General features: G+C 49.7%; 3 protein-coding genes across 3 annotated transcripts in view; 1 reads left to right on the top strand and 2 right to left on the bottom strand.

Annotated features, from left to right (window-relative positions):
- The window catches only part of LOC118688818 (aryl hydrocarbon receptor-like), a 20,448-nt gene extending 12,034 nt beyond the window's left edge, over positions 1–8,414 (bottom strand). Inside the window, exons 1-2 of the mRNA XM_036386700.2 lie at positions 8,334–8,414; positions 8,069–8,256 (exon numbers count right to left, since the gene is read on the bottom strand). Coding sequence (XP_036242593.1) covers positions 8,069–8,256; positions 8,334–8,374 — 229 coding nt within the window. The 5' untranslated portion in view covers positions 8,375–8,414. The remainder of the gene's footprint in view (positions 1–8,068; positions 8,257–8,333) is intronic.
- A 3,853-nt stretch (positions 8,415–12,267) lies between these two features.
- Positions 12,268–31,624, bottom strand: LOC118688827 (uncharacterized). The gene is given in 11 exon segments (XM_036386727.1): positions 12,268–12,390; positions 12,393–13,915; positions 14,294–14,435; positions 14,889–14,998; positions 15,317–15,507; positions 15,647–15,771; positions 15,861–15,960; positions 16,211–16,300; positions 18,519–18,634; positions 28,568–28,755; positions 31,584–31,624. Coding segments are annotated over 11 exon segments (2,673 nt in total). The 3' UTR covers positions 12,268–12,343.
- Positions 31,625–35,091: 3,467 nt separating this feature from the next.
- On the top strand, positions 35,092–64,372 carry NDUFA10 (NADH:ubiquinone oxidoreductase subunit A10). Its single transcript, XM_036386943.2, has 10 exons — positions 35,092–35,213; positions 36,037–36,205; positions 37,272–37,487; positions 38,469–38,555; positions 39,500–39,621; positions 41,106–41,185; positions 44,664–44,718; positions 48,226–48,311; positions 53,958–54,066; positions 63,915–64,372. Exons 1-10 carry the CDS (start codon positions 35,112–35,114, stop codon positions 63,981–63,983), a joined length of 1,095 nt encoding a protein of 364 aa, XP_036242836.1. The 5' UTR covers positions 35,092–35,111; the 3' UTR covers positions 63,984–64,372.
- Positions 64,373–69,881: the final 5,509 nt, after the last annotated feature.

The following is a 69,881-nucleotide window of genomic DNA, read 5'->3' as shown; positions in this document are numbered from 1 at the left end:
TGCCCAGACTATTTCAGGAGCTGGCCAGGGATGGGCTGAGACCAGGACTGAGGTTACAGCAGTGTTTGTACAACTGTGGGTCGGGCCTAAGCCAGCTGTGGGGTGGACACACACCCAGACTGCTGTGCCCTCACCCTCTCCCAACACCAGGGTCCCCTTTCCAGACTGGAGCACACATAAAACCCCAGGGAGGGACAGGCCATTGGGGTGAGAGAGGCCACAACACCCAGGCAGGGCCCTGTGGTGTGGAAGGAGCAGGTTTGTGCCAGCAGCCTTCCAGCAACTTGCTTTTCTGATCGCTGGGAGCTATGAATTATTAAAGGTCTCCAGTCCTCCTCTGTGAGCTCCCAGCCTGCTGTGCTGGAGGTGAGAGATAAAAATAAACCTGGCTGACAGGAGAGCAGCTAAAGGTGCTGCCCTCTGCTCAGGGCTCTGGTTTTAATGGCTCGATATCATCCCTGCAAACGGAAATCTTCATCTGAACCACTGCCTAAAACCAGGCTTTGCTATCAGCATCTGGGCTGTGGGGCCAGAGGAGACACACTAACAGCAGAGGACAGCCTGCTGTCCTCTGTGGGGATGTCTGCCACTGTTGAAGATTGCAATGCAAGATGTTTTCCATTGCCATCTGTACGGCAGATTACCTTTGTCAAGTGGGCAGTTTGCCTTTGAGTGACCACATTCACACCTCCCTCGGGAGGGGACATTGCTGATAACAGACTATTGAATGTCCCTGCATGGCTGATAAGAACTGTAACATCCCATTGGGAGATGCTCCGCCCAGAGGGAGGAGCCAAGCATTGCTACCCGGATATAATCCAGAGGTTTTGGAGACACCAGCACGGCTTTCTCCACGGGATTCCCCAGAGGAACAGCAGCTGCCTCTCCTTCCACTGGATCTTCAGAGGAAGAATCCATCCTTCTCTACAGGACCCCCTTGCTCCAGCAGAACCAGCCCTGACACTGCAGGAGGGCTGCAGCCACATTTCCAATGGGACTGCCACCAACACCCTGACCCACAGGGTGTCAGGTTGGGTTCTGACTCTGTCAGTGTTGTTCTACTGTACTGCATTGTTTATTTTATCCTTTTATTTTTTTCCTTCCCCTATTAAAGAACTGTTATTTCTGCTCCCATATTTTTGCCTGAGAGCCCCTTAATTTCAAATTTATAGCAATTCAGAGGGGTGGGGAGAGTTTACCTTCTCCATTTCAGGGGAGGCTCCTGCCTTCCTTAGCAGACTCCTGCCTTTCCAAACCAAGACAGCCACCAAACAGGATCCAACCACCAGGGTGCGAGGGATAAATCAGAATTCCAGTGGAGGCTCCCCCATGAACTTCACCACCAAACAGCACCTTTTCTGCCCGAGCCAGCCAAGGATCCCCAAAGAGGACGGGCTCCTGGCTGTGGCCACAGCAGGCTGGCATCCCGCCCGGTGTCCCCCAGCTTTGTGTGTCCATAAATAGCCCCGTGCAGCCCCTGGGGTCAGCAATTCAGCAGAACTGTCACAGCACATCAGTCTGATGGAGCAGAAGGAACCGGGGAAGAACCGCCACATCCTCTCTGCTGCGTGCATCCTGCCTGGAGCTGGGACCAGGAAAGGCAGGATTCACGCCAGGCACAGGGCTCTCCTTCAACCAGGACAGCAAGATCAGGTGCAGCCTTTGCCTTGCTGCACAACTGGGGACAGGCACTTGCAGGGAAAAAAGAATAAAAAGGAGAGAAGTGGCTTTCCCTGAGCTCCCTCCCTCTGGCCACCAGTGTCACCTTTGTGTGGTATTCACATTCTTTGGAAAAATCCCTTTGCCCAGGATTTTTCTCCTAGGAAGCTGAGAAGACTCCGAGAAAAAAAAAAAATTATTTTATTGTCTTCTGTTTTGTTCATGTGGAATGTGTTTAGAGATCGTTTCATTAGATTCTGATGTGAATTGTTTTCATTCATTAGCTAACTAGTGCCAAGCTGTGTCAGGACTCTGGAAAGAGTCAGCAGTTTTCATTATTATCTTTTTAGCATTCCGTACGTATCCTTTCTGTATTCTTTAGTATAGTATAGTATTCTTGAATATAATACAGTATCATAAAATAATAAATTAGCTTTCTGAGAACACAGAGTCAGATTCATCATTCCTGCCTTCATCAGAACACCCCTCAAATACGACACCTTTGTTGCTGGAGGTGAGAAAGGTGAGAAGCTGGTCACCTGAAAGCAGCAAGGCTTGCACAACTCTCATGCTATTTCCTCCAAGAAACAGCTCCTGCCAGGCCCTGCAGGCTATTTGGCCACAAAGAGCTCCATCTCCAGGTGCTTCTGAGCCTGGGAATCTGTTTCATGTGGTGCTGCAGGGACACCTCGCTGCCTACAGAGCTTGCCAGTGAACTCCTGAACCTGCCAGGGCTTTGTAGACCTGGGAAATCTCTGCAGCACCAAGCAGGAATTAACATTTTTGAGAGGATATCCCCCAGGCCCCTTCCCTTCAGACAGCAAAAGCTCCTGGTGGGAGCAGGGCTTCCATCAGCCATTGACTGCAAAGGAGAAAAATGAAACAACTCTATCCCAAACCTGCTCCAGGTGTTGATGAAGGAGAAGGAAACCAAACTGCTTCCTGACTCTTCAAGAGCTGCAGGAGAGGGCTGGGCCATCTGCATAGCCACGGTCAGTCTGAGCAGACAGACAGTGGGGACAAAGGGGGACCAAGAAGGATTTTGGTAGTGGTGCTCCCTACAAACCTTCTGCCAAACACCCCAGAATGCACAAGCCACTCTGGGGGAAGGATTGACTGATTTCTTAACAAAACTGCCTTCTATCCACCTCTCTCTTTCTGTCATTTGTGCCAATCCCCTGAAGAACTGGTCTTACCTCACAGTAAAGTCTCTACTCCCACAAGTGCATCTCCAGATCTCCCTTTCCCATCCACTTCTCCAGCTTCTCCTTGCTCATGGGCAGAGGGACCTGCAGCTCTGCTGCTCACATCAAATAACCCCTCAACACTGCTTTTTCCTAAGTTTTATTGTTAGTAAGAGAGAAAATATTGGAAATTTAGAAAACATAATGTAAATGGTGAGGGAAGTGGGCACAGGTTTGCTGACACCAGGCCACAGAGCTATCTTTTCCCTGCCTTGCTGAACCATCGGCTGGGTTCTCATCAGTGCTGTTCAAATCCCGTTTTCCAGCCACTGGCAAATAGTTCCTGACTTTCCATTTGTTAATTCATAATGGATACCAGGGTTTTACTTAACTTCAGACCTGCCACAGTTCCCTGCTGGCAAAAATTTCATTAAACAGATGCATTATTTATCCCTGCCTGAATGGTGTGGATGCCCTGCTCTCCAAGAACCACACTCGTGGTTAATAATGGATGGCCTCTTAAAAGATCTCACTGCACTTCTAGAAGCAAGGAGGCCTTGGCTACATGTAGCTTTTGGTTGTGTCACTTGGGTCTCAAAGGGAGAAAAGCACGTGCAGGAGGTTAAACAAGGACAAAGATGACAAGGACCTGCCAGATTTTCCTTCTTCCTGCAGCATCACCAACTGTTTGAACCCTCCCTCTCCCAGTGCTCCTACCTCAGGAGCTTTAGTGTCCATCACAGAAGGGTTTGGGTTGGAAGGGACTTTAAACACCACCTGGTTCCACTCCCCTACTGTGGACAGGGACCCCTTCCACTAGAGCAGGAAGGATCATCCCAGCCCAAAGCCTCAGGCTGGAGTTTCTTCCCAGTCCTGCTCCCCTGCCAGCCCCCAGGAGCCCGCTGTGAGCCCCAGGGAGCCCCAACAGCTTCCCACCAGCTGCTTTCCTGAGAGTCAGGGGAAAACACTTGGCAAGGAAAGCACACCGTAGGAAAACTGCCTACCTAAGGAAGTCACAAGAATTCTCTGCCTTAAATTGCTCCTCCGAGGTCAGCTCGTTACCCAGGCAATTAAGAGAGCACAGTGATCACAGGACCAGGCTTTGTTTTTCTTAAACCAGCCCTCAGGCTTCGCTGCTACAGCTCTCTGCTGTGTTTGACAAACGGCTCAGGAGGAGGGAAGGCTCACAAGTGAAGGGATGAGCAGCGTTAGTCCCACACACCCCATCTCAAGCCCTCATCCCTAGGCAGAGGTTTCAGGGGCACACTCATATAGCCTATAATAATTATATAATTAAAAGCACTTTTCCAGCCTGACCTGACTGCAGCTCAGGCACTTTTTGGGCCACCAAAGCTCCAGCAATAACAATCTGGGTTCATATCGCAGTTCAAAGGGTGAGGCTGAGCCCAGAGGCTGCACATTGATCCTACAGCAGCCACCAATGATTTTAAGAGGACTCTGGGAAAATCCCTAAGCCCCCAACATCCCCAAGAGTGTTATCTTTTAAAGATACATGGGAGAGAAAAACTGCTTAAGTTCTGGATACACGACCTTAAGCTTCCATATGGAAGAGACCCATGCAGAGCTCAAACCCACACAGAGCCCAGAACAACTCTGACCCACAATCACAGACCGTGCAGCCAACAAGCCAAAAACTCTGTGAGGTGTTTCCCCCTCTCCTCCCAGCCAGTGATGCACCTGAGCTGCCCAGAGAGCCAGGCAGGATGCTGCACACAGGCAGAGGTGCATCTGCATCCCCGAGGATTCCCACTTCAAGGCAGGGTTAGCCCATTGCTATGGGGTTCAAACAGGCAGCTCCTGGCACCACGGACTGACCTCTTCCTACAGCTCATAAACCCTACAAGTGATTCAGAGCATCGAGAGAAATCCCACAGATGAATCACTGAACATCAGGCACAGGGCTGTGACAGGCATAGGGCACCCTGGGGACACCCAGGGACAAGTGAGTGCCCAGCAGGGGCTACACTCACACACCAGAAGGGCCAGTCTTGCTATAGGATGGGAAGCACAGCTCAGACGACCTTCCCAGCACTCTGCAGGAACAAACTGCTAGAGATGCTTCTCTAAAGTGAGCCCTTGACCACTGTGACATCTGCCAGCTGGCCTCCCACCAGGAGTTCAAGTGGCCCAAGATACACAGATGGCACCTGACAGACACACGACAAGGTGCCTTTGAGGCATCCTCTTTTTTTGGTAAGAAATCCTCTCACGGAGCAAGCCAGCAAACCTTCCCCTGGAGCACCTTTCCTGCTCTCCCCCTTTCCAGAGGGTGAAGGAGGTGAAAGAGACAGGGACCCCTCCTCCCCTCCCAGCAGCGTTTGCTGGGCCCTTGCTCCAGGAGGCGGAACAGGGAGGGATTAGAGGGGAGCAGCCCGGCCAGGCACCACCGGGATAAGCTGCTGGCACACAGCTGGCGTGACATGCTGTGCACCCCCTGGAGCGGTGACAGCAGCACATGGGCTGGGAGGGGACAGGGAGGTGCCCTGAGCACAGTCCCACCTCTACCAAACCCCACGAGCTGAAAGAGCCTCCAGCAGAGAAGGGAGGAAGGTCAAGGTAGTGAATGAGAATTAAAAATACTTGTGAACCAAGGCAGATAAGAAACAAGGCATTTGGGAGGACTGCTGTAGGGGAAGAAACCTGGATGGGAAAGGAGGACAGACAAGCCTTTAAATCAGCTGGCACTGATGTTTGGATAGGAGCCTCAGCTCGGAAGCAGCCTCAGCTCCTTTTGGCCCTTCTGGTCCAGGTGCTGGGTTCTGGTCAGTGCTGCTTCTCCAGCAGGATGGATGTCAGATGGGCTGGATATCCTGCTCCCTGGCAGGACACCTCTCCCAACGTCTCCATCCCTCCTGTGATCCCGCTCCCCTCCTAAGCTCACCTCTTCCATGGCAAGGAAGCACTTGTGTGAACCTGGGATTGCCAAGTCAGGCAATGGGGGAAGGGAGAGGTGCCTGGGAATCTCACAGAGGACTGCAGTGCTGCCCCATCACAAAGGGAGCCTCTTCCACCTGGCATGGATCAGGAGGAGACCTTGGCTGAGATCCCGCCTCCCCCAGAGCTACCGAACACAGCTGGCACTGAGCTGCTTCCTGCTTTGTTAAACTGGAGAGATCTGAGTGGGGAAAATGGGGTGGAATCAGCCCACAAACACACAGAGGATGCCCTTGCCTGCTGCTCTCCCAAAGCCCTGCAGAAAGCCAGCACCAGGCTGGCAGCAGAGCCACCAACAGAGCCCAACAGCCCGAGGGATGTTTTTGGGTCTGCTTGGGTAAATGACCCTGCTCAGCAAAAGCAGCGCTTGATGATCCTAAACCACTCCAGAGATTAAACAACACTGAGCAGCCTTAAATCCCCTGATTCCTGTCACTGAACTGCAGGCCTTGAGTGGTGCTCCCGTGCAGGCAGGAGGCAGCAGGGACAGCTCCCTTCAAACTATGGAAAGAATAAAAATCCTCATGTCCTCGGGAAAAACACATCCTTACAAAGCTCAAAGAGCTTTAAGCCCATTCAAACTTCCCCACATATCAGCTATGCATAAATCGAGATGGTGAAGTAACATTATGTGCTGTTAATTATTAAACCGATTAATAATTAATAAATCAATGATTATTTATTTATTCTGGCAGGGGATGGGCTGGCATACACCTGCTGGGTGAATTGCTGTCAGCAATCATGGGCAACACCTGAGACCTGCTCCAGCTGTTTCTCCTCACAATCCATGGCAGCACATCCCAGGTTTTGTCCTTGCTTTCCTGAAATGTTCTCTTAGGGATCACTCAAGCAGGGTGGATAGATAAATAAAGTCAGTTAAAATCAATTATTTTGTTGATAAGCTTGCCCAGAGTTCCATTTAAGGATTCTTTTTTAATTGGTATTAAGCATCACAAAGGACTCAGCTCGGTCTGCAATCTCCACTTGCATCTGAAAGGCTGAAGCTCTCCTCCTCCCCTGCCACACCTGCCTCAAAGCCATCCCACAGCCTCGGACAAACTGGAAATCGGTGTCATGGAATTAAACCAGGTGGAACGACGGGGGGGGGGGGAAGGACCCAAAACAAATGAGACAATCTCAGAACAGTAAATTCCCTGAAGAGCTGGTGCGGCAAGGCAAACAACTCTCCCAGGCCATTCCTTCCCCAGCCCACCCACTTGCCAGTGCTTAAAGTGGGGTTAAAAGGGAGTGGAAAGGCAGAGGGGGAAGTGCTGAATATATTCAATGAGAAATTGCGGTGAATCTATGGCTCGAAAACGCAGCATTTTCGAGCCACTGCTACTCCACCAGGAAAATCCAGTGATATCTCAATGTGCCCTCCTGAGGGCTCCTCTTAATCACAATTACAGGGCGGCAGAACGGCTCCCGAAAATAAAAGATTCCCAAAAAGAAAAGGCTCCCAGATGAGGGGGTAAAAAGATGAAATTCTAGGACAGGTAAAGAACAAAATACTCGGGGGAGAGAGGAAAACAAAATTCATGGGGGGCACGGCAAAATTCCAGAGGCGTAAAGACGGGAACGACACAAAATTCGAGGGGGTAAAATCCACCAGAATTTGAAGTGGAAAAAATAAATTAGGGTGGCAGGGAGCCCCAAAATCCAAGGGGGACGGGGAGAGGAGAAACCAACCCCAAAATTCGAGGGGAAAAAACCCAACCCAAAATTGCAGGAGAAGAGGGAAATCCCACAAAATTCGAGGCGGAAGGAGGGAATCAATTTCAATGGGAAACAAAAAAAACCCCAAACAAAAAACATTGACGCCGTTAAAGACACAAACATTCGAGGGCGGAAAACACACACAATTGAAGTGGGGGAAACCCGTCAAAATTCGAGGAGGGGAAAAAAAAATCCCACAAAATTCGAGGCGGGATCGACACGAAACTCCTGAAAGTCAGGAGGAACCCCCAAAATACTACGGGCGAAAAAAAAAAGCACGATTCTGGGAGGGAAAGAAAACAAGTTTTTGGTGAGGGAAACCCCATGAAACTGTAGGGGAAAAAAAAACCCCTCACCACTAGAAATTCTAAGTGAAAAATACTCTGTGGAGGAAAACAAAACCCACGAAGAATTTTGGAGAGAGACGGGGTGCAACAACATCCCGGCAGGGCTGACACAGCTGCAGGAGGAGGCAGCGGTGAGGGAGCAGGGACAGCACAGAGCTCCGGGCAGGAATTGCGGCAGGGGAAGCGGGGAAGGCGCCCATCCCTTACCGCCCAAGAAGCTCCTGGCGCGCAGGAAGCCGGCGCTGAGGCGGAGCACCGAGAGCTTGTCCAGCCCGGCCACCACGTCGGGCGGGAAGGGCAGCAGCCCCGCCAGCCGCTCCAGCTCCCGGTTCAGCCGCTCCCGGTGCCGCTTGGACGGGTTGGAGCCGCCGCCTTCGGCCGGGCCCGGCCGCGTCCTGCCGGGCACAGCCGCGTTACCGGGGACACCCCTCAGCCCTGCCCCGGCCCCCTCGGCCCCTTCGCCCTCACTCACGCCCGCGGCACCAGCTTCCTCCTCCTGCGGCCCGCGTACATGGCCGGGCCGGCAGCGCCCGAGCGCCGCTCCCTCAGGGAGAGAGGCAGGGGCAGCGGGAATGGGAGCGGGAACGGCCCGCCCCTGGCGAGGGGGGAGACGGGGGATGGACGGGGGTTTGGGGCTGCGAGGGGTCGATGTATGATGGAGCTGAGAAGGGATTTGGGGGCTGAAGGGGGAGTGGGAGCTGGCGGAGAGACAGGGTGATGGGCGGGAGGGATAGCGGGGGTTAACGAGGAGGTGAAGGGGGCTGAAGGAGGATGTGGGGCGTGGAGGGGCTGTGGGTGGGGATTTGGGGCGTTGAGGGGAGGTGCGGACTGGGCCGTGGGTGCCGATGGCTCGAACAATCCAGCTGGTGCTTGGCCAGCGATGCACAGAGCGCTTGCCAGGTGCAGAAGGGCGCACACCTGAGGCTTGCCGCTAAGGGAAGAGGCTGGTAAGAGGCAAATCCTGCCTTGTTGTGGAGTAAGTCTTAACTATGCCAATGTCCTCCCTCACTCCTGTCCCTAAGTCCGGGGACACTCACACACAAGCTGAAGGTATCCATCTCGAACAATCCAGCTGGTGCTTGCCCGGCGATGCACAGAGCGCCTGCCAGGTGCAGAAGGGCGCACACCTGAGGCTTGCGGCTAAGGGAAGAGGCTGATAGAGGCAAATCCTGCGATGTGGAGTAGGTCTTTATCATGCCAATGTCCTCCCTCACGTTATGGCTCAGCTGTGAGAACTCCTGTTCCCAAGTCCGGGGACACTCACACACAAGCTCAAGGTACCCATCCCGACTGATGGGCCATAATTAATTCAACTACAGCTCCCTTAGAGACAGCTGCAACATCTCAGAAGGTGTAAAGTGTCCCCAGGTGTCCCGCGACCCACAGTATTATCCAGTGTGAAGCTCCTCACCCTAGGGAGAGGTACAGGGGATGTTCTCACCTAGCCTCAGCAGAATATAAAACCCATGGATGTGGTGTTTGTTGGACTCTTTCCCTTCACCACTCGATGGATGTAGTCTGCAGTCACTTTCTCTCCACCCTCCTATATTTTCCCTCTCTCCCCCCCCCCCCACCCTCACGTTTGCTGTTAAATAAAAATCCATGCCATTGGCATTGGCATATGGTGCCCTTTACACCTTATTTTGGGCAAAGGCACCTCTGTAATAATTTTTAATAGTTGGATATTTAAAGCCATGTGTGTCAATGCCAAGTGCAACCCTGCCTGTGAGTCCCACAACCCCACAGGGCAGTTTAGGGGTGCAAAGGGGAGACACTGTCACACCTCTGCTGCTGTGCATGTCCACAGGAGCTGGGGACAGCGACAACGAGAGTGTCACACACCCAGCACCAGGACTTAGGCTTTTCCCAGTGCTTGCTCAGTCAAGGAAGAGATGGAGAGACATGGTTTTGCTGTAGATGGATAATGAGATGATTGGCTGTTGCAATTAAGGGATAACTATTGTGTGAATATTAGAAAAGCTTTAGTGATGTGTAGTGATGTTATTGTAGTTTAGATGTCCTCTGTTCTCCCCATAGTTCCCTTTCCCCCCTGTATTGTTGCCATCAGACAGCCTGGGCTGTCTAGGACAGGTACAAAGAAGGCTGCACATGTGCCCCTTGCATGGGGCAGTTGGGAATGGAAAAGCTTTGTGCTTGGGGGTGAGGCATGGCAACACCTGACCTCCAATCCAGTTACAAGAAAGCAGTCTCCAGCAATAAATGGCAAAGAAGAGCTGACTGACAGACTTTGGGAGGGCCAGGGCTGGCTGATGCAACCCCCAGGGGTGCTCTATAAAAGACTGAGCACCCATCTTGAAGACACACCAGCCATGTGGTATGCACGAGGGCAGTTCCCAGGGCTGCAAATTTTCCTGTATGTAGTCCTTTGTTGTATTTTTGTCAAAGTTTAATAAACCTTTTTAAATTTTGAAAGTGAGCAGTCGTTTCTCACAGTTTCAGGTCAAAACAGACATCAGCACAAAGCAAATCGCCCTTTAATCCATCACCAAACACAGGGGCGAGGCTCCAGACAAGCTCTTTTCTTCCCAGCACCTTCAGGCTGCCACCAGCAGCACAAAGAAATCACAGAGCAGAAAATGAGACGCTGCCACCAGAACAGACTTTATCTGTACAGCCCCGAGGCACAGAGAGATCAGACACCAGTGACAGAGCACTGGGGGGGACTGTCACAGCCCCAAGCAGCAGTGCCACCACCCCAAGGCCCATCTCTGGCAGCACTGGGAGCCCATGGTATGCCCCCAAAACCATCTCACCGGTGCTAGAGCAACAGAGGCTGGTGAGCAGAGTCCATCCTGCTGCTTTTTGGATCTGGGTCATGGCCAGTCAACTCCTTGCTCGGCCAAGGTGCTCCTTGAAGCCACCTCAGAGTGGTCCAGCATGTTTCAGCATTGCTCTGCTCCCAGCCTGCAGAGAGGAGCTTGACCTTTCCCAGGCCCCATAAGCAGAGGCAAAGCTGGGCATGAAGGAAGAGACTCAGGGAGACGAGGCCACTCTCCACCAGGACATGTGGGCTTGCTGCTGGCCCTGCACTCATTACCTGATTTAATTTGATCCCTAAATGCTCAACACTGGTGTGCCAGGCAGATGTGATGCTCAGGGTGATGGGTGCATGAGGGGAAGGTGTGAATGTCCCCGAGCACTCTGATCTCTCTGACCCAATGTTGCAAGTCATTGTGGTCTCAAATCATCCCTGCCCTCCCCAGTCATTGCTTTTTTTGTGCGTTTCCCTGATGGATCTGCAAGACTTTGCACTCATGGTGGGGAAAAAACAATTCATTCACATTTTAGGTTACATCTATAGAAAAGGAAGAGAATTCAACAAAGTGGGTGTTCTGGGCTGCAGAAGAATGGTTTGAGGGGCACCAGGTGGGTCTGAAGTGGAGAGGCAGCCAGTGGTCACAGCATCCCTCCCTGCCTTTCCTTCTCACTGCTTTGGCAAAACCACAGGGGGAACCCCCACCCTTCTCTGTCTCACAGCACTGTGGAGCAGAGGAGAGGACGACAAGGACAAGCCAGTGACAAACCCAAGGGGAGCTTGGCTGGACCTTCCCCACCCTGCATCCCAGAAAGGTTACAAATGGCCTGGTACCCACCTCTCCCAAATTCCCCCGGGAGGCTGCTGGAAAGCCCAAATCCCCAAGATGCCTCCACTCCCATCAACTCCACCTCCCACCAAGACCCTTCAATGCTGCTGAGCTTCTTGAAGTGCTTGGTAACATCTTTTCCAAAGGATTCGGATGGTCTCTGGAGGAGATGGAGAGCACAGGAGGAAAAGAGGCTCAGGCTGGCAGAGATGATGCAGGGGACTAAACAGCAGCATGACAAGGGTGGTCCAACACAGGAGATGAGGAGACCATGCTGTTTTGTTGAGAAACAGCAGTTCAGTGCTAGCTGTCTGTGAGGCAGCAGCTCCATCTGCAAGAGGCTGCCCCAAGCACATGGATGCCAGCAAGCACTGTCCTTCCTTGGACCCCAGGAGCCTGCAGGCCTCCCCAGTGGCACAGCTGCATCTCCCTGAAAGACTCCTCATGGAACAAACCACTGAATCTTAGACTGCCTGACAGCATTGGAAGACAAAATCCTGAGAGACCAGGGAGCACGGGGCACCACTGGCAGGTATGAGAAGAGCTCACAGCTGCTGGTGGCTTTCCAAGATAGGGCTCCCGGTTCACAGTGAGCTCCAAACCAGGCTGCTCACAAAGGATGGTGTGGCTGCACCCCTGGCAGACCCCTTGCTCCCTCCACAGGAGCCAGGCAACCCCTCAGGTCCTGCAGCCCTCACACCTCACCTTGAGCTGGATCTCACAGGCACAGAGGGGCTGCCCAGCTGAGAGGGGAACTGATGGGCAGCCAGGGCCCTGCCCGGAGCACGGGGGGGCTCCTGCACCCACCTTCACAGGGAGAGCTGCTGAGCACCTTGGAACCGAGCCCGGTGAGGAGCAGGGTGCTCCAGGGTGGTTCTCAGTGGGGCAAGGCAAAGCACCTGGCTGCTGGGGAAGGGGTGTTTTAGCAGCATCCCTCAGGAAGCTGCTCTCATGCCTAAAAGGGCTGTTTCCATACTGGCACTCGGACAGCACAACACAGTCCATCTGGTGGGCACTGGGATCCGTGCTGGAGCCCAGCTGGAGCCCACTGTGGTGTGCTGGCCCTGCTCCATGGCTCCTCTGAGGAGCTGCCCCAGCCTGCGGGAGCCACAGCTGTGAGAACCACTTGTCCTCTCGGAGCACTGCCTGCTCCCCCTCCGAGGAAAAGCTGGGCTCTGCAGGGGCTACCAGGGGCTGTTTGGGGAAGCCACCATGCCCTGGCAGCTGCCTGGCTCCTAAGGGGGCAGGGAGAGCGACCTCCACATCACAGAGCTTCCCATCCCCAGAGAACAGGGACTCATGCAAGCCCTGGGCAGGGCAAAGAAAAGACTGGGAGGGGGGTGGCAACCACAGCCCAGCCCCTGGGGGATTCTCAGGACTGCCACCTGGCAGAGTCTGGCACTCCAGGTATGCTCCTGCAGCTTCCAGCTGTTTTGGAGCTATGGCCAGCGAAGCCTCCGATGGGTAACTGGCGGGGTTTGCCTGGAGAGGGACATTGTGGCACAGAGTCCCCAAGGTGTTTGAGTGCACCGGGAATGAGCCCACCAGCTGGCACCCAGGCTGGCTCTGAGCAGCAGGCAGAGTGTTATGCACAGCAGCAGAGGGGGTGGTTTCTGCCTGAAGTGCTTGGTTTGCCAGCTGAAGTGCTGCAGAGGACTTGCTGCTGGAGATGGGGACACCCAGCACAGTCCCTGCTACCGGCCTGGCTGGGTTGAACGGGACCTGCTGCTCTGGCTGGGCAAAGCTGCCCTCAGAGGGAACAGAGCCCATGGCCCCCTGGCCTCCCCATGTGCCTGCTGCCTGGGGCACTGCTGGGAATGCTGAACCAGCTGCCCAGCAGCGCTGGAAGTGAGCCACAGCACTGTTTTCCTCATGGCAGTGTGGGAACTCCAGGCTCTTTCCAGCACCCTCCCCGAGGAGCATGTGCTCCACGCAGGATGTCACCTTGGTGCCCGGCCTCTGGCCAAGCCCCTGAGCTGGTGGCTCCTCCTCTGCCCCCAGGCTGAGCAAAGCCTCCTCCCACTGCTGCAGCTCCGCGCTGCCCAGGTTTAGGCTCTGGCAGACGTTTCCATCCACCTCACTCTTCTCAAAGAGGGTTTCAACGACGACCAGGAGGGAGTTGCTCTCCTCCTTGGCACTGCTGACGTCCTCATTCCGGGTCAGCCCATCAGGCTCAGGGATGAAACCTGGCAGGGACAACTGAGGCACATTATCCATGTGGGAATTGTATATGGATGCATCCTGCTTCATCATGGCCCCAAGGAGAGAGTTGGGGTCTACCAAGCGCTGCTCTGAGTTGGAGTTTGCTTGCACCTGCAACTCCTCCTTGGCTTGGAAGGAGTCCAAGAACCCAGGAAGGGCATTCCCATACAAGACTGCTTCCCCTGTGGCAAAGCTGAAAGGCAGCTGCACGTTTCTCTTCTGCAGATGTTCCTCCCCTTCTTCATTCCTTCAGTGTGGAGGCAAAAAGGGATGGAAACAGCATGAGCAGCTCCTCCAGGCCAGGCAAAACCACCCTTCTGACAGCAAGGGGGGGAACTCACTGCCCTGCCCTGGCTTTTCTAGAGGAAAAAGGGGCTGGATTGGGCTGGCTGCAAGAGGGCTCTGGGGAGCCCACAGGGAGGTCTGCATGGCTCAGGAAGGGCTGCTGCTCCCAGGCAGGAGCATGTCCACAACCACCTCCTCAGAGCCGTTTCACTCACACTACAGGAGGACAAATGCTGCAACGTGCCAACCTCACCTACCCTTTCCTCCACCTTCACGGCCTCTGCGTGCCTCAGGCAGCCCCCCACGCCCAGAGCAGCTGAAGGGGGCCAGCAATACTCACGACAGGGCTCGCTGGCGGGCGATGATGCAGTCGGGCCTGTCCCCTTTGTAGACCAGCCGTGCGTTGGCCTGCACCCACACCCAGCTGCCCCTCTTGGTCAGCAGCCGGAACACCGTCAGCCCGCTCTCCCCCGTCTTCATCACTGGGGCAGGGACACAAAAGAAGTGCCACAGACAGAGATCCTCCATGGGGGCAGACAAATGACATGTGCAAGATGCCACGAGGTTGAGTATTGTCTCGTGGCCGTGCTACAGGGGCAGGAGATGCAGCATGCTGTCTCTCTGCCAGCTCCAAGCTCCATCTCACCTGTACCATGTCACCTGTCCTGTGTCACCTGTCCTGTGTCACCCATCCCATGGAGCTCCATCTCACCTGTCCTGTGTCACCTGTCCCATCTCACCTGTCCCATGGAGCTCCATCTCTCCTGTCCCATCTCACCTGTGCCAAGCAGTGAGCACCTTGCTCATCCAGGAGGAAGAGCCTTTGTCACAGCTGCTCCAGCCCCAGGACAGACAGCACCAAGGAGCAATAGTACAGCCAGGCCAGAGCCTTGAGGGACCCCACAAATACCCTCCAAGAGCCCCCCAGCACTCACTTCTCACGTGGTGTTCTGCGCAGTGCATCATGTCGGCCGCATGCACAAACTGGTATCCGGACCCCCTCCTGCACAGCTCCACCTCCGTGTATCCCAGGACAACCTTCCCCCTGGAAACAGCATAGGAATGCAATGACACCAGGGATGCATCCCTCACAGCTGCACCCCACAGGCCAGACCCCACTTTGGGTGGTGCAATGCTCCACCCTGGGCTGAGCTGCATGCCCTGTTCCACAAACCACCCAAACCACAGCAGACAAGAAGTGCTGGTGCCCCGTTAACCTGCTCCCTGTGTTACTGGGGGCCTGCAGTGGAGGGACAAATACATCAGGCCATGGGAGCTAGGTCAGGTGTTCCTTGTCCCCACCAGGTCTAGTTTTCTGTCCAGCACCAGAATTTTGCCACAGGGAAAGTGAGAGATGCCTTACCGGGAATCACAGGCCATGGGAGTGAAGTCCAGCTTGTGCTTTGTCTGGAAGATCAGCGTTTTGGTCCGGAGCTCCAGGATGGAGAGAGGCTGGAGGAGTGTGGCAATGGCAAAGAGAGCAACTGGGGACTTGTCTGCTGGTGACTTTTGCTGCCCAAGAAGGAACTTGAGGCGCCCACGGAAATTCAAGGCCTTACATGGATTAGAAAATGTGGGTGTGAAGCAAACAGGGTGGTGGGAACTGGCTGTGCTCTCATCCCTATCGGACACAAGTGGCTCTGGGGGAACACCCTGCAGGCACAGGGGGGGCAGAGGGGTGTCCCAGCATTACCAGGAATCCCGAGGAGTTATCCAGCAGGCAGCGGAAGCGGCAGGTGAAGCTCCTCTCCACAAAGGATTGCTTCTCAGCATGGAGGTGCTGCGAGCCGGCAAGCAGCGGCTGCTCAGGGGGAAAAGCTGGAAAAGCAAAGGCAGAATGAAGTTTTCCTGAGCTCATGGATCAGAGCTGCTCAAGTGAACTGCTGCAGGATCAGCCTGGCACTCACTGTCAGCAGCATGCACCGGGGCCCCGTGCAGCTGGCGGCAGAAGGCGGCCCTGTCGTCCGCGTGGATCAGCTCGTACACACTCTGGTAGATGAGATCCGACTGGAATGACAAAATAGAATAGTGTCTGCTCCTGGACAGCTGGCAGAGGTGTCAGGAGGAGGACAGGGCAGAAGGGTTCCCTTCCTGAGTACTAAAAGTGCAGGATTGAGTGTAAAGAACAGGCAAACTCCAGCTCCTTTCCCTGCCACAGGAGCTGGTGCCCTTTGGGAAGCTTTGCTCTCCATCTGCACCTCCTTCCCACACCAGGACTGCATCCATCTGTTTCCAGCCAGGAAAACACGGTGCTCACCTGGTGGAAGCCCAGATAGTCCTGCACAGTAGGGGAGATGTAGAAGATGTATCCATCTCCAGTCACGGCGATGACAAATCCATTGAGTGCCTGAAAGCAAAAGTTCAGCCCAAACTTACTCTGCCCAGCTTCCATCCAGCTGCTGAACGATGAAATCCCCCAGCTGTTTCTTCGGCATCCTTCTTCCCCAACAAGGAGCCCCACAAAGAAGGACAGCACTTGATAGCCATGCAAGATCCAGTTCAGTGGAGTTTCTTGTTCTCAGCACAAGCAATGACCCAAGCTGGACTGACCACTTTCTCCAAACCCCCCGTGGAATCCCCTCTCACTGCAGGGCAGCTCCTGCATCAGGAGGGACCAGCTAAGGAGAGGTTTCATGGAGGATCTGGAGTCCTCCTTTCCAGCTGGGAATGGCTACACTCTCCTAGGGCTGTGCTTTGGACACGACCATCCTTGTGGGTCCCTTCCAGCTCTGGATATTCTATGATTCTGGTGACCATTTCAGGCTGATTTCCCCCAAAAGCAAAGCACTGCACTAGATAGTAACTCATGCCCCCTGTTCTTGACTGTGATATGTTTAATTTATTAGTGAATGGAAGGAGAGAAATTAGGGAAAGAATACCCTAAATGGAAACCTCAGCATACAGATCCAGCTTGCTGAGGGACTAGTCCCTTCCCTTTGTGTGCTGCAGCCCCCTGAGGGATCCCAAGTCAGAGATTTCTGCAAATCACAGTATATGCTTAAAATGATCTTTGTGGGGAGGAAAAAAAGCCACCAGACAGCTCAGCAGGGGGATTTCTGTCACAGTAACACCTCATAAGCTCTCCAGATGCCTTCAATCACCCCAGCCTGCCAATGCTCTGATGTGGATGGCTCCACAAATTGCCATCATATGGTCCAAGTCCAAAGCCCTGGGGAGTGCTCAGGAGCAGCTCCATGCTGGGGCAGCCATGGGCTCCCTCCTGGTATCCAGCTGCTCCTCTGTGACCATCACACTCACACACAGCTGGGACCGTGGGGGACCTCGTGTGATCCAGGATTCACTGCCAAAAGTCACAGTGAGCTCCCAGGAGTCACTGCCTCGCCAAAATCCCACATGGAGGCTCCTGCTGGGGGTCTGCTCACACTGCCTGCTGCCTGGAGGGCCTCTGCAGGAGCAGGCCTGAAGTGACCAAAGCCAGGCTTAAAGAAAGCCAAGCATCCATCTGCTGGTGTTTGGAGAGGTGGGAGAAGAGGACTGAAGGCCTAGAAAGCCTACAGGAGAGCTGGAGAGGGTGGGCAGCCCCTGGCACAGGGTGCCCAGAGAAGCTGTGGCTGCCTCTGGATCCCTGGAAGTTTCCAAGGCCAGGCTGGATGGGGCTTGGAGCAGCCTGGGATAGTGGAAGGTGTCCCTGCCCGTGGCAACTCATCACAAGATGAGCTTTAAGGTCCCTTCCCATCCAAACTATTGTGGGATTCTGTGAGAGCCCAGGCACAGGAGATGCCAAGAACATGGAATGATTGAAGGTCTTGGCCAGACTTGCCCTGCAGCCCCAGTGAGCATGCTCCTCAGCTGATGTGCCCAGATGTTTGTTCAGCAGTCAGCCTTTCCATGTGACTGACCTTCCATGCCAGGCCTGTCCAGCTCACATTTACAAATGGCAGCCCCAACCAGCAGCACTGTGGGAGGCTGACTGACCAGCCCCTCGTGCTCTGAGCTTCACTGTCAGCTGTTGGATGAGACACACGTGGCCTTTCTACAAAGCTCTCACTTCCCACTGGTTTTGTCCACCACTGTTTTCCAACATCCGACTGCTCTTCTTTTCTCCCCCACAACCTACAAAGCTGGGCTTTTCCCATCCCAGGCAGGCTGTGAACTCATCCCTACAGAGCTCACACCATGGCCCAGGTAGGGCAAGGAGTTGCTGGGGGATGTTTTGTCCCATTGCTCTCAACATTCTCCTCTTGCCCTCTGCTAAAGATAATGAACCAACCCAGCACCTTGGGAACTACTAAGGGATCCATCCTCACACCACCATATGACATCCCTGAACTTCCTGGCTGGGGATGGAGCTTGTGTCCATGAGATGTAACACAATCAAAGGGGCAGCAAATTGCAGTGGGATGAGAGGAAACGTTGGGAATGGGGATCTGGACTCATCTCAGCCAGGCAGTGCCACTGGTCTCTGTCCCCAGGAACTGAGTGCCTGCAGGAATCACAGTGAAGCAGCTCTGGGCAAGACAGGGTCTCTTCCCACTCCACAAATGGGACCACAAGCTCCAGAGCAGCTTGGGCAGACCCCAAATGACCAAGCCACAGCACCATACCTGGAGCAGCAGCTCTCCCTCAGGAAACAGCTCCCTGTCACCCTGCAGCTCCGTCCATCTGTCCCCTCCTGGGGGTCTGGGCTGATCCACGCAGTTGCCAACGTTTGGAGCTGTAGCTGCAAGTGAGAAGGCAAGAAATCAGTGTGCAAGAGCTGTGATGGTGTTCACAGGGGTCCCAGGATGAGGGAAGAGACGAGGATCTGACTCCATCTTTCAGAAGGCTGATTTATTATTTTATGATATATATTACATTAAAACTATACTAAAAGAATAGAAGAAAAGGTTTCATCAGAAGGCTAGGCTAAGAATAGAATAGCAAAGAATGATAACAAAGGCTTGTGGCTCAGACTCTCTGTCCAAGCCAGCTCACTGTGATTGGCCATTAATTAGAAACAACCACATGAGACCAATCACAGATCCACCTGTCGCATTCCACAGCAGCAGATAATCACTGTTTACATTTTGTTCCTGAGGCCTCTCAGCTTCTCAGGAGAAAAAAATCCTAAAGAAAGGATTTTCCATAAAAGATGTCTGTGACAGAAGAGGCAAGCCAGGAGCCTCCTGCTCCTCCTCCCCACCCCAGGGCTGCTCATGCAGCTGCTGGGTGCCAGGGGCCCCAGCATGGAGGAAGGTGTGACCATCACAGAGCCCACTCACAGAGCCATGCCCAGCTTGCCTGAGGCTTCCTCCAAGAGATTCTTTCCCCTGCTTGATCTCATTTCTGGGAAACCTCACTCTTGCCACGGTGTGAGGCAGAGATGCAAAGGACAGAGGGGGGGCTGAGTGCTTCTGGGCTGCCCAGGCTGGAGAATGTCAGGACCCAGGACATCCCTCTGGCTGTCCTGAGCAGACAAGACCCCTGCCAGGGGTCTCAGAGACCCTGGCACAGAGCCCAAAATGCCTGTGGTTTTGATTATGACCCGTGGAGCAAGTTACCAACCTTGTATGAAAATCAGCAAGCCACAACAGAATAGAATATTCAATAGAATATTAGTGAAGTTATCATGGGGTGGAAAAGTAGATTTTAGGGTTTTTGGTATGGGAGTTCAGGAGGCAAGATGGAGGGAACTGGGTGTGTCCAGCCTTTCTCCTTCTTCTTCAGGTGGTGTTCACCTGTTGGGATCTCTAGCTGCCCACAGTGACCCCGAGAAGAGTTTCAAAGTCTCTTTTCTTAGCTCAGCGCTTGAAGAAGGAATCAGGGCTCTTCATTTCTCGGTCTCAAGGTTGTTTATTGTATCTTATCTATAAAAAATTTTCTCCTGCCCTGCTGAGGTCAGCTCAGCAAGACAGTTCCAGACACTCTGCCTGCCCCTGGGGTGGTGGTATGTCTTTATACTAAAAACTATGTGTACAATGTTTACAATGACTTCCCAATGCCTATCGCCTACGTTAGACAGTGAGCTTCTACTCTAAACCAATCCAAAAGTGCCACCATCACAGCAGAAGATGGAGGGCAAGAAGAAGAAGAAGGACAAAGGCTGGACACACCTAGTTCCTTCCATCTTGCTTCTTGAACTCCCATACCAAAAACTTTAAAATCTACTTTTCTACTCCTACTTAAACTGTTGTAGCTTGCTGATCTTCGTACAAAGTTAGTAATTTGCTCCACAAGTCATAATGAAAACCACAGGCATTTTGGGCTCTGTGCCAGGGTCTCTGAGACCCCTGGCAGGAGCCTTGGCTGCTCAGGACAGCCAGAGTGATGTCCTGAGTTCTGACAATTCAGGAGCTGCCTCATGCTTCAGCACTGGATGCCTTCAAGGCAACACCCCTGGGTGCAGCCAGCATGAAAGCTCCTGCTGCCCTGCTGGTGGGACCTCACAGGACTCCCACAGAACCAGCTGCTCAGGGAACAGGAATGGGCACAGAGGCTCCCAGGGACATCTCCAGCATGATCCTTTATCTGCTGATTATCACTGAAAAAAACTCAATCCAAGCTCAGCTGCCAGCAAAAAGATGATTTTCAAGGCAGGTTTTTGTGCCAGCTCACACCAAAAAAAAAAAAAGAAAAAAAAAAAAAAGATAAAATCACAGAAAGGCTCAAAGCAGCTCCTGTGTAGGAACCACCCCACCTCTGCCACCACCAGCAGCTCGTGCAGCTCCCTGAGGTGTCACTGAGCTCACATACCCCGTGTAATTCACATCCCAGCAGAGAACACTGCCTGCCCAGCTCAGCCCCGGGTGTCAGATGGTGCTGGATCCAAAGGGTAAAGATCCTCTGAATGCTGGATATGAGGAGGAACCTCAAACCATCCCAAGTCAGACCATACATTTAGTTTTCTCCATGGCAGAAGTTCTCACTTCACCACTGAAATGCTTTAAAGGTTTGTTTGGTTTCTTCCCTGGTAACACCAAGTTCAAAGCCAAAAACAATTTGGAATCTAAAGAAGTTTCACGTGCAACTGCTGATCTGGGACACTTTGCTGTGCAGCATACCTGATGGATTGGCATGTTTGAATTCAAAACCAATTTGGAATGAAAGCATCCCTGGGATGTATTTACACCTGGAGCCTGAGTGCCAACAAGCACCCATCCAGGGAGGTTTCATCATCCAGGGCATGGATACAGCAGGGTTAGGGTAACCAGCTGCAGGCCTTGCACAAGGTGACACAAACAGCAGTGCAGAGGGTGCTCTGGAACAGAGTCAGCCTCCATCTCCATTGCTGCCAGAGCTGGGATTCTTCCTGCTCCCTCAAACCTTCAGCACTCCTTGGAGATGCTCAGGCAGCATCTCCACCTTGTCCATCAGCCACGGCCTCTGCTGTTTTCCATCCTGTGCTGTCAGGCCTGCCTGCTCAGGGGGTGTGAGACCTCTGGGAAAGGTTGGGAAAGATGAGATTGAACAGAATCTTTGCTTGGAGACACCAAGCAAAAAGCCTCCTCATTTAATTGCCATGTGATCCCCAAGGAAAAAAATCCCATCTGGACCACATGGCTTCAATTTGCACTTCATGGAGCCTAATGGTTTCAAAATGAAACATCGATTCTCGTTTAAAATTTGATTTCTTTTGAAGGGCTGACTCCTCTCTAAAGCATTGAAATGAGGCAGGCTGGCAGGGGATTTCAAAAAGAAACATGTTCTCCCAAAATAAAGCTCCAAAAGGGCAGAGACCTTTTTGAGAGCATGCACATCCTGAGAGCATCTGGTCTCCAGCTCTTTCCCAGTGTCCACCAGCAGCATCTGCAGGGGAAGCTGGGGAGAGCTGCTATGGCTTTCAGAATCCAGCAGGAAATACCCATTTTGGGCTTTCCAGCAAAATTTCTTCACCTCTCCCACTGATCTTAGCAAGGGGCTTTTAATCTCCCACCAGAGGTGCTCACTTCCCCTACTCTCAAACACAGGGCAGTCCACTTCTGCACAGCTGAGCTCAAAAATGCTCCAGAATCTGTCTCCCATGGGACACACCTGACCTGGGGAGAAGGTCTGGAGCATGGAGAGAGGGGAGGAAACTCAAAGAGATGTTGTCTGCCACCGAAGTGCTGGTGGTTGGAGCAGCAGGGGCCCTGCTGTTCCTGCGGCTCTCCTCCTCCAAACAGGTCTCTGAACTCATCCTCACCCAAACTGCCCAGAACCATCGGGACTGGGAGCAATCCCAAGAGAAACCCCAAGGGTACAGAGGCTATCCCCAGTCACTTTTTTGTTGTCTTATATATCAAGAGTTTTATTATCATTATGGTGCAAGGGTTCCATATCACCAGAGTTTCGTAACTCCTTGATGTTTCTTGTATGCAGCTCCTCTAAGCACTGACTGTTCCTGGTTCATCATCTGACTCCTGATCCCACCAATCCACTCTTATACCACTGCTCTTACATGCTACAGGTGTGGCCTGTTAAGATCAGGCCTGCTCCTAATCTTTAGTAATTGGTTCAGCTGCAACTCCTTGGGGATAAGATTACATTCTATACCACCTTCATTTACCCATACTGTATCCCCCTACACTTTTTGACTTGGAAGGGAAAACCCAACGTTTTAACCATATCCCAGCTCATTTACAACACAGGAAACCTCATGTGAGGGAGGGGTCACTCCTGAAACAGCCCCTTGCTTGAGACAAGATGGGGAGATGCCACCCTCTGGAATCCCACCTGGAGCCATGGATCCCTCAAGCCTGCTGCAGCCAGGTCTCCAAGGGGCCAATGGCTAAAATGGACTGGAAACAGTGGCTGGCAGGAGGAAGAGACCCCCACTGGCTGCCAGGCAGCACAAAGCAGGTGACAAGCTGTATTAAAAGCTGGCTAATTCATCCCATTTAACACACTCCTTCCAATGGAGCAGTTCAGACTCCCACACAAAACAGCTGAGACCACAAATTAATGGGATTAAAGGAAACAGGTCCAACGTGTATCCAATCTATAATATACCCACAACAACAAAAGTAACTGGGTAAAAGGACAATTCCCTTTTGCTGTTTGTGCCCAGTTTTTCCAATCTCCTGCAGTGCATCTTGGACAATTAATGGGAATTAACAGGTGGATGTGGTGCTTAGGGACGTGGGTTAGTGGTGGGCTTTGCAGTGCTGGGTTAATGGTTGGACTTGATGATCATAGAGGTCTTTTCCAAGCTCAATGATTCCATAATTCTATGAAAAAGACCATGGCAAAAGCCATCTGCATTACCAGGAAAATCCCAGGCATCTGCTGGGGCAGTGTGGTCATCACCTACATTTTCAAAGTGCTGTGACAGAGGCTGTGTGTAATTTTTAAGACAGAAGGGAAAAATCCAGCTCTGTTTCAAACCCCTACACCAGCCAGAGCACTGCAGGTTTCCTGCTGCTAGTGTGATCCCCAAAGACTGCAAGGTTTTCACTCAGCCAGGAAAGATGCCAGACAGGATCAGTGGAGCTTCCAGCATTAATGAATTAGGATATGCCCCATACATCCCCAAGAGCACCCCTGTTGCAGACATCTTTTATGAAAAATCCTTTCCTTAGGATTTTTCCTCCTGAGAAGCTGAGAGGCCTCAGGAACAAAATATAAACATTGATTATCTGCTGCTGTGGAATGGAACAAGTAGATCTTTGATTGGCCCATGTTAGATGTTTCTAATTAATGGCCAATCACAGCCAGCTGGCTCAGACAGAGAGTCTGAGCCAGAAGCCTTTGTTATTCATTCTTTCCTATTCTATTCTTAGCCAGCCTTCTGATGAAATCCTTTCTTCTATTCTTTTAGTATAGTTTTAATGTAATATATATAATAAAATAATAAATCAGCCTTCTGAAACATGGAGCCAATCCTTGTCTCTTCCCTCAACCTAAGACCCCTGTGAACACAGTCACACACCCCCTCTCTGGGTTGGCTTTCTTGCCTCTGCAAGGAGGTTCCTAAACCCTGCAAAGGAGGAAAACCTTCCAGCAGGAGAAAGAAAGACAAAGGGGCAAAGTCATCTAATCTCTTAACTTTTTTGCCCATCACATTCCCAAAGGAAAACGTGACAAGGCAGCTACGGAGGCTAAAACACATCCCTTGCCTCTGGCATAGATTTGGTGCTGAAAAGATAAGGTTATTGGTAACAACCCCAGAGCCAGACCTGCTCTCTCAGACTGGGTTACACTGGGGGGAGTTGACAAGCTTCACCCATGGCAAACACTTCTCTTTGAACAGGCTCCAGAGGTGACGGCATCCAAAACCCAGGAGCTCTTCCAGCAACACCGAGACACACACAACCATTTTTGTCTTGGATCCAATCCCAAACCCTGTCAAATTGGCACCAACCTTTGTCTCCTCAGCTGTTGAACAAAGGCACGGTGCCAAGCAGAGCAAGGCTCGTGCCATCCAAGTGAAACAGACAAATGCCAAACCCACAGATTAGAAACTCTATGGAAAAGTCACTCAGCGTTTTCTGAGGAGCAGAGAAGTGCTCTGGGGAGCGCTGGCATCCCCAAGTCCATACCAGCCTCTCCAACCTGCTGCTGCAAACCTTCATCCCACACAGTCCTGCAGGATTTTGCCCAGGGAGAGATTTGAGCTTGACTCCTTTCACTGCCTCAGTTAGTTCAGGCCCAGACCCCTGCAGCTCTGGCCCAACAGCCAGCTCTGGTAACAACAAACAAAGAGGAGATGAATAAAAAAGCTAATTTAGTGCTGATTGCAGTGAGATTACCCAGGGAGACCTGCTGCCAGCTGCCCTGCAGCAGAGCACTGGGGAGGGAAGTGGTGAGACCAGCACCAGAGGTGGGAAAGGACCTGGTGAGGCCCCCTGAGCCCAGCCACTGCTCCAGCCAGGTGAGCCCACTGGTCACTGTTGGCTAGGAGCTGTTGGATGGCTCAAACTTTGCCAGACTCCAGAGTGTGGTCTCACAGCAGGACAGGGTTTTCCATGGATTCTGAAAGAGATTGGGTTAGGTTGGATGCTGAGAAAGAATTCTTCCCTGTGAGGGTGGTGAGGCCCTGGCACAGATTAACAGAGCAGCTTTGGGTTCTCCATCCCTGGAGGAGTTTCAGGCCAGGCTGGACAGGGCTTGGAGCACCCTGGGATGGTGGGAGGTGTCCCTGCCCATGGCAGGGGGTGGAATGGGATGAACTTCCTTCCAACCCAAACCAATGTGGGACCCTGTGATCCTCTCTTCTCCTAGGAAGAAGGCATGGCAGCACATTTCCTAATCACACCCTCTCCACCTCAGAGAGCATTTTTAAGCCCCAGTTTCTTGCTCACCCTTGGCAGAGCCACATCTGCAATCCCAACATCTGCTTCCTTTGCTACAGGAACCGTAGGACACAAACCCCAGCACAGCTCTCCAGCTAGCTGGAGCTTTACCAAGCCACTAAAATCCATCCAAGCTTTTATGAGATCTCCCTCTTTGCAGCAAGTGGGGCTCCTGTCACACCACAGAGAGGCCAGAGCATCACAGCAGTCGGCCACAGAGACACCAGCTTGTCTCCTTGGGCGCTTGCTCTCTCAAAGAGACGGGATCAGCAAAGTCATTCCAGATTTGTCTGGGAGGCTGTCAGACACAGGACCAAGTAGCAACCACTGCAAATTGGTTTGCAGACAGAGCTCAGCACAAATCTGGCAGTGAGGTTCAGCCACTGTTTACACGAGTGACAAAACCTTTAAAGTGCCTTTGAGGCAGGCAGTGATAGCACCAGAGCTGTCACCGCTACCCAGCACTGCTCCCAGCCTGGGCAGACCAAGCCCTGAGCCCCCTGATTTTGTGCAGGGAAGGCTGAGATCATCCCAGGCAGCAGAGAGCTGTGCAATACCTGCAGTGTTTGCCCTGGGGCACAGAGGAGTTACACTGTGCACACCCTGAATCAGCCCCTGGGGGCATGGAGGGAGCTCCCAGAGCTCCCCTCTCTAGGCCCGAGGCTTAGCAGTTCCAGCAAACTACTAATCAGTCTGGTTTCTCTTAAAGCACAGACAGAGGAGAATATTTAAAAGCAAAGCAGACTCAAAGGATGATGCAGTGTGTCACTACCCTGCAATAGAAACCAGGATCCCAGGCAGATGACAAGTCCCTTTCCTTGTATCCCCTTTGGAAGCAGGCACTGATACCAGCACCCAAACCCACTGGCTGTCTGTCACAGACATCTTTTATGGAAAATCCTTTCCTTAGGATTTTTCCTCCTGAGAAGCTGAAAGGCCTCAGGAACAAAATGTAAACAATGATTATCTGCTGCTGTGGATTGGGACAGGTGGGTCTGGGATTGGCTCATGTGGTTGTTTCTAATTAATGGCCAATCACAGTCAGCTGGCTGGGACAGAGAGTCTGAGCCACAAGCCTTTGTTATTCATTCTTTGCTATTCTATTCTTAGCTAGCCTTCTGATGAAATCCTTTCTTCTATTCTTTTAGTGTAGTTTTAATGTAATATATATAATAAAATAATAAATCAAGCCTTCTGAAAGATGGAGTCAAATCCTCATCTCTTCCCTCAACCTGAGACCCCTGTGAACACGGTCACAGTGTCCTCTGCTCTGTCCCACCCTAAACACTGCCCCAGGCTCCTACACCCCATTAAACAGGTCTGTTCCCAAGCCAGAGGCACACAGCACCCACACCTCAGAAATACCAGAGAAGGTGGAGAAGGCTGGAAGCCCCTTCTCAGATTTCTCCTGGTGTTAGCAGCCAGACAAGATGCAGACAACACATGGAAGCTCCACTCTAGGGCTGGAGAAATGCAGCACAAGGGGAAAAGGAGCCTCAGGGCATCGCCCTGAGCCCACTGTGCAATTGGTCTCTCAATTGCCTGGAGATAAGGCAATTACCACTCTATCAAAACATTCATCTCTGTCCTGCCTGGAGATAAGGCCGGGCTTGGGCTGTGGATGGGAAGAGGAGAGGGATGCTCTTCAGATGATGCCATGCTCTCCCTGCTGCAGGAGAAGAGCCTGCACAAAGCACAGGACCTCAGCAAACCTGAGGCAGAAAGCAGAGCACAAGGGGTGCCAGCACATTCCCCCAAAATGCCCAAGAGGACACACCAGCAGCAGGCTGCTGTGACCTGCAGCTGGCACGAGTCTTCATCTGGGCACGCCTGAGACCCAGGCCAAGCCTGATGTATCTGGGATGATCTGAAGTCATGCAAGATAAACTTCAGGGCAGAGCAAGGGGAAGGAGCTGGAAATCACAGGCAAGTGGCCAGATGGGAATAATTGGCCTGGTAGAACAAGGGCTCCAGAGCCTCTGCAATGCCAAAGGCTTTTCCAGAGCAGCTCTCTCACTGGGAAGCACACACTGAGCACATCCACTGGGAACCAGCTCCTGCTTGGAGGCACTGGTCCCATCTGGAGAGTTTGGCACAGGAGTCTCCTCCTGGAGCCCAGCATCCCAGCTGGAGAGGGCCCTGGGAGAGCCCAGAGGAGTGGGCATGAGGGAAAAACCAAGGGAGCCAAGTTTATCCAATCTGCGGTGGGGAGAAGACACAATAGGAGCCTCTAAATATAAAAAGCTGCTGCTGCCTTCCTGCCCCTTATGCTCTGCCTTCCCCAGTGTCCAGCACCCATTCCATCAGGCCCAAGTCACTGCAGAGGGAACACATCCCTATCCATATGTGCTGGTGACTCCTGGGAATGTGGTGATGCCCCCAGCCAGGCTCTGCACCATATATAATGTTAAAATTTATTAAACATGCTGTAACTGCAATAATAATAAAGGGCTGAAGAAGAATAGGGAGGGTGGGAGAGAGAGAGAAGGAATACAGAATAAATATAAGAATACCAAATATAGAATAAATAAGGAAATACAGAATATGAAATATAATAAAAGGGAACATGTAATATGTATTAAATCATGAACATTCAATTATTTGGTGAATTGAATTTTAAATTGCCATTCCAGTTAGATGAGGGCATTGTTGCAGTTCGAGAAGACACAATGCTTTACCCACCTCTCTCTTCTTCTCCACAGGGTGCTGGGAGTGCGACACAGGAGGAGTTTTGGACATAAAGGACATAAAGGCTGGCTGGTTTTTTGGACATAAAGGATGGCTGCTTATGAGATGGAGGAACTTTGCAGGAGGTCTCAGCTGCTGGGCAGGTCCTCAAGTGTCTCCCACCATCCATGGTGACATTTTCCTGACAGTATCAACATCCGAGGGCCTGCTCCCGTAACTCACCATCACGCTTCCTTCAGGAAACACAACTTTCCATCTCAAAGCTTGGGGTGGAATGTCACAGACATCTTCTATGAAAAATCCTTTCTTTAGAATTTTTCCTCCTGAGAAGCCTCAGGAACAAAATGTAAACATTGATTATCTGCTGCTGTGGAATGCAACAGGTGCATCTGTGATTGGTCTCATGCAGTTGTTTCTAATTAATGGCCAGTCACAGTGAGCTGGCTCAGACAGAGAGTCCAGGCCAGAAGCCTTTGTTATCATTCCTTCTTTTTCTATTCTTAGCTAGACTTCTGATGAAATCCTTTCTTCTATTCTTTTAGTGTAGTTTTAATATATATCATAAAATAATAAATCAAGCCTTCTGAAACATGGAGTCAGATCCTTGTCTCTTCCCTCATCCTGGGACCCCTGTGAACGCAGTCACAGTGGAACACAAGCTGTGCAGTGGGGATTGATCCCAGGGGCTTTTCCCCCCTCCCAGCACAGACACTCACCCCTCAGGTAGCTCTTCACCTTCAGGTAGCCCACGGCCAGGCGGAGGATGGAGAGTTTGTCCAGCCTGGAGCGCACATCCTCGGGGAAGGGCAGCAGCCCTGTCAGCTTGTTCAGCTCCTGGTTCAGCCGCTCCCGGTGCCGCTTGGAGGGGTTGGACTTCACACCCTCGGGAGGGGGTGCTTTGGGGCTGCAAGAGGCAGAGGAGAGGTTAATCAAACTGGGATTGCCCAGCAGGCTCTTTTCAAGCCCAGCACTGGCTTTGGTGCAGTGAAATGGTTAAGATTTTTACACGCGTGCGCACACACACACACTGCTCCTCTTAGAAATCACAGAATCACAGAGTGGTCTGGGTTGGAAGAGACCTTAAAGCTCATCTTGTTCCACCCCCTTCCACTATCCCAGGCAGCTCCAAGTCCTGTACAACCTGGCCTGGAACACTTCCAGGGATGGGGTAGAATGAGATGAGTTTTAAGGTCCCTTCCAACCCAAACCATTCTGGGATTCTACAACTTAAAGAAAGGGATATCACATAGGGTGATTTAGGGCACTGCCCTGTGAAAAGAGCCTCTCCTAAAAAAACAAAAAAAGATTTGTTTTCTTCCAATATTCTGATTTCTGTCCCTTTCAGATGGGCATTTCCAAATTAAACAAGCATTTGATGCCAAACTTAGGCCCCAGGGGCAACCCTCAGCCTGCAGAAGGAACAGTGTCCAGGAGAGCAGCCTGAAGCCTACACGAGGTCCCATCTCTGTGAGCTGCAGTTATTTCACCCACCCCAGCCAAAACCCCAGCACAGCAGTAAGAGCTCAGTTAATAACTTTAACAAATCTTGGATGTCACCCTGTGTCCTTCATTTTTTAATTCCAATCTGAATTTCACAGCTCAAAGACAAACCCTTCAGTCCCCCCCAGATCTGTGTCTCACTCAGCTGCATCCCCTAACATGCAGCTCCTTTGGTTTGATGTAATTTGTCTAACCACAAACTCCTTCTCTGCAGGCAGCCTCTCTTCAGGAAGGAGCTTTGGGTAACAGGATCTGCCAGTGTTTAGCAGCAATTTAAGCTCTCTCCTCTACCACCACTCTCCAATCTCATCTGGCAGGGCTGCTCGCATATGTGACACGAGAGGAAATGAGCATTAAATGAAATGCACTGAAGTGCCTGTTGAATTTGCAGCTCAGGGAGAGACTGAGGGGTCTCTTTTAAGGCTGAATGGAAAACTGCAGCATTTCCCCAAGAAAGCTCAAGCCTGCTGGGTTGTAAGAGCTGCATCAGGAGGGATATCCCCTCTCAAAGGGGGGCTGGCACAACCCAGCTCCAAACTAGTCCACACAAGCTGGGTAAAACACACTGGCACCAGGGCTTTTACAAAGCTGAAACATTCTTGAAATCACAGTCACGCACCAGGAAGGAGAAAAATTAAAATAGGTTTCCTTTGATGAAAAAAAAAAAAAGGGGGTGAAGAAAATTTGTCTGAGATTCCTCAGATATCCTTTAAAGTCTTCTAGCCACTCACCATCCAAATCCAGCTCCAAACAGACAGAAAGAAGAGAAAATGAGACGGGAGATAAGCACAGCAGTGGGTAAAACACTGAGGTATAACAGAACCACTGGGATAGCCTGGCCAAACACTGAAAATCCTCTGGCTGAGGCACACAGGGTGACACAGCCAGCAGCAAGTCACCCTGAGACCCAAGGAGGACACCCCAAAACCTCTGTTCCTGCACGTCCCTGCTGCAGCACACAGGGTGCTCCACAGCCAGCCTTGAGAGGAGTGAGGAAAATGCCTCATGGAAACAGTGCATCGTGCTCTAGACATTTCAAACCTGTTTAATTTCCCTTCCCTTTGGTTAAGAAGCACACTGTGCCAGGGGGGTCATGGTGAGGCCAGTGGCCCCTGTGCTGACAGAAAGCTCAGTTCCCAGTCCCAAAGGCTGTGCTGCTGCTGGGGTTTGCTTTTCCCCAGCTGCTCCTGGAACAGGGGGGAAGTGTATCCCTTCTGCAAGCTGGCAAGTACCAAGGGAGATTATTCCTGATAGTGGGACTTGCCTGGGCTGATCTATTGTCTCCTCATTCTCATGAACAGTTCTTGGCAGTAGGTAAGAAGGAGAAGCCCCTCAGCCCATCCTCCCTGTCACGTCCCACTGCCACCAGCCCTGCTCCGCCTGGCCGCTCCCAGCAGGATCGCGCTCCAAGATCTGACCCAGCACAGAGAAAAAGAATCTCTTCCCGTTCCCAAGGCTGACCTTGCAGAACCAGGGAACAAGGGCCCTTCTGCTCCAAAGAGACACCTTCTCCTGCACCCTGAGATGCACAAATCCAGCCCAAACCCTCGGGCTGGAATCGCCACTCTGAGATGAACAGAAGACAGGTTTGTGGCAAAACAACGATCCTTCATGTTTCCACAACAGGGCTCCCAATTAAATGCCCAAGAGAGGCTCAGGGTCACCTCACTACAGGTTTAAAGTATCCATGCTCCCTCCTTCATCCTGGGCTTGGACTCAGGTCATCCATGTCCTTCCCCACAGCCTCCCAGAAACAAATACCCACCTTTAGCACTGATACACCTGGAAATGCTGGGCTTAAACAGGCTGGTGGGACTTGGGAGCTGGGGAAGGCACGAGGGAGGCAGGAAACACCGGGGCCACCGAGGGGGATGTTATGCAACACCAACTGAGCAGCGTGGTAATTAAATAATTACGGAATCGAGGTGTTTTGGTAATTACTAATTGCTGCACGTTTGATTTAGGCGGGCATTAAAAACAACCCAGCCTGCAAATCACTGCTGAGCGGCTCAAACTCTGCGGCGAGCTTCCTCCCCGGCACGCAGGACGAGCATCTTTGGGATTTCTGCTCTCCCACCAGCGTGCCAGAGCCGGCAGCGCGTTAGCTCCAATTAACCCCGATTAAAACCCAGTAACCCAAGCGTGCTGCTGCCGCCTTTGGCTCCCCCAGAGCGGCTCCAGGCACTTCCCGGAGCCCAGCCGGGCTCTCGCTGCCCGCTGCCACGCACCCACCTCTTGGGCACCGGCTTCCTCCTCTTCCTGCCCGCGTACATCCCCGACACCACGAACAGCAACAGCGGCAGCGGCGGCACCGCGCCCGGGGCGGGGCTCCGGGACACCGGCACCGGCCACGCCCCGGCCACGCCCTTGGGTGCCCGCCACGCCCGGGGACACCGAACCCGCGGAGCGCTGTCCCTAGTGTTACAAATAAGGAGCTTGACTCGGCCAATATTCAAGCAGCAATCAATTTATTAATTATTTTGGTAAAGTATGAGCAATACAGCGCCGGGTACAGTAGGGGAAGCTTTCCCTCCAACTGCACACCGGTAGTTGAGGCTTACAGGTATTTATAGGGGTATTCATCAGCTTTCTCAGCAGTTTCTATTTCCAATTTTTACTCATCAGCAGTTTCTATTCCAAATTTTTACATCACAATTCAATACAGTATTGTGATTTAGTTTTTCCAGGATGTATCCCAAAGGAGTATCCCCAGGTGGTGGTGGTCTGGTTTCCGAAAGAAGAAAGATTAATCCCATCTGGTGGAGTCCAGCTCCCCAGATGTGGGTCCACCTTTTATTGCAGAGACTATAAATCTCATAACAGTGATGTCCAGCTTCCCTTGGTCGAAACCATGAATCCTTGAGTTGATGTTCATCTTCCTTTCTCAAGCTGTTTTTCTCTGCTTTATTAAGGCATGAGATAAGCATGTTTCCTTTATATATATTCCAAAGCTATAGTTTCAAGGATACAAGCAATATTCTAAAATTATACTTTAAAAGGTTATTATTGCAGAGCTCTTTAAGGCTTAAGTGCAAGCAAAAAGCAACATCCTTAACACTTTAATTCCAATGCTCCTAAATCAACTAAGGTTAATTGGAAACAAAAGATAGGTTCAAAGGCCTTCTTCCATGCTTTACTTTCCTCAGTTATTATTAGAATTCACAACTGTCCCATGGCTGGTCTCCTCACATATCACAATCACAAATACACACATTGCCTGTGTGTACCTGACACGAAACACAGCTTTGTATTTCACACTAGGTGACACCCTGATCCTGGGAACACTGAGCCACAAGTCCTAGGAAACGCTGTGCCCAAGGGCCACCAGCCACAGAGGAGAGCAAATCCTGGGAAACACCGTGTCCACAAGCCGCTCTTCCCAGGGGCCACCAAATCCTGGGAGACACCGTGACTGTAGACCACCATCCTCTGTACAGGTGACACTGAATCCTGGGAAAGTGATCTGTGGGCCACCATGCTCCGGGAATGTTGGATTGTGGGGATCACCGTGTCTGTGGGCCGTTGTCTGAGGGGGACACGGAATCCTGGCAAACACCATGTCCGTGCATCACCATTCCAGAGCCTGATGCCCCTTCAGGAAAAGCCAGCCTGTTTTTTCTCACTTTTTGCCTTTCCCTGAGTTAATGCTGCCCAAAGTTTTTGCTCTTCCCCCAAAACCAGCTCCAGCTGCTGTGCTGAGGCCCTGGCACAGGCTGGCCAGGGAAGCTGTGGCTGCCCCTGGATCCCTGGAAGGCCAGGCTGGACAGGGCTTGGAGCATCCAACGAGTCTGGCTGCAGCCAGAGCTGTTAAGGAAACCTCCACGCATCCTTTGTGGATTGTTTGGTTGGGTTTTTCAAGCTGTTTGCAAATTCCAGGGATAAATCCTTGGCATGCAACTTGATTGCTTCTTGCCAGGGGGCAAAGCAGAGGGCGCTAATGGTGTCACAAATGTGCCAGGTCAGCAGAGCTGATGTCACTTTGATGGGAAATGTGGAAAACGTTTGGTTACGACCTTCCCAAGCCCAGTAATTTAACAGTGTTAAGTTTAAATAAGGGTTCGGGTCACTGCACACGCTGCCAGCCTCCAAGCCGGGCGGTGCTGCTCCAGCACATGGAGCAGGGTGCAGAGGGAATTAGGACACCTGGATGTGCAGGTATTGGAAAGAGACCTATCCCAGGCTCCCTCCTGCGGGGACCTGCGGGCCAGCACAGTGCAAGCATCTTGTCTGTCCCTATTCCCGGCTGCTCCCTATTCCCATCTGCTCCCTAACCCGGCTGGTCCCTATTCCCACTGTGAAAAATGCGTGTATTCTATGATTGGCTTTTCACAAATATTCAAATGAATATTATATGTGTTGTGTTAGAAAGTAATGCTGTATTAATTCTCTTAAGTAGTGTGTTAAATACAGTTTTAGGTTATAAAAAATGTTAAAATAGAAACTATGCTGTGTAGGATACTTTTTAAAAGAAAGGACTTGCACAGAGATAGCAGCCACAGGACACCCAAATCTTTCAGAGAATTTATTGCCCCATTATCAGAAGAAACAAACTTCTTCCCACCTCGAAGGTGCTGTCAGGATTCAGAGGAAGAAGTTGACACTGCCCAGACAGAATCCTCTGTTTGAATGGAATTTATGCATCATGTAGAGGTGTATGAATATGCAACAGGTTATTGCTTTTAAGGGTTAATCCTCTGTTAACGTGGGTCCTTTTTCGGGCTGGTGCTGCCCAGAAAAAGGTACCCGGACATCCATAACTCTTTGTATTTATTGTCTCATATTGTCCTAATTCTATTTGTCCAAATTATTATTACTCTAACTGTATTACTATTTTTTAAACAATTTTCTTACTATTAAACTTTTAAAATTTTAGAAACACGCGATTGGCGTTTTTCACACCACCTTCTCCCTAACCTGGCTGTTCCCTATTCCCAGCTGCTCCTTAACCCGGCTGTCCCTTATCCCGCCTGCTCCAGTGCAGGCTGTTCCCTGTCCCACTGCTCCTGAACTCGGCTGGGCCCGGTCCCGCCTTCTGCCCGCTCCTAATCCGACCACCATTCCCTAACCAGGCTGTTCCCTATTCCTATTCAGGCTGTTCCCTATTCCTAACCAGGCTGTTCCCTATTCCTAACCAGGCTGTTCCCATTCCCTAACCCGGCTGTTTCCATTCCCTAACCAGGCTGTTCCCTGTTCCTAACCAGGCTGTTCCCTGTTCCTAACCCAACTGTTCCCATTCCCTAACCCGGCTGTTCCCTGTTCCTAACCAGGCTGTTCCCTATTCCTAACCCAACTGTTCCCATTCCCTAACCAGGCTGCTCCCATTCCCTAACCCGGCTGTTCCCTGTTCCTAACCCAGCTGTTCCCATTCCCTAACCCGGCTGTTCCCATTCCCTAACCAGGCTGTTCCCTGTTCCTAACCAGGCTGTTCCCATTCCCTAACTCGGCTGTTCCCTGTCCCACCTGCTCACTGACCCGGGCCGTTCCTGGTCCCGCCTGGTCCCTGAGCCCTGTTCCTTGGCCAGGCTGTTCTCTGTCCCCCCAGTCCCTAACCCGGGACGTTCCCAGTCCCGCCTGTCCCCTCTATCCCCTGTCCCCGCTGTCCCTGTCCCCGCTCCCGCCAGAGCCCACATGGGTAGTGGGCGTGGCCTTTCTCAAAGGGCGTGGTCATGGGCGTGGCCTCACCGGGCTTTCATCACCGCGCCGCGCCGCCTCTCCTGCTGACGTCATCGCCGCGCGCCGCCGCCCTCCGCCGGCAGCGCCATGTCCTTGTGGGTGTCCCGGCTGGGCCGGGCCGCGGCCGCCCGGGGCCGCCGGGGCAGCTCCGGGCCGGACAGCGCCGCGCTGGGCTCCTTCCTGCTGCGGGTGAGTGCCGGCGGCTGGGCAGAGCTGTGTCCAGAGCGCTGTCCTGCTGGGGGTGGGTGAGCAGGACAGCCCGGGGCTGGAGATGCTTCTCCCCGGGGCTGGGAGCTGGGAGAGGCGGCGGAATGCGGGGCAGGCTGGAGCAAAGGACGGAGAGGAGAGTGCGGTGACCTTCGGTGGCGGCTGTGGGCAGCGGTGCTGCGAGGAAAGGAGTGTGAGGTAGGAATGAACGGCGCCGTGTGAAGGAGGTCACTGCGCCCCTCGGAATGAGGTTTGTAGAGTTACATAGATAAACAGTGTTTATCGCGGGCTGAGGGAGGCTCTGAGCAGCGCTCAGAAAGGCCCTGCGTTCACCCCATAGCCCAAGTGGGTCCCTCTTGCCACCTCTCAGAAATCGTGGAATAGTTAAGGCTGGAAGAGGCATCCAAGGTTATGAAGTCCAAGCTTTTGCCCACTAAGCCATATTGAAATGAAGCTGTAACTCTCCTGAGAGCGAATTTAGTGTTATTATGTGCCCAAAGCCACACAAAATACAAGCAAAAGTCTAATGTGGAGTCTCTTTTGGGAGCTCTGGGTGTGTTGTGTGTCTGGCCTTCAGACTGAAAATTGTGGCATGTTTTCTGTCTTCTCAGCCTTTAATTTCATGAACAACTTCCCAGCCTAAGCTCTGCTGCAGCTGCTAAGCTGAAATGACAGTGCTAAGGTTACTGAGTAACAATTTCTTGTATTAGATGCATAAGAGTGTGTCCTGTGTGTGTCTGAAGAAACAGTGTTTTTTAGCTAAAAATCCCCCCAAATCTGCTGATTTCCATGGGTTTTTCTCCAGGCAAGAATCCACACCAGCCCTGAGCAGAGCCTGCAGTATGGGTGGCTGTCCTATATCTTGGGAGAAAGGACCAGCAAGAAGTTGACAGAGCACAGCAAAGTCTTCACAGTGGAGGGGAACCTGTCTTCTGGGAAGGGCAAGCTGGCCCAGCAGTTAGCAGACAAACTGGGTATGTCTCACTCTGGCTGCTTCCCTGAGAGCTGACAGAGTTGGATCATGGCTCTTGTGCAGAGGAAGCTCACCAGAGCAGCAGCTCCTGCCTGGGGAATGCTGGAGGGAGTGGGGAGGGTCTGTGGGTGGTGTTGGTGAGGCTTGGGATGGGGATTTGTTGTGAGTGAAGCTTCAGTTCTGATGGAGTCTGTGTGCTCACCGTGCTCCTGGAGAGCTTGAGTGTTCCACATGGATGTGCTTGGAGCAGCTCAGCTCTCCCTAGGCAGGGGCAGAGCTCAGAGTTTGGGTTCTGCTGTGGTGGGCAGAGGAGCTGGGCAAGGAGCAGGAGCTGGGGCTGTGTGGGAGCTGGGCAAAGAGCAGGAGCTGGGCAAGTGTTGCTGCCTGGGGGTCTCTCTACAAATCATGAGCAGGACAGGACTGCTGGGAACATATCTTGAGCTGTTTTATTTTCCAGCATCAGTCTCATTACATGGTTATGGCAATGGGAAGATGCCAGCAGCTCACATCCCCGGCAGCAGACAAAGAACTGCATGTTACAACTTCCTTTAAAAGTTTTTTGACCAATCACACAAAGCAAAATCATACTGACAGTAGTTCTGTCCAACCACTGTAAGCACATGTACCCTCAAACAATATTGCTTATTTTGGATACAATACCTGCTTGTAAGCATTAAAATACAGTCCACAGGGCTCCATTATTAAGCTTAGAGCTTCCTAATATCTCAGATGTACTTTTCTGTAGCTTAATGAGTTACGCTAGCCAAGCATTAATACACAGACCATTTTTCTATTCGTCCTTATTTTTCTAATAATTTTTACATAATTTTTACATAATTTTTACAAAATTTTTACATAATTTTTCTGATGACCTCTATCTCATGGCTACTGCTTAGCTCTAATCACAGTTCAGCTGTCTCTGAGGTCTGCCTTTTGCAGCTTTCCCAAACCCCTCTGATTTTCTGGATTCCCACAGGCAAGGAGCAGCTGTGTGCTCAGCAGCTGCAGAGGTGTTAGCTGCAAACGAGCACAGCTCATTCCCGCTGTGGGTTCCTTCTCCTTTTCAGGAATGAAGTACTTCCCTGAGGCGGACATCCACTACCAGGACAGGCTCTCAGGGGATGGGCAGCTGCTGCCTGAGAAGTTCAGTGGTTTCTGCAGCCTGGAGAAGTTCTACAATGAGCCCAAGGCCCCCGACGGGCACTCGTACCGCCTGCAGTCCTGGCTCTTTGGCAGCCGCGTCCTGCAGTACGCCGACGCCCTGGAGCACCTGCTCAGCACAGGTGGGGGCTCATGGAGGGGTGTGGGCTGGAAGGGACTGTGGTGTTTGTGAGGTTTCCAGGACGAGGTGAGGGATGAGAATCTGACTCCGTGTTCTCAGAAGGCGGATTTATTGTTTTATGGTGTTAAATTATATTAAAAGAATGTTATACTAAAACTATACTGAAGAAAGAGAAAGGATACATCAGAAGGTTTAGCAGGAATGGTAATGAAAGCTTGTGACTGACTCAGTCTGACACAGCTGGACTGTGATTGGTCATTAATTAAAAACAATTAATGTGTGATGGTGTTCACAGGGGTTTTTGGTTGAGGGAAGAGATGAGGATCTGACTCCATGTTTCAGAAGGCTGATTTATTATTTTATGACATATATTCCATTAAAACTACACTAAAAGAATAGAAGAAAGGATTTCATCAGAAGGCTGGCTAAGAATAGAATAGCAAAGAATGATAACAAAGGTTTGTGGCTCGGGCTCTCTGTGATTAGTTATTAATTAGAAACATCTAACATGAGCTAATCAAAGATCTACTTGTTGCATTCCACAGATAATCATTGTTTACATTTTGTTCCTGAGGCTTCTCAGGAGGAAAAATCCTAAAGAAAGGATTTTCCAAAAAAAGATGTCTGCAACGCACATGTTTGGATAAACAATCTCCAGACCACATTCCAGAGTAGCAAAACATAGAGAAGCTGAGGCTACTCATCTTCCCAGGAGAAGAAATCCTGGTGAAGGGATAGATGGTAGATCAGAGAAATTCCTGGTGTTTTGCAAATGTGGCCTTGCAAGTACACTGTGTGGAAGGCAAGCTGCTTAACAGCAGGGATGATATCCATGAAATTCACAGGAGTCTGGAGTGGCTGTTTGCCCATGCATTTGTCTGAAACTGTGGAGATAGGTGCAATAGATTTTCAAGAAATACAACAGTAACAAAGGACCTTGCAGCTCCTTCTGTTCCAACCTGCAGCTTGTTCTCCCTTGCAGGTCAGGGCGTGGTGCTGGAGCGCTCTCCCTACAGTGACTTTGTGTTCCTGGAGGCCATGCTGAAGCAGGGATATGTGCACAAGAGATGTGAGTTCCTGCCAGCAAAGGGAAGCTGCTTGGCCATAATCTCTCAGCAGTCTGGTGGTTAACTTTGCTTTAAAAAAGAAACAAAACATTCCTGCTTGGAAGGAGGGATTCCTTTAAGTGTTCAGCGTTCGAATGTTGCTGGGTTGAGCTGGTGTGGTCTGGGTGGCAGTGAGAGGACAGAAGATAGAGGGCAGGAATTGAAATTCAAAGCGTTTCATTTGCAAGGAAAAACCCTTTTTCTGCTGTGAGGGGAGTCAAACCCTGGAGCAAATCACCTGGGATCTCCCCCCTGGAGATACTTAGAGTGCTGTAGGTGGAGTTCTCAGCAGAGTGGTTGAACTGGGTGATTTGGGGATGATCCTCCCAACCTGAGTGATTTGGTCTGGGCTTATGGGCACTGAGCTCCTGAGCTGTTGCTGCCTGTTCTTAGTAAATCTGTTCTTTTGGCTGCTCCTGAGGTGGATGTAACTTTTCTTGACTGCCTCCTGTTTTTGCTGTTGGATTTAAGAGGTGTGTATTTGTTTTTTGCCACCTGCTGTAAGTTACTGGATGGCTTTGAGAGCTGATTATAATGACCTATGTCTGCATTGCTGAGGCAGCACAGCCCAGCAACCCACAATTTCATACAAAATCCCAGTTTGGATTGTACTGGAATCCTTAGGGAACAAACATCTTGATTAAAGCTACTGCTGCTTATTGTCTCTAAATGGTGGAGGAGAAGCTGAGATTCCTGTAAACCTGAGCCAGGAATAAAGTCCCTCTTTGATACAACTGGGTTTAGAGTCTTAGATCTCAGTGCATGGAACTTCTCTGGTGATTAGTTTTTCTGTAAACTTCCTGAATTCTGTTGGAGGAAAAGCATACCCTTAACTTGCTCTGTGAGCCCAGAAGAAGAGACTGCAGATACAAACGTGGGGAATGTGATTTATTTGTGTTTTACACAGGCCTTGATCACTACAAAGAGGTCAAGGAGATCAGCATTTCTGAGTTCCTGCCACCTCACTTGGTCATTTATGTCGATGTGCCTGTCCCAGAGGTGCAGAAGAGGATTCAAGAGAAGGGCAAGGTAATTTGATCTCTGATTATTGCCTGTTTATCTCTTATCTTTATTGTTACTGGTCTCTCACAATTACTGTCTGCTAATGGCTGTTGTAATCACACCTTCTGTGGGAGTCCTGTGGGGTTTCTGCTGAATGCTGCATCTGAGGAGCTGCTTGTCCTCTGAGCTGTGAGATCTAGGGGGTGGTGGTGACTCTGTGGGTATTCTCTTATGCTTGCTTTAAAATAGCAAAACAAAAAAGCAAAAATCATCTTTTTTTTTTTTTGGTGTAACTGCATCAATATGTTGTCATTTGTGGAATGAGAAATTGTTTTAAGAGCAGGTGAATTTTTATACCTGGCTGTGTAGCTGCCACTTCAAGAGCTGTGGGCAGGTGATGTGCTGCTTGCAATGCACTTAGAGATGATTTATTTCTTATTCCTGGGTGCCAGGAGCCCAGCTGGGCTCCCTGGCTCCTGCTTCCCAGTTGACTGCTTCCTCACACCTCTGCTGGGGTTCATGTGTGAGTCACCTGGGATCAGCAGGTTCACTTAACTCCCTGAAATCCAGCAAATCACCACTGGGTGGCTGTTATTGAGCTGGTCTTGGCTCAGGAGAGCTGTAGGGTGCTTTTGGGGAGTGACTAATCTTAGTAGGGTTTGTAATTTTGGGGTTTTTTCCCTCTTTCTTTGATACTTAGATTTGTAAGTGTTTGCAGATGTGTTGTGAGGATTCCAAGATATTTGTCTTGCCTTGTTGAAAGGCTATGGGAAATGCAGTTTAACTCTGGAAAACCTGATAGATTAAAAGAGTTTTGATTTACTAGGAAAAATTTCTCAGTTAAGAAGTTCTTCATGTATTGGGAGAGCCTGTGAGTTCTTAGCCCTTCTGAACATGAAAATCAGTGGCATTTTTGAAACCTTTGGACAGAAATTGCTGATGTAGCTTGCGGCTTTTTGGGTCAGTGGCAGTGCTGAGCTCTGTAGGAGTTGTTTGAGGAACACTGGGTAGATCAGAGAAATTCCTGGTGTTTTGCAGATGTGGCATTGCAAGTACACTGTGTGGAGGGCAAGCTGGTTAACAGCAGGGATGATATCCATGAAATTTCACAGGAGTTTGGAGTGGCTGTTTGCCCATGCACTTGTCTGAAACTGTGGAGAGAGGTGCAATTTTGACCTCCTTGTGGAAAAGGTGGACTCAGACAATCTTCTCCTGTTTTCTGGGTGGCTATTACAGCTCCCTGGAATGTATAGTTAGCAGGGATGAATCAGTCCTTGGATAGCTGGGGGCTACCCTAGGTATTTCATGGCATTTGTAAGGAATTCCAAGCACTCCAAATCACACTCTTAATTCTTTGAAACTTTCACTGATGTGCATGTGGTTCACTTGGATGTTTGACTGCTTATCCCAGAGGGAGCCCTTGGCAGGTGGTGGAGCAGACCTTGGAGTCTGTGCTGGTGGGAAAAGATAGAAATATAATTCCACAGCTTTTTCTGTTTGTTTGTTTGTAGCCATATGAGAAAAAGGTGTCTCCTTCCTATCTCCAGAGCATTGAGGATGCTTACAAGAAGACCTTCCTACCAGCCATCAGGTTAGCAAAGAAAAATGTTTTGCCTCTTAGGGCTTTGAGCAAAAATGTGTGCAAACCTTAAAATCTCTGCCAATATCAACAAATCACGTGAAAAAGCCCTTGTTGTGCTGCAGGGTACAGTATTGTGCCCCAGTGAAGGGGTGCTGCATTCACAGCATGAGAACTGTGTGAGTGGAGTTAACTTCTGCCAGCCCAGGAGCCTGATCTGATGCCAGTGCTGGAAGATGAAAAGGGGTCAGGAGTGGTGTGCAGAATGCCACAGCTATGGCTTTGTGTGTCTGCACAACCTGAGGAGAGAGTGATGCAATGCAAGCTTTTCTCAGGCCTTTTTGGAAGGCTTTAGGGCTTTTCTCTCCTCAGAAAGTCCTTTCAGTTGTCACAGAATCCCAGAATGGTTTGGGTTGGAGGGACCTTAAAGCTCATCCAGTGCCACCTCTGCCATGGCAGGGACACCTTCCACTGTCCCAGGTTGCTCCAAGCCCCATCCAACCTGGCCTTGGACACTTCCAGGGATCCAGGGGCAGCCACAGCTTCTCTGGGCACCCTGTGCCAGGGCCTCACTGCCCTCCCAGGGAACAATTCCTTCCCAATATCCCATCTAACCCTACCCTGTGGCAGTGGGAAGCCATTCCCTTTGTCCTGTCTCTCACTGGGTTCCCCTGGCTTCCTCTAGCTGGGAAGCAAAAACATGTGCCCTGTAAACCTGGGATGAATCAGAGCTTGCCAGCTCTCCCAGCCCTTACAAAAGAGCTCTAGGAAAATTAAAATGGTTCCAAACATCTAAAAGCAGAATTATGGTCCCTCATAATACTGGGAGGGGAAACTCTCAAAGGCTTTCAGATGAATTAACTGTGAAAGCTGTGGTGTGTGCAGGAGGCTGATATAAATCAGAGTAGATTCCCAGGTGCTTTGTAGCCTGCCTGTGTCCCCCTGTGCTTGCTCCATCTCCCTGGGTGGATCAGTGGGTGGCTCTGCCAGCTACTGAAGTGAGTAACTCGATACTGAGCTTGTCACTCATGCAGGCAGGGCTTGGTGCTGTCACAGATGGTCAGTGGCCTCTCTGTGTGTCCCCACAGCCAGCACATGGCTCTTGGAAGGGCAATGGGAAGCCTTGGGAATGTCATCCCCTGAGGGCAGACTGCTGCAGTCACTGGTGGGAGCCAGCTGCTGCTGTTCTCTGGAGCAGAGCCAGCCCCACATGCATCTCCTGGTGCTCAGCCAGGCTGAACCCTGGACCCTGCTGTGATTTCACCTCCTTGCCCTCTGTGTGTGCATGGGCAGTGCCCCTGTCAGGCAAACCCCTCTGCTCAGCATCCTGGCAGGGTTTGGGCTCCCAGCGGCCTGGCACACTGAGTGAGCTGTGTGCTGTTTTCTGAGACTCCAGTCAAAGGGAGGGAATGATGAATCTGACTCCATGTTCTCAGAAGGCTAATTTATTCTTTTATGATCTATATTATATTAAAGAATGCTATACTAAAGAATAGAGAAAAGGATACAGACAGAAGGCTACAAGATACCACTGAAAACTTGTGACTCTCTCCAGAGTCTGACACAGCTTGGCTGCTGTTGGCCAATTAGTAAAACCAATTCACATGTTGGATAAACAATCTCCAAACACATCCCAAAGCAGCAAAACACAGGAGAAGGAAATGAGATAATATTGTTTTCCTTTTTCTCTCAGGCTTCTCAGCTTTCCAGGAGAAAAATCCTGGCCAGAGAAATTATTCAGAAAATGACTGTGACAGATCTGTGTCTCTGTGCCCTGGCTGAGGGGAGCTGGAGTGTGTGCATCCAGCTCTGTGCACCTCTGGACCTCAGGGTGGCTCTGTCTGGGGTACATATAGAAGCCACAGCTGCCTTAACTATTTGTTTGCTGGCAGGGCTGCAGGGGCTGTGTTCTTGCCTAGCTGTTACCTCTTAGTCTGCCTAGTTTGATTCCCTGACTCCTGGTGATGCCCAAAGTCTGGTCCAAAAAGGCTAAAAAGAGTTGTTAGAGACTGCTGAGCAAACTCCTGCATGCTTTCCCTGTTGAAGTTTGTTTGCTTGTTCCTTGAAAAGCACTTTGTTACTGGGCAAAACTCCTGTTATCTTGTGCTGTTTAACTGGAGCAGCCTGATGCTGCCTAAAGTGGTTTATAGTGGGTTTTTGCTTTAAAATGGATGCTTTCTTTCTATTTGATTTGTTATGAATGTCTTTAACATGTTTTTATTGGTAGTGAGATTTGTGAGCTGGGTGCTGTGGCAGGTTCTGCCTGGTGATTTGGAGCAGTGTTTGGGTTCTGTTTGATTTTTCTCTTTTGCCAGAGCAGAGCCTTAAGATTGGTAATGTTCTCTTTGATATCCAACACTGCTTCCACTGAGCAGCTGTTTTCTCTGAAGGAAAGCTCTGATAATCTGCAGAGTCACTGAGCAGCTGTTTTCTCTTAATGAAGCCCTGATAATCTGCAGAGTCAAATCAAGAGATGGGATGAAGTGATTTGATGGGCATTGTTGAGGCAATTGCTGGTGTCAGGCTCAGCTGAAGGTTGACCTCTCCCTTGGGCTGATATTGAGGAGAATCTTTTATTCCAGGTGCCTGCCCCATCCCTGGAAGTGTCCAGGGCCAGGTCTTGCAGGGCTTGGAGCAACCTGGTATGGTGGAAGGTGTCCTGCCCATGGCAGGGGTGGAACTGGATGAGCTTTAAGGTCCTGTCCCACCCAAACCATTCTGGGATTCTATGAATTTTTCTCCACGCTCCTAAACTTTGTTGTGTGATGTTTGATTTAATGTCCACATTGGGCAGCTATTCCAGGGCCTTCCAGGTTTTCCAGCTGGAAACAGCTATTGCTGAACGTGGCTGAACATGTGAGGTGTGACAGGTTCATGTAGGAGCTCCTGTTGTGGTTCTGCTCTGCAAGTGCCTTTTCTCTGAAGGCAGCTGGCTGATTAAAAAAACAATCTTCTAACCAGGAAACATTACCTTTTAAAAATGTTTTTACACTTACAGACCATGCTGCCTGCATTTGTATTCATTCAGCTAGCTCAACCTGAGTAAATAGTGATAAATGAATGCATTCTTCTCTTGAGGTGACTCACACCTAGTCATGCACTTGGAAAAAAGAAAATCTACCACAGTTTTGGGTTACACTGAAAGCTTCACTTATTTTCAGGTAGATTGGGCAGTTGTAATAGGGGCAAGTATCCACATTAATTAAATGAAAGCAAATTCACATGTGTAGTTTTTGAAATTTTTTTCCAACTGAAGTTATGTAGATGTCCAGACCATTTGCCCTTTAAAAGCAACTTTCCATCAGCAAAGAAGCAGCTCACAGGTGCAACAGGAATTCTATTGCAATAGCTAGGAGCAATCTAAAAAATTGCAATGATTCTGCTTCACTGTTTATGCCTTTTAACTTCATTTCTGTTCCTTTTCTGAGCAGGAATGGGGAGGATGGGTAGAGCAGTTTTATCAGGGGAATTAAATTTCTGTTCTTTGCAGTGAGAGCTCTGAAGTTCTGCAGTACACAGCAAGTGCAGCTGAGGATGTGGAGAAGGTAAGTTTTGCTTTTCTGGGAGTAAGTTTAAAAGATTTCCCTTAGTTCAGTGAACTTTCCCCCTCATGCAGGGTTACTGGCAGGCTAACAGAAGCCTTTTGCTTGACCATTATTAACTTTCCTCTCTTGCTGTTGTTCCTGAGGGAAAGAACACCAAGGTTTTTGAGACTCTGGACAGGTTTTGGACCCATTTCAGTTCTAGTGATAGGTGTCTGTTAAGAGCAGTAATATGATGTTAACTGGATAATAACAATCCTACATGGAAGCTTGCCAAGGAATCATCCCCACTTGGGAGGAGGGAGAGCAGACTTGCACATGGGCTGTCTCCAAGGGCTTTTTGGGACTTCATCCTAATGAGGTGAAATTTTTACCCTACTTGTACACAGTCCAAACTCCCTCTCCTCCTCTCTTACATGCAGTGTGATCTTGGCAGAGAGTTGAGTAAGGTATACATATGTGTGGTAGCCTGTACCTCATTAAGCTTATTAGCATATTCAGAGCACGCATTTTAATATTTAACTGCCCCTTATCAGACTAAAATTACATTTCTGCCTGAGGTGTCCTTCAACCTTCTGGTTATATGACTTTGTGAAGGAGAAAATATTGATGAGGACTTCCCTGGTCCTAAAATTAACACTCCATGTTCCCCCATAGGTGCATTGCTGCTTCTCTTTAGGCCTTTTGTTCCCTTTATGAGAACAGGGTTGTGTGCCACATTCTGGGTCCTCTGCTGTTGTGGATGGATTTTTGGGTGCTCCTGCACTTGATAATAAAGATTATCATTAATAACCAGTTGACCTGTGGGACAGTGTGGGTTTATACCCCTAAAAAAGGGCTGGTGGCTTCAGTGTGATAGCAGATAATAAATAGAAAAAAATACACAAAAAATCAGGCTGAAATGAACAAAAAAGCTGAGGTTGTGATGTGAATATAGAGAATCTAGAGCAATTAATTTGGTTTTTTTCTGGATAACAACATAGAAGCAAGGATAGGAGTTGAGAGCTGTGGTGTTTCAAGATGGGTACTTGGAGAATTAAAGGAAAGTTGGGATGGGGGTTAAATGCCTGTTTTTTTCCCTGTCTTTCTCTCTGGACACATCTCCAAGTGGTCAGAATAAAGCAGGTTGTTTCCTCCTCAGATTGTTTTTGTAGTAAACCCCATTGCTAGAGATTTGATTTTAATCCTTTCAATCAGGGTTTAAAGTCAGTTAAAGCTCTTATTGTTCAAGGAGCGACTCTCCTGAGCTCAGCAATCTTGTCATTGCTCTAAATAGGCTCATCAGATGCACCAGTGGATCCTTAATTTGCTTGGACAAATCTGGACTAGGGGAAGGATTATTATTTGGAAGTTAAAGTATAATGCTACAGAATGATTGAGGTTGGAAAAGACCCTGTAAGATTATCCAGCCCGTGATGTTGTCATTGTCATTGTCGGGTGTTGGTGGTAGATACTGATACTTGGAAAAATTCAGTTGTTTTTTCCCCTTTTTCTGTTCAGATTCAGTTTCCCTTTGGGATGACACAGAAGAAATTTGGAAATAAGGGCTGGCAGGAGGGCTTTGGCTTGTAAGGTGTGTGTTTACACAGGTTGACAGAGAGCAGTGTTCATTAGCCCACTCCAATCTGCTTAGAGATTTGGGAGCCGAATTTTTTTTATGGCCTCATAGTTTAATAACTTTTGGTTTGCTCAGAGCGCACATACACAGCTTGGAAACGACTTTTTGAGTGTCCTAAAAAGGTCAGTTGGGGTTTCCTGTTGTAATTAACTTTGGTTGTGGTGGCTGAAGGGGTAATGAGTGCTGAAACGAGCTTCATTAGCATGTTTCACACTTGTTTAGCTTGAGGGTAAAACTGGGAATACAAAGTTAGTTGCATGTTTAATTTCTTTTAAAGCCTTGGATATTTGCTGATAATTCCTGGGGGGGTGACAGGGCATTCCTTATAAATTAAGAATTTGTTCTTCTGTCCTGGTTGGGAAACTGATGCCATTGTTAAGGAGCTGCTGGGAGGGAGAGAGATTTTCTGATGTGATGGTAACAGTGAGCAAAACTAATTTGAATACAGATTCCTTTCCCCCTGTAGCATATTGTGAGCCCATTGTAGCAACTCTGATTAGTGCTGTTACCAGGTTCAGAGTTTCCAAAGCCTTGCTGTGGAGTGGAGAAGGAATTGCTTTTGTTCAGCTTGTCAATTAAATAATTCAAAGAAATAATGGCTGTTTGAAGAAACTTAACTTACACCTCTTGTCCTCTTATCTTGGAGTTATGTTGCAGCAGTTTGTGCCTCAGAAGTGTTTATTCACTCATGTCCAAATAATTATTTCTTACCATGAAAATTCTGGTAAGAGTGGGTCTTTATAGTCAAAGCCACTTTGTAATAGCACTTGGTTATTGTTTTTGAAGTGGTAATAGCTGGGATTTAGTGTTGGCAGGGAATAATTGCAGTGCATTTAATGTAAAGAACTCAAGGATTTTTTGTTTCTCATTCTGTCACTTCATTGTGACATGTGCTCACCTGTCAACGGGTTGACAGTGTGCCATGAGGAATTTGGTCACAACCTCAGCTTTACCCTTTCCCCGTGGAAAAGGTCTCTGGAAAGGGATGTTTGGAGCTGTAACAATCCACTCCTTCCCAGGTTGCTCCAAGGTGCTGTCTCCACCTCATCAGGCACCTGAAGTGCATCTTCCTGACACTAGGGCTGAGCTTTCCCTCAGCTCCAGGCAGCCAGGTGTGATAAACAATTACCTCCTGGAGCAGCAAAAATCTGTTTCCAAGTGGAGCCAGGCTGTAAGTGAAGCTCAAACCAGCGATTGATAAGTTTGGGGATGCTGAAGGAATGATTTGCTGAGCTGGCGTTGCTTATTTGAAGGGTTCTGAGCTGTGAGTGTTACCTTTCCTTTCATGCATGGCTGGGTCCTGGTGGCTGGTGAAATCCTGAGCCCTTGGACTCCTCTCTGCAGCTCCTGAGTTTTCCAGCCTGAAACGTGCCTTTGTTTCTGTGCTGTGAACCACACAGCACTGAGCTAGATGCCACACTGCTCCCCTGCCTCAGAGATGTGTTACTGAGCCTCTCTGGGAATAAAACTGACCAAACTTTATTTTTGTAGCAAAAATGAGTTCAATTTAGACTTACCTCCATTTCCTCCTCATTCTCCCTCAAGGGTGAGGTTGTACCTTCTTGGCTTTTCAGCCCCAGTGGCAGGTTAAGGAAGGATGGCTTGGCTCTGGTAGGAATTTGGCAGCAAGGCACCTCTGAGCCAGTTGATTCCCTGCCATCCAGAGCTGAAAGCACAGGATGTCAGGAGATCCCCACATGTGTGCCCAGTGCTCCTGGCAGGGCTGCAGCCTCCAGGAGTAGAACTGGGAGATGATCATGTTATCTCTAGACATTTTCCTTGTTACCACAGCTTCAGCACTGAAGCCTTTCTCATTTGTTTCATAACCTGTTTTGATTATTTCATTGATTTTTTTTTCCCACCCCTTAGTGAGCTTTCTTTTCTGATTCCAGGTAATTGAAGACATCGAGTACCTGAAGTTTGACAAGGGGCCATGGGAGGAGCAAGATGATGTTTCTTTCCATCACTTGAGACTTTTGTAAGTGTGATGTCATCCAGCCACTGAGCTGTCAAATCCCAGGGAAAATGGTCAAAGCCATGAGTTTTTAAAAGTGGGGTTATATTTGGTAATATTGGTGCTTGCACTGGATCATGCTGTAGCATTTTTGCTGCTGGTTGTTGAGACAAGAGGCTCCAGACAAGTTTAAGAGTGGTTTTTGTCAAAGATCCTTGTCTGCCCAGTTGGAAGAGATCAGACTCAGACACTGGAAAATAACTTGTTGGAATAGAATTTAATTTGATTTTAATAATTCTTTGCAAATGCATCATGTTGAATTTGTTTATATAAAATACAAAGATGTATATAAACAATATAGGTGCACTTGTAAGGCTGTTTGTTAATGCCAGAAGTGAGACAGGCTCTCCATTTTGCTGCAACTTCATCTTCATATTGAATATGCAGGTGGAAATTTCAGTAGAGTTACATTTTTAAAACAAAATGTAAGAGTTATATTATTTTCATTATTTCCTGGTCATCTCACAGGTTAATAGAAACACAGATTTTTAAATTGAATATGTACCCTTAAGTTTGTGTCGTTGTGACAGGCATCAGAGAAGCAAGTTAAACTTTTTTTGCAGAATTGTGATATTTCTTGCATTTTACTTTTCTGTGCTGTTACTTTAAATAACTCCTAAAAATAGAGATCATGCTCCTATTGTACGGTTTTTTAATCAAGGAGTGAAGATAGATTGCAGAAGAACAGTGCTGGGTGGTGTCTGAGAAGAACAAGTCATGATTTGGGTGCATTTTATGTGTCAAAGATGAGGTTTCTTTGTAGTAATTGGAGGTTAACATCTGGTGACTTAGGCCCTAGCAAATTATCACAATCAGACTTCCTTTGAAAGAAGAAATAAGTTGCTTGTTTTCCTGTAGCTCCACACTTCTACTGCAGGTATTAGGAAAGAATTATTAATTGTGATGAGTAGGAGGGAGTTGAAGGAAACCTTACAATTAGAGCAGTGTGTTAAGATACTGTATGAAAATTCTATTTCACAATTTTAGAAGGGAATAAACTGCTTTAAGGACTCAATTTTTCATTGAACCTTGGCGGGGGGGTGAGTCTCCTGCCCAAGGCTCTTGTCACTGTAGGTAATAAGAAATTATTTATTCTTTTGGCAAAAACATGGGGATGTTTGAAGATCCCCGAATGCAATAAACTGCTTATTTAAGCCACAGACTCATAAAATATCCTGTGTGGAGGGGACCTACACTGAGCATTGATCCCAGCTCCTGCAGTTTGCTTTTGAATCTTTTTTTATGCTGGGCTGCCAGAGCATGGATAAAGGGGTGACAACCCATCCTGTGCCAATTTTGAGCTCATGCTTTGCTCAGCAGAGTGAGGGAATCCTGAGCAGTGTCTTGGGCAGCCTGGGAAGAGCCTCTTAGTACAAGTGTGTGTTTGGACCTGCTCTTCCCCCATGGTAACCCCAGAAGGGGCAGGGAGCCTGCTGCAGGCCAGCTGTGCTGGATTCAATGCCCAGCCTGGGTGTGGGTCCATGAGCCCTAAAGGTGATGCTTTTCTCCCTTTTTCCAATGCCCAGGGAGCCTGTGATCCCCTCAGATGGGCAGGTATCCCAAGCCCACGTGCATTGCTCCTTTGGAAAGGGCTTTTCCTGCAGGCTCCAGGTGCCCAGGCACATGCTGCCCTCTCCTGGGTGTTCCTGGCCAGCTCCAGCAGCCACTTCAGATCGTTTAGGTTGGAAAAGCCCTCTGAGATGATGGAGTTCACCATTCTCCCAGCGCTGCCGAGCCCATGTCCCCAAGTGCCACACCCACACGGCTCTGGAACGCTTCCAAGGACAGTGATTCCATCACTGCCTGTTCCAATGCCTGAGCACCCTTCCAGTGAGGGAATTTCCCCTGTGACAGTGTTCACAGGGGTCTTGGGATGAGGGAAGAGATGAGAATGTTGACTCTGTGTTTCAGAAGGCTGATTTATTATTTTATAATATATATCATAGTAAAACTATACTAAAAGAATAGTATAAAGGGATTTCATCAGAATATAATATAAATAAACATGATATAAAAGGATTTATAGATAAATTATATTATTATATTATTTATTTATATTGTTTATATTCTTTATATTTATTTATATTATAATATAAATTATATTTATTATTTTAAATGAATATAATATAAAAGGATTTAATCAGAAGGCTGGCTAAGAATAGAAAAAGAAAGAATAACAAAGGCTTGTGTCTTGGACAGAGAGTCCAAGCCAACTGACTGTGATTGGGCATTAATTAGAAACAACCACATGAGACCAATCACAGATCCACCTGTTGCATTCCACAGCAGCAGATAACCGTTGTTTACTTTTTGTTCCTGAGGCCTCTCAGCTTCTCAGGAGAAAAAATCCTAAGGAAAGGATTTTTCATGAAATGTGTCTGTGACATTCCCCTAATACCTAATCCAAGTTCTGCCCTGCTTGGTTTTCCATCTGCAGTTGCTTCCTTTGCTGACCTGCCAGCTGCTGGGGCTGTCAGCCCTGCTGTTCTCTTCCAGCCTCAGCTTGTACCAGTGTGTCTGGGGGACAGGGATGGGTGAGCAGGGCTGAGGAGCACTTTTTATTGCACGTGTATAGGGTGTAATGCATGGAAACCCCAGCAGGGCCTCTGAGTGATAAATGCAGCTAATCAAAGCGGTGAGCCCAGCCCATGGGCAATCAGTGCTATAATGATCTCTTTTCTCTCCCTGCCTGCCCTTACTGCTCTCCCTTGCCCTCACAGCCTGGCTGTGGGATCTTGGGAAAAGGTTAAAAAGGGCTGCATTTCTGGCTATGGAGCTGGAGGTGTGTTCCAGAGGATGTTCTTCACATCTTCCCTTCCTCTCCAGCTGCTTAGTCCTACAGAAACCATTCTGGCTTTTTAAATGTCTCAGGGAGCTCCTCTGCTGCCCCTGCACTGTCTCAGGCATGTTTTTTATCTGGGCCCTTCCCAGTGACAATTGTCTGTCTGCACATATTGCAGAATAAATACATTTGGGAGGAGGAGCTGCAGGCTGGGTGGCCTTGCCTGTGTTTCTGATCAGCTCATGGGGGGAACTTGCTGTGCTTGTTGCCTCAGACAACTAAACCTGATCTGTCCCTGCAGCTCCTTCAGAAGCTGGCAGCTCTGCTCCCCAGTGAGGCTTTGCCTGGCAGAGGGAAGAAGTGGCCCTGTTTAAATGGCTGATTGCAAACAGCAGGACTAGAGGGGCTGCCAAGAGACGTGTTGGACCTGGCTTTGAAACTTCTGTCATGGAGACTCCAAAAGTCTCATGAACTATTAATGGTGGAACTTCTGGTGCTAGAAGCTATTTTCTTGAGCACCTTGGTTCTCTCTTCACCATAAAATCCCAGAATGGTTTGGGTTGAAAGGAGCCTTGAAGCCCATCTCATCCCTCCCCCTGCTATGGGCAGGGACACCTTCCACTATCCCAGGTGGCTCCAAGCCCTGTCCACCCCATCTTTTTGCTGCAGTTAAAACACTTCTTTTGTGATTTCTTCTTTGCAGTGGCTTTTCTAGGTTTGAAGAGCTGTTGTTGCACCTTCTCCCCTTTTCTTACAGACCTGCTTTTTTTTGGAAGTTTTTTTTTGTTCTTGATGTTGATGTTGAATGTTTGCTCAGCAGGGGAGTGGCTGTGCCTCACCTTGGCCATGCCACATCTGTTCTGCCTGCCTAAATGAGGGAATTGGAGTCCCTTTGGCAGAAAGAGGAATGTTAATTTCCTCTATCAACACAGAACTTAACTGGAATGGTTTCGTGGTGTTGGCTTTTAGGCCAGTGAATGCTTTTAGGTCTCTCTTGTTACTTGAGTTTTTGTGACTATGCCAACATGAGGTGTTGAGAAATCACAGCCCAGGCTATGCAAACTCAGGTGGTTTTTGTTGGGTTGCCTGGTTTATTTATTTTTTTCTAACCGGTTTCCTTCCCTTACCCCACCTTGCATCTTTGGCAAGGTGCTGCATGCTGAGAGCTCCTTCAGGAAAGTCTGGTAAAGGGGTCAGAAAAGAACAAATAGTGATGATTTTCTGCTGGGGGAGAGAAAGAAAACGAAAGAAACATAAAAGGTGTCTGTAAGTGCTTCCTGCTGAGCAGGGAATTAGTCCTGGCAAGTGGCTGTGGTTTTGTGGTTAGACATTGTTGTGGCAGGTGTCTTTGGGTGTGCTTTTGCTTAGTATTCCAATTATTTCTGGTGCAGAGAACACAGAGAAGCCATCAATAGCTTTCATTATTTTCTTGTGCAAAGAAATTTTGGGAGCAGCAAGTTTGTCATTTGGCCCTTAACTAAAATTAATTGTGCCTGGGAATTGTCCTTTCCAAATGGCCACTTGGCTGAGATCTGGGAAGGAGTGGATTCACTGCAGAGTTGATGAGCACAAAACCTTATCTCTGTGTGTGATGTTATGCTTTATCTCTGCCTGGACTCCCTTTTGTGCCTCTCAGCATGTGAAATACACATTTAATGTTGTTGAAGTTAAATGTTGTTGTAGTTTATAGGAAGCATCTTTGGTGTTCATCCTGATCTTGGAAAAGGGGGCATTTATCCTCACCTTCTCCCATCTGAACTTCCACTGGGTTTTTGTATTTCCTTACAAATCTGTCTGTACTGGGACAGTTTACAGAGTGAATATCAGGGTATGTTAGCAAACCAGTTTACTTGCTGGAACTCTTCACTGCTGGGAGGAAAGGTCCCAAAATTTATGATTTGGGGGTAAAAATTATTGCTCAAAGACAATGAACTTTGCTTTGCTCAGGGCATGTGCTTGATGTGCATGTCAGCATTTGCTGAGAAATGTAATTCACTGAAAACAACCCAATTTGCAGAGTTTCTGGTGTTGGATTTAGGGTTTGGTCAGTGCTGACTGGGAAGGGATGTGTTTTTGCCAGCCACGTGCAGGTGGCACTGTTGGCCTGTGGATAACCACAGGCAGCAGGAGGCTTTCTAGCAGTTTCTCAGGCATTTTAAATTTGGGATATCTGAAGTGCTGGTGCTATGCAAAGTGGTGGATTCTAAGATCTATCACTGGAGCTGCTGCAGCTTCCTCCAGGTATTCCAAGGCAGGATGCTGGAGGCACTGCCCCCTTCCAGACCCTCTCACTGTCTCAGTACTGGTCCATTTAGGATGAGAATTTAGCAGGGTAGTGTGTGGCATTCAGTAAAACCACTGGGTTTTACACTGCTTTTATAGAAAGCAAAAAAGTCAGAGGGGATTCATGGAGAAGGGTCCCAGGAATGATGGAGCATCTCCAAGGAGGATGAACCTGGGAGGGGAAATGGAGAAGCAGGAAGTTGGAGCAGGAGCAAACTGGAGGCAGGGATGAGGGGCAATACATCATAGATTGTAAGGAGAAGGATAAATGTTTGGAAAACAGCCCAAATCTTTGGAAGCTTTATTTAACACAAAATCATAGATGAGGATAATGAAGAATCCTAGAATGGTTTGGGTTGGCAGGGTCCTTAAAGCCCTGGCAGTCCACCCCGTGCCATGGGCAGGGACACCTTCCACTGGATCAGGTTGCTCCATCCAGCTTGGCCTGGAATATTTCCAGTGATGGGGCAGCCACAGCTTCTCTGGGTACAACATTTGGCTGTTGCTGGGGCAGGGTGTGACCTGAGTGCTCCTGTTTCCCTCAGCGTGCAGGACAAGGCTGCAGTGATGGATTCCGTGTCCATCCCGCGCTTCGTCCCCGAGATCACCATCGGCGGCACCGAGTACGACAGGATCTACTACGAGTACCGGGCGGTGAGTGCTGCTGGGGACACCTGGGGACACGGCCAAGGGGCTCCTCACTGCTGGGGACACAGCTGGGGACACGGCCAGGGGGCTCCTCACTGCTGGGGACACCTGGGGACACGGCCAGGGGGCTCCTCACTGCTGGGGACACGGCCAGGGGGCTCCTCACTGCTGGGGACACGGCCAGGGGGCTCCTCACTGCTGGGGACATGGTCAGGGGGCTCCTCACAGCTGGGGACACGGCCGGGGGCTCCTCACTGCTGGGGACACAGCCAGGGGGCTCCTCACTGCTGGGGACAGCACTGTCATGCTTTTTATAAACTACAAGAATGTAAAATTTGGTGGATGATTGGTTGATGATTTATGATCATGGTTTGTATTTTTGTTTGGTTTTTTTTGGGGGGGGTTAGTTCTGGGGTTAATTCTGTGTTTGTTTAGGGGTTGGTTATGGAGTGATGATGACAGTTGGTTATTGGTTTTGGCACTAGGAAATATAGAGGAAGGTTAATTGAAAGTGTATTGATGATAAATGATTTGGATAATGTAGGGATATGTGGTTTAATTATTTAATTTTTAAAAAGTCAAGATAAAAAAATGAATGCGTAAAATGGGATTTAAATATTAGTTCCTAATAAATGATAAAATAATTATGTCCAGCAACCATTACATTATCTGTTGTCTAGAGGTAGGTAGTGGCCAGGGGGCTCCTCACTGCTGGGGACACCCTGCCTGCCACCCTCTTGCCCATTGCTCTTGGGAACTTGTGCATTTTGCCCAAATCCCCACCTTTTTTGAAGTCTAGCTTCCCCCCGAGGGGAATAATGAAGCAAATAGTTTGTTTCATAAGCTGATATTTTTTTTATTTGGTTTTTTTCATCTTTAAATGTGGACTAAAGGATAAATGGTTTTCATTTGTTTCTGTTTCTTGTGCCCTGATGAGTCTGTGGCCTCTGAAATCTTAAAAAGACTCCCTTAAGTCAAACAAGAAAATTGGAAACCCATGGCGAGTCCTTATCGAATGCTGAGGGAGGGGGTGTTTTTTCAGAGGAGGAATGAATGCTGCCTCGCTTCCCTAAAGTGCTGTTGCTTTAAATAGAGTGTTTCTGCACGTGGGCACACATCCAAAGCCTGTTGTGCCCAGTGCTCTCATACACCTCATGCAGGCTCCCACACAGGGTTTTAATTAGCTCCTGCCTTGCTGCTTCTGGAGACAGCAGCGTCCAATCCCCCCGGAGCTCTGCCCTCGTGCTGCTCTGTGCTTCCCTGGCATGGGGTCCTCTCCCTTGCCTAAGGCCCAGGTACTGGAGAAGGTCCTTGGAGAAGTTGTGGAGCTGATGGTAATTAATGCTGAGTGGCCAGAGTTCCAGGTGAGCCTCTGTTTTCCAGTTGGGTTGGAATCATCCCTGCCACTGCATCTTATTATTTTCCAAGCAGTCCTGAAGACAAAGGGAGAAATATACAATATAAATTGTTAGAAGCCATGATTTGCATAATCCAAACCCTATCGTTTTTCTTTTCTTGGTAGTATACAGTCTCTTACTGAGATTAAAATGTAAGCTACAGATTGATGGACTTGTTTGGAAACTGATCCACCAATGTTTTCTTCTGGAATGGACAGAATATTCCAGTAATTTGTTCCTCCTCGGCTGGCTGTGTAGTGGAGAGGCTCCTGGGTTCACACTGTTCTGCCTCATTTGAGATGTGACCTTTCTAGCTTGTAAAAGGGGCTAAAGCTAAAGGTTAAAGTAGCAGAAAACATCTGAGGTTATCTAATGGATTTGAAAACTCCCTGAGAAATTGCTCTCAGAATTTCCTCCTCATGCTGTCACATTCTTAAATCCAAAACTTCAAGCTCGGGCTGAGGATTGTTGGAGCCCTTCCCTCCAGGAGCTGCCTGTGCTGTGCAGCACAGATTTGAGCAGGATCTGCTGCATGACTCGTCTCTAGCTCACAGCATCCATCTGCACTGCCTGTGCCTTTCTTCCCTGAGATGAGAGGGCTTTTTTTGGGCTGCCATGTCCCTTTGCAGTGGAGCTGGGAATTACTGAGGCTGCCTGACACACAGCTAGATGTGACCTCGGTGCTGTGTGCTGAGAGCCTGGGGTGAGACTTCTGAAAGCCTTTTTTCCTCTGGCTGTACAGCAGCACATGCTCTTTGTGCTGCCAGGAAACTGAGAATGTCCTGGCTCATCCAGTAACTGGCTGCCAGGAGAAATTTTTTGACTTGCCTTGCAGATGTAGCAAAAGGATGCTTGGGAGTGGGAATATGGGTACCTGGGAAGGAAAGCTGTGCTCTTGGATGGCTCTGCTCCATGCCAGTTAGTTGACAGCTGAAGCTGAGCAAAAAAAGGCATTGCCAAAATATAATCTCCCTTCTGCAGCCTTGTTTGTAGGCCCTGATTCAGGAAAGTGCTGTGGAAAGTGATAATGTCCTTTGGAATCAGGAGGAGTTGCTTGTTTCAGGAAGTATTCTGTTAAATTTAGGCTACTTTCATACTCATTTTCTCTCTCCTAAGTGCTTGGATACTTGTAATCCTTCAGTGGTGTGGGGGGTGTACAGGGATGGTGCACAATGCAAAAGATGCTGAGTTTTCCTGTTTTCCATCAGCTACTGGAAGGGGAAGCACAAAGCCAGCCCCACCTGCTGTTTTATGTTCTGAGGATTGCATTCTTTGTGCTGAAACTTTGAAGATCTGGGTTTTTGGTTGTTTTTTTTTTACCTTCCAACTTTGTTTAGCAAATGAAGGGTTGAATTTTTTTTTTCTCAGGCAAGGCTCCTGTGCAGAGGTGATGGAGCAAGAGGCCAAGCAGCACAGGCACAGAGAGCAGATGAGCTTCCAGACTCACAGATTTGGGCTGGGAGACTGTTTGGTCTATAAAGAGGGAATCACTGGCCCCTGCCTTGCCCATGGCTGTGCAGGAATGGTCACAGCTGTGCTGCTTTGGCATTTGAAGATAAAGGGTTTAGGCTCACTTGTAAGTAAAAGTTTAGGCTGACTTGTGAGTAAAGGCTTAATTATGGGATAATTACAGAAGTTTAACTTTTCCTTGTGGGAAATGTGTGCTTTTAAAGTTGGTGTAATGATGTTTACCACATAAATAGAATGATTTGCATAGGGGATTTTTCCCCCTGCAACTACTCCTAAATCCTTGATCTCTCCAATAGGCAGCAAACTGCTGTGCTTTTCAGAGCTCCGTGCACACAATTCATGCTGCCTAATAATGGTGGTTTTCAGGGAGTTACAAATTCCAGGTAGAAGCTGGGTTTTGTTCAAAATATTCATTAGAAGCAACGAAGAAGGAGGAGGAAGGAACACTCATCAGAGTTCAAGATTTTAGTATGTGTGCTTTTCCACAAAATAATGAGGTGGCCACATACAGTTCCAAATACTCAAAACTCGCTTTTTTTTATGTATATCCTCTAAATTTCTTCTGTAAGGGCTCTTTTCATGTGTGAGGAGGTGGCTTTCTGCAGCCTTCTTATACCATGAAGTCCTCTGGCAGGGTCCAGCAGCTCTGCTCAGGCATTCAGCAACTTCTAAGGATGCTCTTCTGGCAAGGGAAAAGCAACCTTTCAGTCAGGTTCTGTAGATCAGAGATAAGCACGTTCATTCTTCAGGGAAGCAACATTATTTTAGGAACTGTCAGACTAGTAAAGGCTTGACTACCCTTTTTTTATTCCCTTAACAACTGCTGTATCTCTCTGCCTTTCTTCCAAGTGCACACAATCCCCAGGGATAATGCTCCAAACTCTGTGTGTGCGCCCTGTGGAGCTGGAGAGCTGGAGCACTTAGGCAGATGTGTTTGCAGTGGAGATGAAAACAAATGGCTCTGTTTAATGGAATCAGTGTACTTAAATAATGTGCTGATGTACTTCACACTCCTGCTGCATCTCCTGGAGTGGGGAAAACGGCGGCTCTGACGTGCGTGTGCTTTTCTGTGTACATAAAAGTGCAGCTGTTTGCTGGAATTTGGAGAATCAAAGAACCACAGAATGCTTTGAGTTGAAAGGGACCTTAAAACTCATCTCATTCCCACCCCCTGCCATGGGCAGGGACAACTTCCACTATCCCAGGTTGCTCCAAGCCCCAGTGTCCAACCTGGCCTTGGACAGGGATCCAGGGGCGGCCGCAGCTGCTCTGGGCACCCTGTGCCAGGGCCTGCCCACCCTGCCAGGGGAGGATTTCTTCCCAATGTCCCATCTAACCCTGCCCTGTGGCAGTGTGAGGTGATTCCTCCTTGTCCTGTGCCATGGAAAGGTAAGACAAGGCTCTCATTTTAATTCCCTCTCTGTTTTCCTTGGTGGAAGGCTGCTTTTGGAATATAGGGATGCTGAGCATGAGGCAAGGAGAGCTCGAGCAGATCAAAAGTCCTGGCTGCTGCTGGGAGGTGCAGTCCAGCTTCTTCCACAGCAGCTGCACAGCTCAGCTGCCTGGCCTTACTTCCTCCTTGTGCCCTGCTCCTCATCCTCCTCCCTCCTGCCCCAGGGCTTGGGAATGTGTGGCTGGCAGGGCCCTGCAGTCCTGGGTAGCAGCAAGCAGGGAAGAGGGGAGGGGAATCCCACACTCTTCTCCCAGGCTTTTCATCATTCTTTTCCATTCCAATGTCTGCCATGCCTCCAGGCTGGAGGGGTTGCAGGGCAGTAGCTTTGAGTGGTGGAAGGTGAGCCTGCAGCATGAGTCAGCTCTGTCCCACAACCCAGCACTGGGAGTGCTGGAAGAGCTTGTGTTTGCAGTGGGAAATCACAGCCAGCCCCAGAGGGAGGCTGTTAAGGGAAGGCTCTCCAGGCTTGAGGGGCTCAGGAGCTGCTCTGGCCCTTCTTGGCAGCTGTGGGGCTGAGGGTGGCCCCTGGCAAGCACAGGGCCCTTAGCTCCCCATCTCTGCTGAGGGTGCAGGGACCTCTTAACATAAAAATCTCCTGGAAGAGCTACAAAAGGAATGCTTGAGCTTCAGAAAGCCAAAATCTGGATCAACAACAGGATCAACTCTTGCCTTTGCAGGAGCAGGGAGCTTAGGATATCTTTCCTTCTCCATGTTTGCGATCGTTGCCATAGCTGCTGCCTTTGATAGAACCTTCTGTTTTTTCTCTCCTGCCATTTTTTTTTCTTGGCTTGATGAAGCTTTCATTCTTTTTAGGATCAAGATCTCCTTTCCTAATTCAGTTTTAAAGGAGGTGTTTGACAGCTGTAATGCCCAGCCCTATCTGCTCTTGAATCCAGGAAGGAAGGAAAACAGACACACAATAAATTAGAAGATGCTTCATTTAAGGGTTGTTGTTTTTTCTGTTTTATCTCTGCAGAAATAGTTTTAGCCCTTTCTAAAGTAACAAAATGATGCCTAGCTAGGTATCAGTAAGACCAAAAGAACCTGAGGAATAACAAAAACCTGGGAATGACAGAGCTGTTGCTCAAGGATACCTGGATCTGCTCCTCTTCCCACCTTCCCACTTGTCCTCTGCTCTCACCAATCCTGTCCATATAGAGAGAGTGTGAGAGCATCCCCTCTTTAGGAACAGGCAGCTTTTCCACCCTGCTTGCCCTGAAAAGTATCATGGACAGTTGGCAGGGATATCTATCTCAGAAACAGTAGGGAAAGAGCCTGACAGACCTTGTCTCAAATCTTGGGTTTGGGGGTTGTGTCTTTTTTATTTTAGGTGATGGCCTCTGCTGTCCCAGGCACTGGGTGCCTCTGTGAATCAAGAAGACAGTCAAATCTCACTGGATTAAATAATCCATTTTCAACTTGATAGTCTGTCCCTGTGAAAGGAAACACTTTTTGATGTGGGAGCACATCTCCCTTTCCCAAACCCCTCTTAATCCCATACCTGTGGAGGGGTGTGATCCCCAGGGTAGATCTCTATTAAATTAAAATTAATTGGAATATAATTTAATAGAGGGGTAGCATCTCCATGGATCTTACACTGTGAAGTAGAGTCAGTTTGAGGTGTTTAACTGTGCTGTGTGGCTTGGATTATTTCCTTGGCTTTTCCCTGCACTCTCTAGTGGATAACTGATCCTCTTATGGGCACTTCTCTTTCCAAAGGATTTTTGTCTGTTTTTTTAGTGAATGAATGAAGGGCAGGACAGCAGTCATTGAACAGTTCCAGCAAACTGGAATTGTTTTAGCCTCAATTCAGAAAAACTTTTGGGTGCTCTTGTTTTTTGGGCTGTGATGGATGTTAACAGCATTGAGGGCTTTATTTAAGTAAGGGATGGCAGGAGTGAGGCTATAACAAACATCTGAGCCAGGCCTTTGTGAACCAAGCCATGCACACCTCAGATGTGTGTTTGGAGGGGAAATTGTTCCCCTTCCTTGCTTTAACTGCTGCTCTGGGGCACAGGATCAGTGATCCAGAGATCATTGAGTCCAACTTAAACCCAGCAGTGCCAAGGCCACCACCAGCCCATGTCCCCAGGTGCCACATCCACATGGCTTTTGAATCCCTCTAGGGATGGGGACTCCTGGGCAGCCTGTGCCAAGGGTCACAGCCCTTTCCATGAAGAATTTTTTCCCTAATACCTGATTTCAATGTCCCCTGATTTATTTTGAGGCTGTTTCCTATTGTCACTCAGGAACCAAACCCTCCTAGAATCCAGCCAATATCTGCAGCTCCATGTTCTCAGATTCTCTCAGATTTTAGCTGCGTGCCTACAGCACTGTCAGCCCTTTGGAAGGGAGGATTTCTCCTGTAGGAAGCAGGAATCTGCTCCCAGCAGGGATGGCAGGGGCTGTTATTGTGGCTGTTCTAAACAGCCTCGGGATATTGATGAATGAGCCCTGCTCCCAGAGCAATGACTCTGCTTTTAAGTGCTCTTTGATCAGTGCTGCTCCAAGCAGGCTATTTATAGAGCTCCTGGAGCTGTGGAGCCCAGCCATCAGCACAGAGCAGTGCAGGAATAGCAGGCAATAATGGGAATTCTCTTTGCTCCCCAAAGGCTGGAAAACAAGGCAGCCTCTTCCTCAACAGCCTTTCCAGGTGGTTAGAGCCCTCCAGAGCTCTACCTGCACGTGCCTGCTGTGGAATGGTCTGGAGCAAGCAGCTGGCTGGAGCTGCTTGCTGCTCTTCCACAGCCTCTGCTACTTTATAGGGCTTTTCATCATGTTTATGGTTTTGACAGGCACTTCTGTGGCAGGTTCTTAATTTAACTGATGAGGGGGTCTTGTTTTCATCTCTTTTCCTAATGCTCTTTTAAAGTTGAGCAGTTTGATGCCTTTGAGCTGGCTCTACCTTTGGGTTCAGCTCATTTCAGGGAGTTTTGTGCTCTTGTGTGGTGGATTTTATCCCATCCCTCTGGAAATAATCCTTACTGCCAACTTTTGGGCTCTGTGGAGTGTAATGCAGCAGGCCAAGGCTTCATTCTCACTCAGTTTCCATGGAGTGGAAAAATCTGTTCCTTGGTGACCTGGCAGGAGCTCAGCCTTGCCTCCTGCTGCAGGGATGTGGGGGAGCTCTTGGGGCTGCCTGGTGGGTCCTCTGTGATCAGCAAATTGTGGAAAATGGGTTGGGTTGGAAGGGACCTTAAATCTCATCTCAGCCCCCCTGCCATGGGCAGGGGCACCTTCCACCTCCAGCCTGGCCTGGGACACTTGCAGGGAGCTTGTACTGCAAGAGAAGGTGAATATTCAGTCCCTCTCTGTTGGCTCAGCTGCTGGCAAGTCCCATAGAGCTTTTTCCTGTCTCCTTTCCATCATCTCTTGCAGCCAGGCTGCCCAGCCTAGACAAACCCAGCAGCCTCAGGGCTGCTCTCTGATTTCCATCCCTGCCCTTGTGCTGGCCAAGAGCAGCCTGGCAATTTCAGCTGGGTGCACTTTAGAGCACCAGCCTACCCAGAACCAGCACATCTTCCTCCTTGCCCTGCATCCCCACATCTTCCCTGCTGCTCCTGCCACTCCTCTCTGCAGAATCCTGCCCTGTTCCAACCGTGCAGCTCCTTTACTGCAGTCACAGCTGGACAATGTGGGATTTGAAGAGCAGACTTTGGCAAAGTGGCCTGTGTCACTTGTGCACAGAGCATCAATTCCCATCCTCCTGCTTCCTAGGTAAGATGGGAGTTGTTTACTTGCCTCTTCCCTTTTTCTTTTTGGCTATTTTGAAAGCTTAGCTGTAACAAATCCCCAAACTGTCCTGCCTTTGCCAAGGCCCACTGTGAATGATGGAGTTATGGATGAATACTTACAACACTTGCTTTGATGTCTTGCATGTCTTTAACCAAAGGCACCCAGGGAATTTGTTTTGGACAATGAATTTGAATTCTGTTGGGGTTGATATTGTAGCTTTTTAAAGAGGGCAGATGTACCCAGAAACAAAACTGTAAACTGCTGTATTTTCCCAGAGATCTCCTGTTGCTTTAATAATCTGCTTATCTGGGAATCTCTTCAAGTATCAAAGGGCCAATTATGTGCTGCCTGGAGAGGACCAGGGAGAGCTGTTTTTGTGTCACAGGCTAGTCACAGGAGGTCTCATGTCCTCCCTGGCTCACTGCTGGAAATCCATGGGGCAGAGGTAGTAATAATTTATTTTCATCTCCCATCTCCTCTTTGCTCAGTGGGGGGAACTCTCAACAGGACTGTGTGGTTTCTGCAGATGTTTAGACAGGACATTAATTGAAAAAGCTCAGAAAAACTGCTCACAAATGGTTTGTGACAAGGCAGGGTGGGGGAGTGTCTTGTGGAGGAGGTCAGGTCTTCTGTCAGCTTGATTTTTAGGGAAAGAAGTGTCTTGTTTTTTGACATTCGAGTGAATATAAACACAGTTCCCCTTCCTCAAAACAACAGGCTTCATCTTTTATTAAATAGTTCATTTTTGTGGCCTGAGTACAGATTTTATCAAGAGTGCATCTTGCTTCTCTCTGCAGGGCCAGCTGTCCCCGATAGGATCCTCTTACATGTTTTTTTGGAAAGGAAAAATCCTCAGGACAAGTCTGGGGTCTTGTGTGAAACCAGTGTTTGTTTGGAGACAGAGCAGATGATCTGTGCTTAATTACTTGGAGAGGCTGCCAGCAGATAGCTTATTTTTAAAGGAAGGGTTTGATTACAGCATCTTTGCTGGCTTCAGCCTTTCTCACCAAACTCATTGGGTTTTTCTGGTGCTTTGCTTCTTGGGTCCAATATTGGAGCTCTGAGGTGTTCTGTTCCATTTCTTTTTGGTTCCTGGAGGTAGGAATGGATGTTCTGGAGGTGGATTCTGCTTTTGGAACCAGGATCTCACCACCTCTGGCATTCCAGGTCATGGTCAGTACCTTCCAAAGGGCACTACTTCAGCACTGAGACTCACAGGCTGCTGCTTAGGTCCCAGGATCCTTGAAATTTGGGTAAAGGCTTCAAAAATCTTTGGGTTTTTCCATCAAAAAGTGGTTCCTGACTTTGCTGATGAAGGCAGGCAGATACTGTCTTTGCTTTAATGAAGATAAGTTCAGCTCTTGAAGGCTAAATCTGCAGTTTCATTTGAACAGTTTAATTTAACGTGGTAATTAACTCGGTATCTCATGCATGAAGTATTTCATATATTTAATAATGTGTGTGCCTATTTTGGAATGACATTCAGTTCCTCTCCTCCATGATACAGTTTGGGGAGCCATCTCACTCAGGCTGGGAGGGGCTGGATGAATCCAGGTGGAATGTGGTGCTGAGCTCATTGGCCTCATTTTCATACATCTATTGTGGCTTTTGTACAGTGGTTTTTGCAGTCCCTCCTTCAGCTGCACAGCTCAGTCTTTTCTGAGAGCCTGATTTTTCTGTGAGTTTGATCATTACAATGTAAAAAGAGTATTTCATGTTCTGTAGATCCCATGAGGCACTTCAGAACTTTGAGGGGAGTGGCTGGCCAGAGTTCTGACTGAGCTTTCTGCTTTCTTTAGCTCCCTGGGCGCAAGTATGGGCCAGGCTACAACGCTGACGTTGGGGACAAGTGGATCTGGCTGAAATGAAATCCTTTCCTGCTGGAGCCCTGGCCAGGATGGACCACAGGACCTGAGGGAAGAGGAGCCACCACGTTCAGTGCACCTGCTCCACATCACTTGTGGAGCACCAAGGAAACACTGCTTAAATCATTTCCTGTCCCCAGCAGAAGGGAGCAGACTCCCAGAAGGAAAACCATTTTATTCTGGTTTGTTTTTCCCTGAGTTCCTCAGGGATGTTGGATAGTCAGTGTGGGGGATAGCCAAGTGAGCTGGGGCAGGCTCAACATCAGAGCTGAATTTTCTCTTCCTCAAGACTGTGGCACATTATTATCCAGGATTAGTGTTGTTCTGCTGATTCAAGAGAAATTAAACCTGTACCCTCCTGGCTCTCACAAAATTAATTTCGTATTCTGTCACGTGTGGTGTTCTGTGAGGTTCATTAGAAGCAACAATGTGTTCTGAAAGGCACTGACTGGACCTCAGCAAAGCATAAGAAGTTCAGTGAGAGATGGAAATAAGTTATCTCAATTAATACAGCAAAAATCTCTGCTTAAAATTCTAAAAAAATAGTCAAAATAATTGCCAGCAGTTGTACTTACAGCTTCTTGCTTTGATTCCACTATAGAGTGAAATGTTTGTTGGGTATAAAAGACAAGTGTAATTATTATTTTTGCAAGTCCCTGAAAGTCCAAGTTGAAAGGGTTTTTTTAAAAGAAATTACTCATTTAGTACTAGTCACAGAAATGAGGTCCCTTGGCATTGGTTCAAGCACCACTGTCCAGATTTAGGCTGCAGTTAATTTTGCGTTTCCAGCACGGGGCTCACTGCTTCAGTCACTGAGGAAAAGAGCTGCCAGGCATTCCAGAATTGAGGGCAGTGCCTTGGAGTTAAGCAGCCAAGTCCTGCTTGTGCCTCTTCCTGTATCAAAACCAGTATGCAGAGTCCCTTAATGAGAGCCTGGGGGCTGCTGAGGTGCTGGATGCAGGAGCAGTGGGACACAGCTGGGGCTCTTTCTGCTGATCCTCTGGTGCTTTGCTTCTGTGTTTTATGTCTCATCCATCTGTCCTCTGGGAAGGGATGCCTGAATCCTTCAGGACTCCCAGGCAGTGCAGTGAGATCCTGAGCAGTGTGAGCCTCCCCCACCTGCCCAGAGCACCATTCCCAGCTCTGAGGGCTGTGGGGATGAGAGGAGCACCTGCTGTGCTTTGAGGATTCCTCTGGAGAGTGCAGCTCTGTTTGTACACGTGCCCTCCATCCTCATGGTGCTGGAATTCACTTGGCACTGTGTGCAGCCCAGTGCCAGATCTGGAGAGGTGTTTTGTGCTGTGGCTAGAGCAGGGGAAGCTGGGGGGGCTCACTGGGGTGCAGAGCAGCTTTAGGAGCCTTCCCCACCTGCTCTAGCAGCACAGAGGGCTGAGCTTTGGACATAAGAGACTTTAATTCCAGTCAGGAAAAGCAGTGCTGGCAAGCCCTGTGGTATGACAACATGCATCTCAAACACACTTTTAAAAATGTTATTCAGACTTTAACTCTGCTTTAAAACTGTTTATAAGCTAAATCTGTGAAGGAAATAACTTTCTCTCCCCTTGCTGTAGGAAGGAGTGCTAGCTTTTCTCTTCCCTCCTCTGTGTTTTTCTCTTCCCTCCTTCCCACTCCAACACCTCAAGAAAAATCTCTTAGCAAACCAGCTGTAAAGATTTGGGTTTTGGATGCTATGCTGTGCCAGTTGGATGAATCCATCTCCAGTTCTTACTTAGATTGGGGAAGATAATACAGCTCAAGTCCTCTCCATGTTTCTGTGTAGGGGCATGTGTGAAACCATCTGCAGTCTGTCCTCTTATCCCAAATTCCCATTGCCTGGGGTTTGCCTCTTGCCTGTCCTGTCCTGTGCTTGGCTCTGCCTGCTTTCCCAGGGCACATTCTCTGGGGAAGGTCACATTTATGGGCAAAACCACCAGCTTTCCCTGTGGTCACTCCAGTTCAGCAACAACCTCCCCCTTGGCTTCACTTTGCACAGGAGGGGAGAAAGGGGAGAGGGGATGAGTGAGTGGTGCTTGTCTGTGCTATCCCAGTATGTCTGTTAGCAGCTTCCCCCTCAGCTGGGGCAGGCTAGGACCATCCAGGCTGTGGAGACACCTGTGCATGGCTGAGCTGCTCCCTGAGGAATTGGCTCCTCAGCAGTGACCTGGAGCCCGGGGCTGCAGTTACGAGATCCAGCAAAAGTTTCTTCTCCCTCCTTCACAGTGCAACTTTGATGTTTTAATTACAAAATGACAGAAGGGGATTGGGCTGGAAGGGACATTAAAGCCCATCCTGTCCTACCTCCTGTCATGGGTAGGGACACCTTCCACTATCCCAGGTAGCTCCAAGCTCTGTCTGGCCTGGCCTGGAACACTTCCAGGGCTGTGGCAGCCACAGCTGCTCTGGGCAATGCAATAGCAGTGAGGTTTCAATATTAGCCCTCAGTTCTGTTGTGCCCCCACCACAGACAAAGGTTGGAATGAATCCCTTCTGTGGAAGAGCCTGCTGAGCAAGTGGAATTTAGGTGCACAACAAATGCCAGCTGGCTCCCAGTGCTGCTCACAAAAGCAAAATGAATTAGTTGTGCAGAAGTGAGTGGAAGCAACCAAAGCAGAGGGGAGATGGGATGGCACAATATCACCTGATGGGCTGCTTCCCAAAAATGTGTCTGTGCAGGTTTAGTGTGAGCTGAGTGTTTATGGAGAACCCCAGCAGCCATCTGTGTTCAGGGAGGGCTTGGGGGAAAAGGAGGTCTGGAGATCAAGGAAAAAGATGGACTCTCCTCCTTGGGGTGGCCTTCTGTTGATTTGCATTTGATGTGAGGGTGACAGGAGAAGACATCACGAGGGAGGGGAGGCCCTGCCACATGCTAGAGCAGCAGTGGCTGCCCCTGGAAGTATCCAAGGCCAGGTTGGATAGGGCTTGGAGGAACCTGGGATAGTGGAAGGTGTCCCTGCCCGTGACAGGGGGATTGGAGTAGAGCTTTAACATGCCTCCCAGCTCAAACCATTCCATGACTGTGTGATACTGGCCAGAGCTCCTTGGGAGTGCCTGCCCCGGGAGCTCCCATCCGTGTCGGCCAATGCTGATCCCATCTGATGACGTCGCTCCCTGTGATCCTGCTGAGCTCTTACACCTGGCACCACGGGTGGCAGGATGCCATGGATCTTGCTCTGGTTCCCAGCCCTAAGCCCGTTTTCCTGCCAAAGGCTCATTCCCAGCGAGCCCGAGCCCGGCGCGTTGCCTCCCGCTGTCTGTGATTCCTGCGCAGGTGCTGGAGCCCAGCCTGGCTGCTGCTATCTGATGGGACCACTCCTGCTGTGCTCTGCACCCTCCTGAGCCAAAACTGCAGCTACAAATGAGGCTTCAGTTCTCCATGCCTGAGAAATCTTTGTCTCAATTAGCTCAGAGCTGAGCATCTTCAAAGGCAGCCGGGGCGGGAATTGGCGGCGGGCGCTGCCGATCCCTCTGGGAGAGGCGGGCACCGCTCCTCATCCCTCCACCTGCTCCTGGAGCAGGGAGCACGCCTGGGAACCAGCTCCTGGGGCAATGGTGCAGTGCCAGGGTGGCCCAGCAGTGCCCCTCTGCACAGCAGGGCATGGCATTTAACCAGTGTGCTCTTCTCTGCTTCCTCTCCTGCCTACAAGAAGGTGGCTGCTCCAAGCATTGCTGCTCGCTGGGGAAGCGGATTTCTTTCTCAGGAACCAAATGCTTCGATAGAAAGCTCGCAGGAGAGTTTCTGGTGTATGAAAGGGGTTGATGCACGCAAAAACAAAAGCACAAAATGGTGCTAAGATACAGCAGGCATGACCTGTGCAGCCCTGGCAGGGTCTACAGCAGCTCCCTTCACCTCTGGGTGTTTTGGGGGAGACCAGGTTGATTCATTTTATGTCACAAAAGGTGAGGGTGTCAGAAACTGGGCTGGGATTTGCCATTAGGACACTGACTCCATTTAATGCTTTTTGGGTTTTGGTTTCTCTGCTTACAGGAGAGACTCAAGGCTGAAGGAAGGAGGTACTTGATGAAATAAATTTCCACTTTTACCTTTGGATATGGGTAAAAATCGAGCTCACATTGCCTTCAGAGGCAGCTGAAGCAGTCCTGGAAGTCAGGTTGGTATGGGGAGGGACTGTACCTTCAGTGAGGAAGGGAAACCAAAGCCACCACAGACTCTGAGGGGTCTCTAGTCCCCTCTGACTTCTCCCTGAGGTGTTGTCAGCCAGGAGAACTCTGCAGGGAGCTGAGGGGCTCAGGAGTGAGGCATCAGAGCTTCTGCTCTGAGTGCTGCTCCCTGGTCACAGGCTGGTTGGGAGCTGGTGCTGCAGGCAGGAGCAGGGGTGTGAGCAGACCCTCCTGGCAGTGCAGCAATTCAGGAGATGGGCCCTTGTTGCTCCCACAGTCCCCGTGGTGTCACACAGGTGGTGATGGAGAGGAGCAGGGGTGGAAGGCTGTGTCACTGCTGGGGGTTTGGCACAGTGCCTCAGTCCCTGGGCTTTCCTGGCACAACCACCCCTGTTTCTCCTAGCCATGCTGATTTCCATCCCACATCCATCTCTGGACTCCCTGTGGAGCTGGTTTTCTCTTCAGTGTCTGCCTGCATGCAGCATTTTGGCAAGGAGGCAGCTTTAACTGGACAACTGCTTCCTCGAGGAGCTTAACATTCAACGGGCTCTGCTGGCAGGAGCTTTTATGAGCTGTGGGAGGCAGTGAGGGGAAAACGACTTTGAGACCCAATAAAGCCTTCTCCTGGTGTGCCCAGCCAGATGTGGGTGTGATACCACTGGGTCAGGAGCAGCTGCCTTGTTCCCTGGCACAGCTCCGGGCACACAAACCCCTCTCTCAGTCCTGCCTGGCCCCTCTGATTTGTGCCCCAGAGCTGGGGGTGGCCCGGGCACCTGCAGAGCCCCCAGGGCCCCGGTCTCGCTGGTTTCCAGCAGGATGCTCGGGGCTTTCCCAGCGCATCCCATTAGATGGCAATGCAGCCTGCTCCTCTGACGGCACTGAGAAAGGGGCTGCAGCCTCCGTGGGGTGGGCTGGGGTGGCCAAGGCTCTTCAGTGTGTGCAAAGGGCTCTCAGATCTGGGCTTGTAACTCTATTTTGGCTGCTGACACTAAGAAGGATGCTGGCATTCCTGCCCTTCTGGCTTTGAGGTGCCCTGTATCGTGTAGTGGTGGCTGTGGCCGTGCTTGGGCCAACTCTGTCCCTTGCCTGGCCTACACAGGTTCTGTTTGCAGGTGCTTTGTCCACCCTGGTGTTCCCTGTTGCTTTATTCCCTCCCTGTCATTTCCAAGCAAGAGAAAGCACCCAAGTGGCATCATGGCAAGAGGGACACTTGGCATCTTCTCTGGGGTGACCAGTGAGCAGGACAATTCCTGCTCATCTGGCTGCCTGCCAAAGCCAGCCCAAGCTCCAGGCAGGATCAGGCTGCTGCTCCCCGTGTTCCCAGCAGCCTTTCCCAGGCCTGCAGAGGATGCAGACACCTGCACTGCCCTTGGCCACGGCCTCCAGCTCTCGCTCAGGAGCCGAGTGAGTCAGGAGCTCACCTGGGCAGTGCTGGCCTGCAGCCAGGGGCTTCCCAGGCTCAGCGTGGGGCCAGGCAGCAGCAGGGCCCAGGAGCACAGGGGGTGCCCTGGGCACGGCTGGGGGAACAGCCCTGCCTCCCAAACAGGGCTGGAGGCTCCATGAGTGCCCTGGTGTTAGGGATGCACTGAACGGTCCTGTGCCTGCTGGGAGCCTCCAGATGCAGCCCTGTGCTCCATCCCCCTCCTCCTGAGCTGTGCATCCCTCAGCCTGTCTCTCCTGGGTTTAACAGGGACAGGGCTGTGCATCCCTCAGCCTGCCTCTCCTGGGGTTAACAGGGACAGGGCTGTGCACCCCCTCAGCCTGCCTCTCCTGGGGTTAACA

Source organism: Molothrus ater, chromosome 7 (assembly GCF_012460135.2).
Source record: "Molothrus ater isolate BHLD 08-10-18 breed brown headed cowbird chromosome 7, BPBGC_Mater_1.1, whole genome shotgun sequence".
NCBI classification, from domain to species: domain Eukaryota; kingdom Metazoa; phylum Chordata; class Aves; order Passeriformes; family Icteridae; genus Molothrus; species Molothrus ater.
The sequence above is the reverse complement of the archived record's forward strand: the minus strand, read 5'-3'. Positions and strand labels throughout refer to the sequence as shown.

Coding starts and splice junctions, on each gene's coding strand:
- NDUFA10 (XM_036386943.2), top strand. CDS start 35,112: ATGTCCTTGTGGGTGTCCCGGCTGGGCCGGGCCGCGGCCGCCCGGGGC. Junction 37,488..38,468: donor GGAGCACCTGCTCAGCACAG/GTGGGGGCTCAT, acceptor TCTCCCTTGCAG/GTCAGGGCGTGGTGCTGGAG. Junction 38,556..39,499: donor GGGATATGTGCACAAGAGAT/GTGAGTTCCTGC, acceptor TGTTTTACACAG/GCCTTGATCACTACAAAGAG.